This window comes from Thalia democratica, chromosome 2 (genome assembly GCF_965202585.1).
Source record: "Thalia democratica chromosome 2, ktThaDemo2.hap1.1, whole genome shotgun sequence".
Lineage (NCBI taxonomy): Eukaryota > Metazoa > Chordata > Thaliacea > Salpida > Salpidae > Thalia > Thalia democratica.
The window spans coordinates 5,285,680-5,340,585 of record NC_139166.1 but is presented as its reverse complement, the minus strand read 5'-3'; the positions used below and the strand labels follow the sequence as shown (position 1 = coordinate 5,340,585).

The following is a 54,906-nucleotide window of genomic DNA, read 5'->3' as shown; positions in this document are numbered from 1 at the left end:
AATTTTTTTTTTGCTCTATAACTAAGTAGGAATTTATTAATGATGTGAAATCCAGACGGTCAATCGACATAACAACTTTTGCGGGTTAGTTATATAACATAACTGTTTTAATAGCTAGTTTCTAATAAAAACCATGCTTTTCAACTTAATATAATTAAAGTTTTTAGCTTCTCCTAATGTTTGTTTTAACTCCATTATCTTAATAGGCCTATGCAAATTGCATAACAATTTGTATAAGTTATTAAGATGAAACTTAAAACTACCCTACTATAAAAGGTTAATACATTAGTAGCAATAACAAAACACTTACGTAAGACTTTTAATGCAGTTTTTAAACCGTAATATAAAAGTTTTTGTATCTGAATATTACAATTGTAAGAGTTGATTTTTAAAAATTTGCTTATCTTAAAACTATTTTAGTCACGTTAAATACAATAAGATCCAACTAAGATATAATTATCACTGCTTATTTTAAAATCCTACAAAGAAGTGTTCAAAATACTTTAAGGTAAACAACTTAGTAAATTGTATATGATTAACGAAAAACGTCTCTTAAAGTGTGTTGAAAAAACAAAAAAAAAATAATAGAAAAAGACTAAAAATATGTGTAGGATAATGAGGTAATAAAAATATATTAAGATTATGTTATGTTAATACTAAAATTAAAATTTATACTAAAAATATTTTTACGTAACACAATAAAATCATTATGTTTAAAGTAACTAAAAGTTTAATTTTTTTATTATCATTCTAATAATTTATTAAGACTAGTTTATTTTTGCATAAAATTTAGACTAAAAAATAAAAACGTAACATAAATAAAATGGGTTAGAAACGATCGGGTTAGAAATGATCGGGTTAGAAGTAATCGGGTTAGAAATGATCGGGTTTAATTGGGTTAGAAAAGATTGGGTTAGAAATGATCTTGTTAGAAATGATTGGGTTAGAAGTGATCGGGTTAGAAATGATCGGGTTAGAAATGATCGGGCTAGAAATGATCGGGTTAGAAATGATCGGGTTAGAAGTGATCGGGTAAGAAGTGATCGGGTTGGAAGTGATCGGGTTAGAAGTGATCGGGTTAGAAATGATCGGGTTAGAAGTGATCGGGTTAGAAATGATTGGGTTAGAAGTGATCGGGTTAGAAGTGATCGGGTTAGAAATGATCGGGTTAGAAGTGATTGGGTTAGAAGTGATCGGGTCAGAAGTGATCGGGTTAGAAGTGATCGGGTTAGAAGTGATCGGGTTAGAAATGATCGGGTTAGAAGTGATCGGGTTAGAAGTGATCGGATTAGAAATGATCGGGTTAGAAATGATAGCGGGTTAGAAATGATCGGCTCCCAATTAACTTAACATCAATTAGTTCCAAAGCTACAATGTTTTTAGTTTATTAACCATTTAAATAAGTGGAAGATACTTTTCTTTAATTTTTCTAACCAAACATTACCTACAACTATAAGGTTAAAAGGTAGTTATGATTAAATTAACAATAAAGTGACTAAAATTAACCTTATGAAAATAAAAAACATAAACTTACATTTAAGGCATTCATATTTATAAAAACAATATGGTTTTAAATATGTTGGTGTAACTGAATATATGAAACTTTTATGTTCTCAACTTGTAAAATACAGCTTTTTCTTTCATAAGAAATTTTAATTCTATTGCCGGGGATTTTATTTTTTTATTCTACTGCGGGGATTTTGTGCTCTGCGATTTAACATCTCTGCTCTGACAAGACATTAAAAGGTATCCGTGATGTGCGATTCGATAACCGAAATGTTTTTTATGCACCAAGTCGTAAGACTAGATACTTAGAGTTTTATTTCGTTCAAAAACTTACAAAAATAAATAAGTTTGCAAAATTTTTGACTTAAGTTTTTTTTTTTTTAGTAATTAAAACCAGGAAAAATTTATAAAGTAGATAGGTTATTTTATGAAATTAAGGTGTTGAGTTTTCTTTATACATTTATACATAATTTAATATGTGTCTATAATCATTCTGTCTGCATACTAAAAATTGTTGGTGCCTATACTATAAGTATATATAGTGTTATGTGTAATGTCTGACTCAATCAATTTTTTGTAAGTACAATCTTAAAATATAGTTATTAAAATAAATGATAATAAACACTTAATTAAGAAAAAAAAGTTGAGAATGCGTTTTATTAAACATTGTACACAATTTACAAAAATTATTTTACTTATAACAAAATAAAGTTTTACTTAATTACTCTTAAGGACTTTATTTAAAAACTAAGTTAGAAAATTTTAAGGCATACTGTTTTATTTACAGTTGTGTTAAATTATTTTTAAAAATTAACTCCTAAATATTATAAAATTCTACTAAATGTTAAATGCAGACTTAAATAAGTTGCGGGCTAAATTTCTTAATAAAAACCGAAGCTTTTTAAAATACTTAAGGTAATCAAAATAAAAATATTATTTTTAACCAAAATGTAATAAAATAGAGCACCAGTAAAAAGTAAATATTAATTTAAAAGTGCATTTGTAATCTTTCACCAGGTGTATTTTATTTTTATTTTATTTTTATGTAAGCTTTAAGCTGTAAATTACCTAACGGGACGCATTCTTTAGTTTAGGTGTTTCAGTTTGCTGACTCCTGCTTTAATCGCCATGTACAGTACTAACACAGAAAAAAAAATAAATAAAAACTTTAAATATAATATTATTTTGTAAACAGTAAATCTAATACAAAACAAATCATTAAAAAACAACCTAGCGGTCATATTGTGCTTGTGATTGTGATATTATAAGAATAACAATAAATAAAAAGAGCAAAAATAATTGTTTTGTTAAATATTGTTTATTGAGCGAAAAAAAAGCGCTCAAATAGTTGGTCCTTGGACCTGGTGTACGAAAAAACTTTTCGGTTATCGATTCATACACCAGGATAGAGTTTAAAGTCATGTCCAGGACAATTAAAATGGTTAAATTTTAGTACTTTGTATGTATAAAAAAGTTATTAATTAAAAAAATATATTTATAATCAGACATGTTATTTTCACATTCATACTGACCTAAAATAAAAAAAAAAATATTACAGTTCAATTATTACACTAAAAGATAATGTATAAAACGTTATTGAAGAAATAAAAATAAGGATGCAATTGAGTGTGAAATCTAAAAAATTTAAGTAAAAACTGTAAAATTTGTATTTTATACTCATATTATACTAAATTTATATTGTTTAAAAAATATTTTTAGAACTAGGTAGTGTTTTTAATATAATTATATTACTTGTAAACAGTATACTTTTTGTTCTCTTATATTTTAGCTGTTATGTTGATGAAAAAAAGCATCATTTCATATATCAAACTTGTTTTATAGTTTTTAGCGCCACTTATAAAAGTGTTTCAAAACAAATCATTTGCATTTGTTTTGTACTTAAAAGACTAAGTAGCTACAATTAAAAAAAAAATTCAATGATTAAAATTACTGAAAGTATAAAGGTCAATAAAAAACTGTGCATGGGCATAATGCAAAATAATTAGTTTAGTGTGAATTTTTAAACACTTTTTTTAGCTCAACACTTATTGAGATATACTATAATATACTGAAAACAGTAAATCGAAGATATCTCAATCAATATGTGACCTGAGGTTCTAAATATTGCATTTAAAACCCTGAAATGAACATTGCAAGATTGAAACTCAGAGGTTTACATCTTTACAAAATATAAAACATCATCTTTAGTGATTAGCAATTAACTATCCAGAATCAAAAAAAGCAATTTTTTAAATGTTACAAAATTGCTCTTTCGTCATTGAACAAAATCTATTAATTAAACCTTACATAAAATAATAAACAAAAATCCTGAAGCTCAAATTAAGAAGTAACTGTTCACTGCAACTAAAAATTACACCACTAATCCAACTGTGTGAACACTGCCGCTTAATTAGATCCATTGTAACAAGATATCAAGTTGCAATTCATTACTGTTTAGATTTGATTGGAAGTTTTGAGCTAAAATCATTGTTCATTCAAGCGGTTAAGAGAAAGCTTGCAGGCTCAAATTTTATACTGATGTAAGTTTGATACATTTAACAGAAGGAGAAAATAGAGTGCAGACTAGAAATTACTGATGTAATGTTGCAAAAAGTTACGAACGCTGCTGTATAAACCAGCCACAGAAAGCAGTGGGAGATGCTAGCCACAGCCTGCTGCAGTAAACATTTTATTCATATTGAATAGACACTTAAATTATTTTCTTGTGTCAATTAAAGTATTTAATTAATTATGTTAATTTTTATGCTAATTTTTATTTAAATCCAAAGTAGTTGAGATTATTTGGTTTTATATATTCTTAAAATATATTCCTGTTACATTGATTCGTTTGTAAAGTTTTGACCACATTTAAAGTTGTTTCTAGAATATGATATTATTTATATATTTTTAGTGTTTGTAGTTGTTGTTTAATACAACATGATCATTCATTGTCATGCCTTGTTTTATATACAGGGTTGCCACTTTACCTGGAAACCTTGAAAAACCTGGAATTCGACAATTTAGGCAAAAATAACAATTTGAGATATTTTGAAAAAAACCTGGAATTTTGATCCAAAAACCTGAAAAAAGATGGAATTTTTAATAATTTTAATATTTTCAGTACTAAAATTTAAATTTGACACAAAAAATCTATAATATAAATGAGATTTTTTGTCATCATCAGAAATTTTATTTATTAAAAACACATTTAAAGCAACTTTACAGCATCTTATAAATGTTTTGTACTATTTAACACAGTTTCTTTTATAGAAATTAACTTCAAACTAAAAATAGACCCAAAAATGTTCACTTTAAAAAACCTGGAAGAAATTTGGAAAACCTGGAAAAAAATTTGAAAAAACGAGTGGCAACCATGATATAGAGTAGCTCTAAGTATTATTGGTATCATTATTTAGTATAGGTCAACTTTATATTTAAGGTACCTACATCCATATGTTACACTATAATTTGTTATACAAATTAAATTGAGGTGTCATGCACTCTGTTTGCTAACTAAGGTAAACTTGAGCTAGTTTGGAGTTTTTGAAAAACCCAGTCCAATTCAATATAGTTTTAACCTTTTAAAGAAAAAGTTTAAGAAATGTTATAATAGGGTTTGTTAAAAATCCTGGAATCATTGAAAAGCCTGAAACTTGATAATCTGAAAAAGAAAACCTGAAAAAATCTTGAATTCTAAAAATAAAAATAAAATACTTGAAATTTTAAACGAAAATCATTAAAAACCTGGAAAAACCTGTAATTTTAAAGAATTTATACTAATAAAATAATAAAGTTTAGATTAGATATCAAATATATCATAGAGAAAACTGTTTATTATATTTTTTATCATTAAAAACACATCTAAAATAGCTTTACAGTATATTTTCGATGTTGTTTTACTATCTAAAACAGTTTCTACCTTTAATTTAATTTTATACCAAAAATGAACCAAATAACTTGTTTTTTAAAATACCTGGAAGAAATTTAGAAAACCTGGAAAACCTTTTCAAAAAAAATATTGGCAACCCTGTATAATTTGAATTTCGGAATTTTTGAATTATTGAAAAACAGAAGTTTATTGAATTAAAAACAAAAATGTTAAGTTTAACTATTTTTTTTAGTTTAATACAAAATAATGTGAAAATTACCTTATTCTATTTTTTTGTTAGGCTAATTATTATTTACAATACAAAAACATAGTAGTTGATTAGATAATAATAAGCCTATGAAAAAATTAATAGTAGAGTTTGGTTGTCACCATTCTAACAAAAACCATGTATATTTAAAGTATTTTAATAAAGCAATGAAAATTATTTTTTGTACAACAACTAATTACAATAAAAAAGCAGTTAGTTGATAGCAATACTGTTACAATGCACTTTCTATGATGTTAAAAAAAAGACTAGTTAAAAAAACAAGCAAGAAATAGACTTTAGATATTTTTTTTACTGTTTTGATTTTTTTTTCCATAAGAACAAATTGGACTCACCTAATTTGATTGCTCATATATCAAAGTTATATTAGAATTTATAAAGTATCAAAATTTATCCGAAGGCTAAGATAAAAATTTACAAAATGAGATTAATTTGTAAGGTATAAGGTTGACTGTGATTTGTTAAACAACCAGGAACATCAAATTGGAATCTTTAAATTAATCTGCATAAGTTATTTATTCAATTTTATAGTTTTTTTATTCTATATATTAAGTTTTAAAACTTATGTAAACTTATATTCTATAGAAGTTATGAAGCGTAACCTTTTATTAAAATAAATTAATTTTATTAAATATTTTGTAAACACAGGTTTACTTGTATGTAATAGCAAAATGGACTCAAGGCATTTAATTAATCTTATAATTAACCAGTCTCGCAAGAGCTTCAGCAAAACAAAACTAAATCTTGGTCCCAACAGCTTCAGTAGAAGCACCTTTTCACCAGTTGTTAGTGGCCAAGTTAATATAAATACTAATAAATTTGTTTGTTTACTACCTTTTTAAGTACCTAAACTGTTATTAAACAGTCTTTCATACTTTTTTATTTGATAAATGATTGCCAACTACTGCAGTTTTTTTGTGATCAACTTTACCTGCCTAATATTAAGAATTTTAGAAAAGAAAATTAGTATGAGTAGTTTGTACTCTGTTTTAGTTGTATTTGGTCTGTATAGGTTTAATTTAAATAATTCTATTTGGGGCAACTAAAGTTATTAAAAAAATGCTTAAGAGACCATATATCAAACACTAATTTTTAATTCGAAAAAATAGAAAATGCTGTTGTAACTTATTAATTACCTATAAAAAGACTTTTTTTCAAACATAAAATTGGCTAAAATTATAACTATATTATAATGTTTTTTAGTATTATTTAATATTTTTTTAATAAATTTTGCTTTCAAATATTTTCACTATCATAATTTTATGAATTAGACGTATGAGCAATTTTTATATTTTATTCAAATATGTATTACTTTTTGAGATATGGCTATTTAAACATTTTTTAACAATTCAAACTGTCCAAATTTGAGTTGTCATGTAACCGGTCTGTGTGGTAGTTTACACTTTACATGGGACTTTTACATTACCCATTTTTTTTAACTATTCTAAATAGCTTTGACATCACTTTATATTTTAGAAAGAGCTGAATGAATTAAAAATCCAATTCTGTTAATTTCTTTTTCAGAAGATATTTGGTAAGACAAAGCTTTAAAAGCTTTAGAGTTTCAGTTTATTGAAATACATTTCGTTTAAATTAACTTTAATTTTTATACTTCTTTTTTTTGTAATTTTCAAGTTAGGTTAGGTATTTATAACTTGAAACTTTTCTGCTTGGTTTGTAATTACTGTTACAAAATTAGTTTTATCATTTTTAAAGTTAAAAAATGACCATTTATTTTTATAATTTTGGTATGAATAACTTGTTTTTACTAATGTTAATTTTATGGGCTTTTATTTATGTAAATATGTATAGTACACATGTATCTAAGCATTTGAATTATATAATCATATTTTTATTTTGTGTGTATGAATTTTAAACAAATATTTTAAATATAAAATATCAGACTTCTGCAAGATTGTTCAATATGTCTTTATCTAGTTTTTTAGAAGTAGAAGTTATAAATTTTTGTGTTTATTTATATATTTATAAATATGTATCTATATGAAAGGAAAAATAATTTGTTTTATATTTTGATACAATATGTTTTTTATTTTTAGATTTCTGCAAGATAGTTCAAATCTGAATCTCCTAAAGTTCCTAAAGGTTTGTTTATTAAATATAAATATTACGAAAAAAAGTATATATATATTAAATACATAAATAAAAGATTTTAAAAGTATTAAATACTATAAAAACTATAAATAACAATTTGTGGCTAACTAAATAATTAAATTAGATTTATTATTATTAATAATATTTGTTTCTAAAAGCGGGTAAGTTTTTTTTGAATAAGCTATTTGCTAAAGGTATTTTAATTTTTAAATTAGTTAAACTATTTAACTGAGTTTTGATTTGATTTAATATTTGTTAGCTTAAGTTGGTAAGTAGTTCCAATTCAGCTTTTATGAGACATTTATACTTTATATACATTTATAAGTAAAATTATTTAAATTTCTCATGGAAAAAAAAAATTATTAGTACTGTTTTCATAAAATTTTGTTTGTTTTCTGAAGAAATATTTGTCAGATACCAAAAATGTTAAAAATTCCAAGTTAAACTTAGATGGACCTAAATAAAAAATACTGTTTTCGACTATTTATAGAAGAAACACTTTTTAAATAGCAACAATGACAACTTTTAATGAATGAAATGAGACTTTTAAATGTTTTGATAGTTCAGATAACTTGTAGTATTTTATTGCTTATTTTTATGGAAGGAACTTTTTTTAAGTATGTACTAACAAAAATAAAATTGCATATTTTATAAATTTAGCCAGTTCAAATTATTTGTACTGTTTTATTTTCTAGTTTAGTATAAGATTTCTTTGTAAAAAATATACTGTATAAATGAAATTACTTATAAAACTTTTACAGAAGGAACATACGTCAAATATTAACACAGACTTACCAAAACTTGAATTTTATAGAATTTCACATAAATTTTAAAGCTTGTAGTTAATCAAAGATATACTTTTTTTAAAGTACCAACAGTAAAGTTTTTTTTTGAACATACTTATAAAACTTTATAACTTCTACAGAAGGAGTATACGTGAAATACGAACATGGGTTTCCCAAAATTGACCTTAAACTCCCGTCCAGACAGGAGTACTGCACTTTCACACTGAAACCATTCACTTCAAATGTGTCGGATCTCATAAGCGATATTTAAAACGAGGATCCCGGTATTGACAGGGCTTGTGTATATTCAACTGGTAAAATATTAAACATTTTTTTTTAGTTTAACCTTACATTTAAATATGTTAGATGTTGATAGGGTTTTTGTATACTCAACTGGTAAAATATTAAATAATATTTTTTTAATTTAACCTTCGATTTAACAATGTTAGATTTTGATAGGGTTTGTGTACTCAACTTGTAAAATATTAAATATTTTTTTTTAGTTCAACTTTAAATTTAAATATGTTAGATATTGATAGGGTTTGTGTTTATACAACTGGTTTGTATTGTTCAATGGTATTACAGCTGTTCTATGTTTTTTTTAAGTTGGTCATATTTTAAAGATCTTTAGCTGTTAGTTGCTTTTTACCATATTTGAAACTAAATTAGTTTTTTACATATAAAATACCAAGCTGGATAATTCAATTAAGCTACCAATTTAAGTTTTTAGATGAATATGTATACAAAACAAAAATGTAAAACTTAATATTTTTACTTTTTAGATGGCAAAAAGATAGCTTCCAGCACCAACATTGAAAACTTGTTAGCTGAAGATTTTGTGCTGAGCATCAATGACAAGAAAATTAATGTTTCTGCTTTTGCATGTTAGTTATATAGTTTCTTTTATTGATAATTTATAAGTTATATTTCCACTCAGAGTTCAAATAAGGTCGATATGATTTATAAGTAACACGAAAATTAATGTTTCTTTTCCTACTGTTAATGCTGGTTTATTTAAAGTTTTATTTTATAAATAGCTTTAAAGGTGTATTAAATTAGGGGAAATTTTTGTTTTTTTTTAATTTCAGGGAAATTTTATGATTTTTTAAAAAATCTCAGGGAAATTTTTTTAAAGATCTAAAATGAGATTTAGTTAATCCCGTTTCAATATTTTGTTCAAAAAAATAAATTTGTTCATTTAAGTGCTTATTTAGAAATCTTTTATCCTTGCGGCAAGTTCTTCAATGTTCTTAGATTTAACATGGTAGTTCTTAAAAAAATAAACAATTGAAGAATTGAAAAAAACTCAGGGAAGTTTTTTGACTCAAAGAGTGGCAACCGTGTTTAAAGTTTAGCTTAACTTAAAAGGATTAATCAAGTTTAGTAAAAACTATTTATTTTATTTGGCCAAAGACCTTAGAATTTTATTATTCAAACAGCGATCGTGTCATTCTAAAATTTAATGTTAGCACGGTAATAAGTGTAAATTTGGCATTTAGTTTCAAAAAAACTTAAATAATATTTAATTTGATCAACTCTTCAGTGAAGTTAATGAAATTAAATACATTTATGAAATTTTCGTCACTTTGAAGTTTATTTGAAGCATGAAAACTTTTCTAGTCCTGAATCCTTATATAGTTTAGAAAAAGTAAGAATATATGATATACAGTTGTTAATACATAAACTTTTCCTTTTTAACACATTTTATGACGTAAATGATTTTGGTTATTTTTTTACTACAAAATTTGTGTTTACTTTATACAGTTACCGCATAAGTAATTAAGTTACATGCTGGTATATCTTATCCATATGTAAGTTAGAAAATCCTGGATTTTATGTAAATATTATTTAAAAATTACTTTTTGGGACAAACACAAAATACAGCAAATTTTGATAATATTTAAGCAAAAAACTTTTTCTTTAAGGTAACATATAAAAGAAGTAACAATTAAATTTGGTTTTTAACAAATTTTCGATAAACATAAATTAATACAGAATTTTCGAAAATTTTAAACTTAGATCGCTTTAACGTTTTGTACTAAATATTTTTTAAATATTTTGTTCAAAAAAGTTAATTTTACTCATTTTTAAGTGCTTATTTAGAAATTTTAAGCCTTGCGGCAAGTTCTTCAATAATTTATTAAATATTTAATCTACTTTTATTTTAATAGACAAAGATGAAACAAACTCAGATTATGCGGGAATGTCGACTGAATTGATTTTGCTTTGGTGTGCTTTTTTATTTAATTTATATTTAGCTATTAGTTGCCTTTTACCAGAAACAGACGAGGGTATAAAAAAATAAAAATAATGTAATGCATTTTTTTTTGGTTTTGTCATTTATTTCATTTGTTATAATATAGTAATAACAAATGAAATATTTAATTTAATTTGTATTCTACTCATGTTATATTAATAGTATACAAAAAAAAAATAATCAAATGAATACTAGTGAAAAAATACAACACTGTTAACTTAAAAAACAAAATATTATTAACCACATAAAAGTTATGGTTTCATTAACCTGATCAAAGCGTTTTAAGTGTTAATAATTTCAAGGTAACTTTAATAACAGTATGTTTTCCTGAAAAACTTACAAAAAAGTTTTTACTCACGTAGAAAAATTGAAAAATACCATTTTAAAAGTTTAACCAACTGTGTTTAGATTTAAATAATTAAAATTAAGGTCATAAGGGGCCAGAGATGTTAAAATGCTAAAAGTTACTATGGTAATTCAGCAATGAAGTGTTTTATTTTTGGTTTGTTTTAAGTTAGTAATTTCACGCTTGAGTAAACAAAGCAGAGCTTTTTAACATGTCTGTAAGGGGCTCAGATCAAAACTCTATAAAACAAGATAAAATTGTAAAATCAATTTAAACCCTCTATACCCTTAATTTTAGTTATAAAATTACCAAAATGTAAAAAAAAGGAGTTGTGTTGTATAAGGGCATTGAGGAGTAAATCTTAAACCCTACAAGTTAATCTTATTTTGTAAACTTCTATCTTAGCTTTCGGATAAATTTTAATGCTTTAAAAAATTCAATATCAAATTTTGGGATATGAGCAATTAAATTAGGTGAGTCCAATTTGTTCTTATTGAAAAAGAAAGACAAAACAGTAAAAAAATATATTTCACTAAAGTCTATCTCTTTCTTCATTTTAACCTCAGTAAATATGTGTTGTTGATTTTAAAAATTAAGGTATTAGCCATATAACCTTGTATCCTAGAAAGGTTTGGAATTTGAAGAAGTCTATAAAACAACAACCTGTAAAATGATATTTTTTAAGATGATAGAAACCAAAAAAAATATGATTTAGAATTGTTACACAAAAAATATATCAAGCATATATTATAAAGTTTATTTATAACAATAAATAAAAAAGTATAGGTTAAAAACATTAAAAGTACCACTTCAAAACAATTACATTAATTTTAAAATGTTAGAACAAAAATTTAACAAAACTAATCATAACCGTAAAAGATTTACTCTAAATCATGAAAAACTTTGTTAAAACAATAACCTATAAAGCAGCAAATTAACAAAGAAAAGAAAATAGTTTTTTTTAATTACCTTTAAACATGATAAATCTGCGTTTAAAACCTTGCGCTGTTTGAAAAAGTATTCGTTTATAAACTTAACACTATTCCTACCATGGTCACAATTTTATTCGAAATTTTTTCAAACTTTGTATAACATTTATAAGTCAAGTAACAATACCACTCAAGCAAAGTGTTTATATGTTTTGTACTAAAAAGATATTAATTCAGGAAGATGATATATTTAATGTGTGCAAAAAGTGCAGATGACTTTTTTTTTTAATTGATTTTTTTCTGAAGCAATTTTTTGTTTTGTATTAAAATACATAAAAATAATTTAAACACAATTAAAACGAAGTAATCTTAAAATATACATAATTTTTTTTTTTGATAAGTTTGAAAATCGAATAAAACACGAAAAGGGGCAAATGAATCTTTTAAGATTCAATTTTCACACTATATGAATATCTCTCGTAGGGGAATACCTTTATTTTTTTAGTAAATGAATAAAATTTGCTTATACAAAATCAAACAATCAATAAAATAGAAAGGAGATAATGAATCAAAACAACCATGTAAGTTTTTCATTTAAAATGTTTTTGAAGACAAATAAATAAAGTTATCTTTACTAAAGAATTGAACAAAACATGTAAACTTCAGAAAACCTTCTAAAAAAATGTTGTTGTGTAGTTTAGGTCTAATGTACTTCAACATAATTAAAAAAAAATATATTTAATTTGTAGAATGTAAAAAACAAAGTTAAAATCTCCTGATACTACATTTGAAATTATGCGTACAAACGTTTCTTATATTAATTCAACTTATATTAAAAAATATTCAATTAAATTACGTAGATATACTATGTATTAGTACTTAATATACCTTTTTTAGGTTTATAATTCAATCTTTTAACACTAACCCTTGGTCGGTAAGAGATTTTCGGATTACCAGGGATGGAAAATGATCGCGGTTTAGAACTAAACCGTTCCCTTAAAAACTGTGTTACTAATTTGAAATACTTTTATTCTGAATTAAAAATTAAAAAAAATAATTTTCATGTTGTATTGAATTTATAAAGTTTTGTACAGGAAGGCAAAATTTAATAATGGTCTAAGTTTTATTTGGTACTGTTCTGAAAGAAACTTTTATGACCAAAAACTTTTACTTCTTTAAAACTAATTCTTACAATCAACTATAATACATTCCTTGTAAAATGGTGTACTGGCGCCGATATGAAACTAAAGTGTGCTGTAAAACACTGAGAACGTAATAAAGTATAAGGTAAAATTTGTTTCTAATCTTGAATTTTAATCTATTGATTTTTATTCATTCAACTTGTTATACAATGAGGTTGAAATACATACGGCTTGTTGCAAGTAGACAAGGCCGGGGTTTCCTTACATACGTAATTTTGCGCGCCAACTTCAAAATATTTAAGTTTTTTGTACTTAATGTAGATAATATATAACTAATAGTTCAGCTACGTATAATATTTTGTTTTTTTGCAGTCAATTAATACAAATTTATATTGAAAATAGTGTATTGTCGAAACAAAATGAATTATAAAAATATTTTTTGTTTATTAACAATTTTACAATTAAATATTTAATAGAAAAAAAATGACTTAAAGTTTTTTATGAAAAAATTTTATGCTTCCAAAAATATTTTATACAATAACTGCAAACAAAAGTATAATTTTTAGTTAAAAAAACTAAAGTTTAAGAATATCAATACAAAAAGAAGCATACCAACTTTTAAATAGCTAAAAAACATTTACAAACAGTAAAACAAGGCTTCATATTCGTAAAAATTCTTTATTTCAGTAAAACAAGTTACAAAGCAAATTGCAAATTAAAAACTTTAAATATTTATATACTGCCACCTGTTTGCAATTTTCTGCTCTTTAACGTAACAAACCAGTTGCTTCGAATGATTCTCGCAAAACTTAATCGTAGCGTTCAACTCCTCCCAAAATTTATAATCGTTTAGCGTGTGGACCTCCAATTCAAAAACTGCGCTCAGCCTTCCAACTTTAGCCTCCAAATATCCCTGAATGAGCTCGAAGATCATTTTGTTAGTTGTGCTGTCCTTAAGGTAGTAGGCGAACACGTAAGAGTACATGAGAGTGTTACGGCATTCACTCAACACTTCAGACGCTTTCTTTATGATAATCTTTTGGAATAAGTGTGCAAGTTTATCATTGGCTCTGGGAACTTCTTTTTCATCATCTTCTTCAGTATTCTTTTTTAATATTTTAATTTTGTTTATAATACCGTTTTTAACTGTTGCAGAGTTTTGTATCTGTCATATAACCTCTCTAGGCTAGTTTTGCTCTCAATTTCAAGGCTTTTTTTGTTTCTGCGGTAGAACTTGTGGTATTCCGTGTAGCGTTTGTTTTCTTTCCCATTTTCCTGAACGTTGTTATATTCTGCCTTTTGCTCGCAATCGTAGTGCGGTCCTGCCCATCCCTTCATGCACTTCAGCACATCTCGTACTTGCTCTTGGAACAAATCATGTGGTTGCATCCGCCGTTCTTTTCAATATTAGTTAAAATGTTAACTTCAACAAGTATTTGAGTATTACTATACTTAAGTAAAAAAAGCGTTTTAAAAGTACTTTATACAAACAATAACTCTTTTTTTTTTATGCAAAAAATTACTTAATCGTACTATTGACAAAGATGTATAAAAAAACTAAAATCCAATTAATATCAAGCTTAAATAGTTCATCTTAAAAGCTAATTCTGACTTCTTAAAAAAATTGTTTTAAAATAAAAAATAATGATAAACTATTACCCTGTTTATATTAAAACTTTAAGTAGTTCCTTTTACATGTATTTTTAGTTTTTTGTTGTTTTATTTCAAATTATTCAGATGAGATAGAATTAATACAGTTATTTCTAACGTTTTTGCCATTATATTATTTAGTTTAAGCATAAAAAGATTTTTGAATATACATTTTTCTTGTAATTAAAAACACAACTTTAAAGTGATTATCATTTATTAGCTAAAAAGTAATACTATTTTTAATACACTTTTAAGAAATTTTTGCTTGTGTCATAAGAAAAAAATCGTTGTAAAATAATCTACCTAATTTAGTTACGAATTTCAATACATCAAGTAATTTGAACATGTTTTCGAATGTTGTTTAAATTATTAGACTTACTAATTCTTATATCACTATAATCTAACAGAGTATTTTTATGTCTTGTCAGTTAACGGGAGCAAGTTAAATCAATTTTAATTACTTGTGTTACTTTATAAATAATTAAAAAACACTAAGTTTAAGTTAGTTTGTGTACTCTAAATATTTATTTTTTCAGTTAAAAATGTTTTAATTAAAAACACCCTCTAAATTTTGTTATTATTATCAAATTTGTGTAACTGTAGGATGACAGAAACATTGACAAATTATTCATTTTGTTTTAATTTATTGTTACGTATTTTACTTTAAATTTATTAGTTCAAATTAAAAACATATTGGTTTTAATTTCAAAGGTAACCAATGATAAAATATTCAAAACAAAAACTACGAACAGTCTTTTATGTTTTAACAAGCTTCTAAGATTATTATATGTTTTGGTTTTAAGAAAGCAAATAAAGATATCTCAACTACTGGGGAAGAAACAATGAATATATTCTTTCAAGAATTTATTTTCAAACTAGTTTGAAAAATAAATTCTTGAAAGAATAAATTCAAGCTTCTAAGATTGTGAATCAAGTTATTTCTGATGATTTTTGTTAACACAATTTCCACCCGACTGGCCAATTAAACACTTAATTTCAAAACTTTATAATATCCGGATTATTTATAATACCAATCTTTATAATAAATTTTATGTCCATAAAACTTTTGCCCAAAGTAAAATTTAAAAATTGTTACTAAGGCATTTTTTTTAGTTTCGTTTTACACATTACTATGTTAAAAACTGTTTAAGTTGTTGTGATATTTTTTATAGCAAACATGTTTTGATAGACTCTTAATTTAAATCTTGAAAGTTAAACAGAATATAGATAATTTTTTTTATACAAAAATACAAAAAAGACCGAACACAAAAAATGCATTATTTACAGTTTACGCTTATAATAAGAATTTAAGATTTTTTTTGTGTCAATATTGGTGTAGTAGAGACTAGAGACACTTAACTAATTAAAACTATACTGATTACTGAACAATACTTATCGAGTTCGCAACAAATTTTACTACCACGAATGAAACTTATTTAAGAAATTTCCTTAATGTTCTTTTGTATAATTTTTTTTAAATCTTTTTGTATACCAAACAGTTTCAATAGTATTTAATCAACTCTAGATAGATTTTAAGAAGTATCAGACTAAGGAAGTTGGAGTATAAATTTCGGCTATGAAGATTTCTGTGTGACTTAAACGGTAAGTTTAAAAAAATATTTAGTATAACTCTAAGCTGTTGACTTTTTAAAATATTAACTATTGAAAAAATAGCTAGCTAAGATTTTTTTGGAATACTACAAATTTTAATTTTTAATTAAGGTCTATAATTCAGTTTACTAAAAGTACACTAATAAAGTATACGGCTCTGAATAAGCTTGAAATTTAAAAAGATCATATGTAAAATATTGAAGAAAACATCAATAAAAAATAAAAAAAAATGAAAATAAAAACAATAAGTTTTTATATCTCTACTTTTTTTGCAAAAAGAAAGATAGTATTGACAGCTTAATTTACTGTACTATGATCCACTATAACCTTTCTTTTTTTACTTTAATTACCATATCTGCACTTTTTGGATTTCGATTCTTTACATTCTACGATTTAACAAAAGTTTTTTTTGATTTGCTTAATTTTAGATTAGAAAATTAACTTTTTTTTTTTTCAAGAAGTACATACAGTTTTATTATTTGTAGTTTGTTTTATTTTTAGGTTTGCACTTTTAAGTTTACAAAACATAAACTAAGTCTTCAAAAAAATAAATGCAAACAATAAAGATTGTAAAAACACTAATTAAAACTAAGAAAATAAAAAAAAAATAATTTATTAACTTTTATGTTTTATTTTTAATGCAATTATTCTTAAAAAATCACTTTAATTCAGCCAAATAGCTTTCACTATATTAAAATAGTGTACCAAAAATGTTTTTGAGACACTGATATAAAAAAATTACTAAAAAAGACAATTTAGTCAAACTCAAAAAAAGTTGAAAACAACAAACCATATTTTTCAGGAAATTGAAATACAAGATGCTATCAATAAATAACTAAATGAAATATACTTGAAACAAATACATAAAGATCTATTGTTCTGTTTAGAAAAAAAGTGTTTACATGTATTAAAAAAAAACATTAATACTTAATCTTCATAAGTTTTTAAATTATATGTAAAAAATAAAGGTTTAACAACTAAATAACTTTTTTTTTTTTTAAGGTAGAAAAACATCAGAACTCATTCTCCCCTCTGCAAAAGTTAACGTTTTTTGAAGGTCAAGCAAGTGAGCTCATCATGTGTTATTCCACCTGCCCTATCTTTAAATATATTAAGAAAAAATACCATTTAATTAAAAAATCAAACTAAGTCTATCTATTAAAAAATGCAGAACTTATATTTTGTAAAACTAAAATAAATATTAAAACTAATCCTAACCCTTTATTGAAAAAATTCCTGATGAAACATTGTTTGAAAAACACTCACAAGGTTAAAATCTCAGCATTCAAAACCAGATTGGGTTTAAAAATCCTAAAAATCACATTTCTAAGCAAGTGCTGCTGACATTCTGAACAAAACAACAATAACAGCTATCCAATTTTGTATCCAATCTTTTACCAAAGTGATTCCACAATTAGTTGTTTAAAATTTAAGTAGCAAATACCATTAGGCACTATAAATTAAAAAAAATCAACTACAAAACAACAAACTTCTAAAATAAGAAAGAAAACTTATGTAATTTATTGCAAGCAATAAAGTAACACAAATTTTGATCAATATATAAAAACTTGACAAATAATTTCTCTTGTAACAAAGTTTTATTAAAAAAATATCTCCACTGTAATGTTTCTTTATATAATATAGATAAGATAAATGGTGTAAAATATTCAAACTAAAATTTAAAATAAAAATCCAGACTCAAAACAAAATATACAATTAATCTAGTTAATACACAAATGCACAAAAGTATAAGACAATAAAATAATATTCTCAGACATATGATGAAAAGAACTCCAGTTTTACTTTTTGTAGAAAGTTAATAGAAAATTTTTATAACCTTTTTAATCTAATTTTTTTAGTTATTTTTATTTTTCTCAGACGCTAGACCAAAACCTTGGACCCAAATACCTAAAGTAGTTAAGTTTGTGTCTTGCTCTAGGTCATACGGTTATGAAATTTATTTAAAAAAAAACCTTGCATGTGAGTGAAGAGTAAAACTTTTATGCTCCAGTCATACTATTCTGCATCAATTTACAAACTTGCAGTTTAAACATATCATTTGATTTCAGCAGACCAGTTTTCACAAGCAGTGGGTTTGTTGTGGTCAAATCAGGCCTACGGCAATCATACCTCACTATCTTTTTTTTTGCGAATTCTTTCCATTTAAAGTGCTTACTTATGAATTTTTACAATGCATAGTTTCCTTGAAAATTTTAGGTGTTTTTTAGTAATTTTTTTGAAACTCTTAGAGAATTTGAAATAAATAATTCTTTCTTCAGAACCTTTTTACTAAACTGACTATATCTCAAAAGTTAATTAAAATCTCACTATTTTAAAAAGTGTTTTAACAACTTTTGCTTTCAAACAAGGGTTAATAACATCTGAATAAAAATAATCCCTAATGGCTTGGCATAAGTATTTAAAGCTACTAATACTTATTGTACTGATTTGATTTGTATTACATTTTAGTTTTCCTAGGTTTACTTATGATAATGCCTGTTTAATCTAAATAGATTATTTATTTTTGGGACCACACATTTAGGACTTTAAAGCTAGTTTGAAAAGTTTTAATTCATGCTAACATAACCACTTCTGTGTTGTTTAAAGAATGTTAGCTTCTAAGAAGTTTTTTTTCTATAATCCTGCTTGTTTGTTTTTCTGATTTCAGGCTATTTTTGACTAGTTTTTATGACTTAATAATTTTTGGTCATAATGAAAGAGCTTAACATTAAAAAAATATTGATCATTATTTTAAAGATCATTCAGTAAATACCTAGGATAATGTCCTACCAATATCAAGCTGACATTATATGGTATTGGATGTCTTTTCAACTATAATTTTTGGCAAAAATTTATATTTTATAACTGCATAAATTAAACTTAGTTATCATAAACTAATAAAATTTAAATAATTAATCACTTTTATTTTACAATATATAACGATTATACCAATACAACAAATTATATTGAGTACAATATTGTAAAATAGAATGGATCAAACTAATTTAAGTTTGAAATAAATCAATTTAATTCTTACTCTGTATTTGTATAGCCTTTTAAAAACAATCTTTTTAGAATAAACATATTAGGATTAAAACATTGTTTTTTAGCCTACAGTTATAGTTTTAAAAACATCAAATATAATATAATTTCAGCATGATATTGGTGCAACATCATCCTAGGTAATTACTGATTATTTTAGTTCTGTGAGGTACTCTTTGTAGAACATAAAGTATAAAATAGTTTTTGAGATGTAGTCAGTTTGGTATAAAGTTTCTGATAATTGTATCAAGGTTGCCAAAAAACCTGGAATTAAAGAATATTAAAAAAAAAACTGGAATAACAAACAAAAATCACTAAAAAACCTGGAACTTCAAACATCCTTTACATGTTATATAGTAAAATTTCAATTTGCTACAAAAATGTATTGTATAGATATATCTTTTTGTTGTCATCAAAAAAAAAATTTATTAAAAAACAGTTAAAAAAGCTTTAACATATATTTTCAATTTTATTATACTATCTAACACAATTTTTTACCTTCAACTTAATTTTGAACTAAAAATAGACCCCAAAACTTTTAGTTTTAAAAACTTGGAATAAGTTTTTAAAACCTGGAGAAAATTTGCCAAAAACATTTGGCAACCCTTTTATATTGAATTTCTTTAACTATTTGTTCTCCCATAGTTTTGAATATTGACTAATAATTGTCTTGATATGGCATATGGGTGGGTTGATTTTTTTCTGTAAAATTAAACATTAGCTCTAACATAAAACATACAGGGTTGCCACAGACTCAGGATATTTTGAAGTTTTTGAAAATCTTAGTATGAATCATCACAGCTAAGAATATTTTGAATTTTATTTTTAGACCCAGGATAGTTTTGTTATTTTATTAAAAACTCAAAATAGTTTTAGGTTTTTTTTTATAATCCCATGACAATTTGTTTCTATTACTATTTTGAACAAGATTTATTTTTGATTACTTGTTGTTTTATAATTAATTTTGTTGAAAAAGTTAATTTTTATTAATTTTGAAAACTTTTTTTTTATATTTGAAAAAACTTGGATGACTCACAATAGTTTAAGATCCCTTAGCAGATAAAGAGGCAACCCAGATAAAAGCTTAAAATTCAAGGTTGCCACCTTCTAAAAATTTGAAATTTTTGACAAAAAACATGGAAAACCTAGAATTTGCTACTTGAAAAGAAAACCTCAATATTTTAACAACTTTTAAACGTAAAACATTTAAATTAAACTATATAAGAATTATACATAAGACGTATAATGTAAATGCAGTTTTGATTGATAAAACTACATTCATTTAAGGATGCAAAGATTCAGCTAACTATAAAAAAATATTTTTATCATCAAGGTATCTTTTTAGACAACTTTTTTTAAATTAGAATTAAATATTTAAAAGAAAAGTACATTTTGAAAAACCTTAAAGGAATAGCTGGTCATCCTTAGTATTAGTGGTTACTGGTCATCCTTAGTATTAAAATTATAAGCCAGTTTCTAACAGACAAAAAACTTGAATAGATTTTGACATATGTTAATTTTGTAAATAGTTAGTTTAAAATAAATAAGCTCACAATTTTTTTTTTCAGATTTTTTTGTTTTGATTTGAAAATTTGTCTACTTGGTATTGCTTTAACTTTTAAGTATAAAATTACTCAAAAGTGAAATGTATTGTTTGAAATTGTATGATAATTATTATTGTTTACACTATTGTTTGCAGACAAGTTAAGCTTTTGTTGTCAAAACTTAATTTCTTTTTGTTCATTTTATTTGCATACTTTGTGAGAAAAGTAAGTTGTTGTTTGTTTGCGGTCTTACAGTAAGTATTGACAATATTGAAAAAAAAAAAATTATATAGGTTAAAAATAACCAAGTCAGAAATTAATGTATTTTATTTTTTATGTGATTAATAAATTTAAATAATATTTTTTTTATCTTTAAAAAATTGTTTATGGTTTGAAAAAATATTATAAACACAAGCAAGTTGTTGTTTAAATTTTCAATTATTTATTTTTTTAATGTATAGTGTTTTTGGGCAGTTTTGGTTGTTAAATATTTTGTCTAATGTAGATTGAAACTTGAATTAATAAATATCTGTTTAGTGCAATTATAATGTTTATTACTTTATTATTTTTAAACAAAATTTTGATTAAGATTTTTCTGACAACAATTGTTTTTAGCAGCTTTTGTAATAAAAACAATCAAGTTTTGTCTTTGTTTGCAGAATATTCACTTGTGAAATTAAATACAAAGAGCTTTTGTTATCAGTTTGATTTAAAAATTTTGTTTAACATAACAAAGTATAGTGAACTCTTGCATATTTCTTCAAAAACGTTCTACTTTAAAAACAATTGTTCAAGCTAGATTACAAAAATCACAAATTTAGGAATCAAAATACGTAATATTGTTGGCAATTTTCAGTTGAAAAAGAAACACAATGTTTTTACATACACAAAAAGTATTTGTTTCATAAGTATTCTTCACAACAAACGGCACAATGCCTAATTGATTCTCACTTAAAATTTTGCACCATTCATTAAACAAGACAATAGTGTTGTCCGGTTTTTAATTTTCTATAACATGATTTTGTTCAATGATCAATTGTTCTCTGTAAAGCAGGTCTCATGCACGACCACACTGGTTGAATGGTTTTATTAGTTTTTAATTGTTAGTAATTGCAGTAAATAACAATTAATTTTGTTTAACTTTTTTTTATTTTTTCAATCTTGAGTTGTTGAATATTAATTTTTATTTTTCTTATTGTGTGGTGCATTGTCTAAATGATTACCACACTTTTAATTTAGCACCACTTTTATTGTTTAATTTGAAGCAACTAAAATTTTGCACCACTCACACAACAAATCAATTTGCATTACTGTTCTTTTAATTTTCTTTGCACATGATTTTGTACAATGTTCAATTGTTCTCCATAACACTTGAATTTGAAATTAGAATAATTTCTAATTGTCTCACGCACTAACAACACTGGTTGAATTGCATTGAAGCATTGTGTGGTTTAATTATTTTTTAATTGTGAATAATTCCAAAAAAAAAGTGTAAATTAAAAAGATTTTATTCATTTATTGTTTTCTCCATAGCCAAAATTTTTCGGATTTTATATTATTATTTTACTGAATACTGTTTAATTTTTACACCTTTAGTTAACTGTATATTCATGAGTTTCGTTTATTTAAAAAAAAAAATCTTATGTTAGTCAAGAAATAATTGTTTTAAATATTGTCATAAAACTTGTAATTTGTTTCACTTGTTGTTGGGTTTTGTTTCCTTTACTAATAACTATTTGGTTTAGCCTTATAAAGGATAAAAAACATATTTTATATTGGAAGTACCAAGTATAATAGATATTTTTTTGTTTTTAAGCCCTATTCTAAATAAAATGCAATATGTTTATTTAGAAAAGCCTTAGTAAAAGTAAATATAATACCAATTTAGTTTTTAGCATTTATTTTAGAGCTTGAACAGCTTATAAATGCATTGTTGCCAATTTAGAATGCTTTAAACGCTTATAATTTTATTATCCTTACTTTTTAGATTTACTATAGCTCACATGATACTTACAGCTCAGAGAATGACATTACAGTTTTTTTTTCAGTCTAAGATTAAAATTAAATTGTGGTCTAGTAAAAGTAAATCTATGCGCCTGTGTATGAATTTTGGTGAAATAATTTAATTTTGTGGTTACCAAATCTGCTGTTGGATGGCTAAAAATATTTAAAGTAATTGTTAATGATTACAAAAAAAAAGCTTAAAATTCAGTTTAGTAATTCAAGAGGTAATATGCGCATAAATGTAGCTTATAAAATAAAATGTAATGTTCTATTTATTAATGGCACAACATGATTATATTTAAAAATAATCAAATTAATTTATATTTATCCTACAATGTCACAATTACATATTTTGAAAAAACAGATCAAATCTAAAGACAAATCAAAACACAAAAAAGTCTTAACAAACTGTTCTTCAATCTACTTTGCTTGATTATAGTTAAAATCATGGTTTCTCTAACATTTTTAAAACGCCCCCTTTATAAAAATTCAAAAAGCTATGGTTCCCTCTAACACGATTTATCAAAAATCTACCATTAAAACCGCTTAAGACCTTATTTTTGTGCTCTTCATCATCAACTCTAGAATATCTAGTTGTAACCTATGGGTATAGGTACCTGTAATAAGTAAGTAAGGTATATTTAACAGATGAGTGAAATCTAAACAGTAATCAAGTATCTTGTTACATAGTGTAAGTTTCAAATTACAAACTTGTGGCTCCTACTTTTACGACTTGTAGCCTCCTAAACTTGTTTTCATAATATCTTATAATAAGTTTTAAAACTAAATGAAAATAGTAAAAAATTAAGACTTTTTTTTTGCTAATTGTGACCTCATGGCCTCCCTGTGGCCCCTTTACTGTTCATCCCCCTTTTTGCTTAGTTTGGGAAACCCTGGTTTAAATGATTACTAAGTTAAGTATCACAAAAAGTTTTAAAACTGTTTAAATACCAGTGAATTTTATTATATTTTTATAAACATTAAGTAAAAAAGATAACTGATCAAGTTTAATGTATACTAAAACTTGTTTAATGATAATTTGTAGGCTTATAAATAATAAAAATTTATAATATTACAACTAATAAGTTCTGTAAACACGTTTGAAAGTAAATAAACTGTTAAATTTTTTTCATACTTAGTAAACATAATAGAAATTGTAGAGATTTTACAAAAGTTTATCAATTGGAATTCAAAAATATACTTAAGTCCTAATAAAATTTTAATTAAAAGTTATAACTGATAAAATTCTACAATATTTTAATAAATATCAACTTGTTTTAAATTAAAAGTTATTATAATATTGTTTATTGTGCAATGTTGTACTCAGGCATCAAAATCTGAACCACTTAAGCAGGACACACAATGAGAAAAATAGAAATAAATAAAATACATTTATGTTCAACAAGAAATAAACATTTAACAAAGTTAAAATTATAAAAAACTCATTAAGAAGTTTAAACTTATTTGCTTAATATAAAAGGCGATAACTTAGTAAATACAAACATATTTCTACAAAAATAATAAAAGTTAATTAATAATCTCTTAGGGGGAGGCGTAAGTATATAACCATAAAAAGTGATTACTGGTGAAATTTCTCAAGAGGCTTAGAAGTGTTTTAGTTTTAATAAAATGATAAAACAAGTTTTACTAGATTTAGTTACTAAATATAAAAATTAAAAACTAAAAAATTAAAAAAATAATATATGTTGTAGATTTAATAACAACAAGAAATGATAACTGATGAAATTTCACCAGAGGTAATTACCCCTCAACAGCAAACAAGTTTCCCGCCAAATTTTCGCCACCATGAGTTGAACAAGACAGATTGGGACGTTCCGATGAAATATGTGGATTTGATACCAATTGGTTGTGGAGCTTATGGGTTTGTTATAATAATTTTTTTGCATTTAATTCTAATGAATTTTTCAAATTACTTTGTTTTAGTTAAATGTTTTTTCAAAACTCACAGCTTATGTTTTATTATTTTGTTCTCGATAAACATAGATAGTGGTGTTTATGGGTTTGTTAGACATGTAATATTGTCATTAAGAAAATTATATAAATGTAAAAGTAACAATAGGTTTGCTTATGGGTTTGTTATAATTTATATTGTATGGTATTGTAGCATTTTGTTGCTTTTAGTTTTTATGTGTTTTTCAAGTTACTCTGTTTTAGTTGAATATATCTTATATATTTAAAAGTCTTACAGGTTATGTTTTATTATTTTGTTTTATAGTTTTTTTTAATTTGCTTCCCATCAGTAGTGGTGCTTACGGGTTTGTTTAAACATATAATATTCTCATTAGTAACAATATGTATAAATGTTAAAAATACTATGTGTTTGTTGTTCTTAAATATTTAGTATTAATTTTTTTTGGTGTTTGATGATTCCAATAAAATGTGTGAATTTGATCCCTATTGGCTTTGGGTTGATATTACATATAGTATTTATATTATTTATGTATTGACTATGTTGTTCTAGTAAATAGTTGATATATCAACTACAACAAGACTTTGTTTAGTTTTTTGATGGTTATAATGAAGTATCTTACCTTTATGTGTGTTGGTATAACAAAATATATGTTGTTAAATAATTGTTACGTATTAGTATGTTGACATTTAATTGTGTTAATTAAGTCTGTCTACAAAAGTTTATGTCATACTTGGATAAGTCATTAACATATTTTTATGGTTTGTTTAAAAACATCTGAAAATATTTTTTTCATGAAAAGTCTGATTACAGGGCTTTCCTTTTTATTTTGAAAATTAATTAGTAATTGTAAATGTTTGTAGAGGACAGTATATTATAGTACTGTATTTTTTAGTTTTTTAAAGAATTTTTTTTTGGCAAACTAAGTTTTGTTAAAAGGCTCATCAGAGAAATCTTTTGTTCAAAAAGAATAATTTAGAAATAGATAAAGCTCTACTTTTGTATATTACTTACCTATATTTTTTTTAAAATGTAGTATATTTTTTAAAATACCAACTACAAGTAAAAATATTTACTTTAGAATTTATTACATACAGATCATTTTGTTCTGCTTACAACCTAGAGCTAATGTTCAAAAACTTTGAGTTTTTTTACAAATTAATTAAAAACTGTTAATATTTTTATGAAATTAAATGTTATACTAACTACAAGTAATAAAGAAATAATAACATTTTTTTTTATATACAGATCAGTCTGTTCCGCTCACAACCAAGAACTCAATCTGAGGATGGCAGTTAAAAAATTGGCCAGACCTTTCCAGTCTGCAACACACGCTAAAAGAACATATAGGGAGCTGAGGTAAGTGTGAAAATATATATTAAAAATTTGAGTTACAACTACACTTTAGTAACTACACAATTAGAGCTACACTGTATAAAGGAATCTAAATAAATAAAGCTACAAGTCAAAAAAATTGTTAGTATACCATATGTTCTTTGTTGGAGTTTTTATTTTTGTTTGCCACACATACCAAAAAAATTTCAGAAAACAAAAGTTTTGTGAACAAAAATATACATTTTTTATTGCAATAAACTTATAGGTTTTATAGATATACAAATTAAGAAATTTTAACAACCTATGGCTCTTTTGAAAGGCTATGTCTCTAAAAGTAAGTAAAAAAAGCCTGAAAAAGTCTAATTAACAAACATTAAAAGCTTTAAAGTAAATAAAAATTATCTCACAACTGCTAAATAGTATGAAAATTTAACATAATATAAGATTAGCATTGAACCCAATCTTATATAAATATTAAAACTAGGTCGTTGTTATTATATATGTTAGAATGAAGTGGAAGAAAAAAAGTAGTACCTTGATGTTTGGCCGATTTAAAAAAAGAGTAATTCTAGCACATAAAAAAAAAAAAAGAGTCTGATATTCTCAGAATTTGCTTCAAAGACTTGTGGTAATTTAGTGTTGATTTTTTTTTACTGAAAACTGTAATAAGAGTATATTTCAACTGGTAAAATGTAAAGCAGTCATATAAACTCATGTTGTGTCCTAGTTTTTTCATATAACGCATACACTATTAGGTTTAGATAAGGCAGTTTTAATACCTATTTCTATAAAACTATATATAAATTTGTTCATTTATACAATTCAGGTCTTTTAATGCATGGATTTCTTTGTGTTACTTAAAAGTCATATGAAAAGTTTGGTTAATTTTGTGCTTGTATGTGTATGTCCACAACTTTAAGCAAATCACAAGTGAACACAATACTCATAGTTTTTTACTGTTAAAGCTTTTGACGAGTGACATATTGTTATAAGACTTGTAGTTATACTACTATGTATATTTAATAAAGTTGTATCCTCTGTATGGAGGAGATACAATCACTTATGCAAATGTAAAACCAATTGAATATTAACTTTTAGGCTCAAAGACAAAGAATTGTGTGTACTTAATTTTACATACATTTTACTTAGTGTGCTGATAAACTTTTTATTACTGATAATTAACTTGCTTTTGTAAGTAGACTTTTTTAACTACTCTACTTAAATTTCCAATTGAAGTATAAAAAGCTAAAATATGTTTATTTTGTAGGTCAAAAGTTTTAGTTAATATTTTATTTTTTTATTGAAAGAATAGTAGCAGATCAATTTGTATTGAAAAAAACGAAAAACTTAAATTACATCTGTTAGAAACTGTTTGTACAAAATATTATCTGCTTAAATAATGTACTTTATCACCCAATAAATTTCTATACATTTTATCTCTTAACCTTTTTTTTTAATCACTTTCCAGAGTTTTTGAGAAAGTTATTTCAGTAAAAAATGTTTTTAATTATAAATCTTAAAGTTGTAAGTGGCCACTAAGCCACAGAAATTTGAAATTTGATAATTTTAAAAATAAGTAATGTTTAAAGTGTGATTTATATGTGTTAAATTCTTATTCATAAATTTCGAAGCTTGTGCAAATAGTAGTCACTTGATATAATATTCAGACAGATTAAGCTCATAATAATTTCTCAAAATCATTTTTAAGCTTAAAAACATAAGTTTATAATATCCTCATCTACTTATATAAATATTTCTTATAAAACAAAACTAAGATTATGATTTTGTTAGAATATTAGTTAGATTTCTATACTATATGGGTCTAAAAAATTATCTTTTCTGAGTTATATGGTTATTATTAGTAATATGAAGAAGACTTATGTGATAAACAAAAAGTTATTAACAAAAACTTGGAAATAGTTCTTAAAGTTGTAAATAACCACATAAATTTAAAGCACAATATTGTCAAAATAAGTAATCTTTAAAGCGTGCCTTAACGGTGTAAATTCTTATTCATAAGTTTCTCAGTTTCTACTTAAGTAGTATATTGGTATTCAGACAGAATTAGCTCATGATAATTTCCCAAAATGTTTCTTAAATTAAAAAAACTCTAACTGTGATGTCATCATCCATTTATATACATATGTCTTAAAAACAAAGTTAATTTTATTATTTTATCAAAATATTTAAATTAATTTCAATACTATACTGAAAAGTTATATTTTTTATGTTAGATGGTTATTAGTATTAAAAAAAAGACATAATTACTTATGTGATAAACAAACACTTACAAAAAAATAACTTGGAAATAAATCTCAAAGTTGTGAATAACCACAAAAATTTAAAGCGTAACAGTGTCTCAAAAATAAGTAATTTTAATCCTAAAAGTGTGTCTTATATGTGTTAAATCCCTTATTCATAAGTTTTTCAGCTCTTGCCTAAGTAGTAAATTGATATATTATTCTGAATATAATATTTGAAAAAAAAGTTATTAAATTATTTTTGATTATATAATCATTTTTTTCAAGGTTATTTGAAAACCCATAAAAACTGTTAAATCATGAACTACTTTTAGTAAAAGTCTTTTATATCATAAAACAAGGTTTTTAAGTGTTTTAATTTGTTGGTTTTGATACATATACTGTTATTATCAATAAAATGGATAAACACCTGTAAAATATTACAAAATAGTAAAGTTGCTAAAAAAATAGTCCAAGAAAGTTAAGATAAAAACTGAATTTATTATTTAAATTTATTTGTATTATTGTGATTAAATTAAATTTTGCAAATTATGTATTTAAAAAATTTAACTAAGTTGTACTGGACTAAAGTAAAAATTAAAGCTTAAAATAAAAGTCACACTAAGTAGTATTCATTCAAATAAGTCATAAGTACTTGTTTTAATGTTTTAAATGAATAGGTAAACAAATATTTATGATCATGCCATAATAAAAATAAATTATAACGTTTAAATTCTTATTCAACTTGAGATAGAGTTAGCTAATATGTTATTCTAAATTTAAAGCTTGATACTTTTCAAACTATTTAAAAATAAGTATATACTTAGAAAACTTAAAAAGAAATAAGTTACACCAGTAAACATTTAGTAGAGTTTTAGTTTTGATTTTAAAAATTTAACTAAGTATCATAGTTAACATGTTTAAAAAAAGTTTACCTGTGTCATTTAAAAATTACATTAAGTTTATATAAAATGCAAATAAGCTTAAAATCTAATTTTAAGAGCTAAATATGAGCTTACTCTTTAAAACATTACGTTGTTATAATTTCAAAAAGCCGTCTTATTTAGTTGTTTAGATTTAAAAATTATTAATATATAAATTAAGTTGAAGCATAACTCAAAAAAAAAAAAAAGAATTAAGTTTAATCAACAAAATAAAAATTAAAAAATAAAATCAAGTAAAAAATATGTAATTTTGCAATATCTTTTTGCTATAACTTTGTAATTTCACTAAAAGATTACGCTGACATAATTTCAAAAATTCATCTAATTTAGCTTTATAAATTTAAAAACAAAACAAATAAAAATAATTTAAGTTTAAGGACTAATAAAAAGCACTAATAAACAAGATTTAAAAACAAACCTAAAATTAAATAAAAATTATGTACTTTTGCAATATCTTATTGCTATAGTTCTATAATACCACTAAAAGATTATGCTGACATAATTTCGAAAATCCGTCTAATTTAGTTATTTAAATTAAAAAATAAATAATAAATGAATTAAGTTTAATCAACAAAGTTTAAAATAAAACTTAAAATCAAGTGAAAGTTATGTACTAATGCAATCTCTTATTGCTATAATTCTACAATTTCAGTAAAAGATTACGCTGACATAATTTCAAAAATTCGTCTAATTTAGTTATTTAAATTTCTGCTCGGTAATTCAATACACGCGCACGTCATAATTAAATTTTGCATTCGATTTTGCCATAAGTACTTTCATATTCTGAATTGCAGAATTATAGCAATAAAGTATTGCAAATATACATATTTTTATTTAATATTAAGTTTTTTTATTTAAAAGTAATTAAACTTAGTTTTTTTAATTAGATTTGTTTTTAAACATGGTTTAAATTAACTGAATGTTTAAAAATTCACGTTTTAGACTCGTTATATATACATAATAACTTTAAACTTACTTTTTAAACATATATAAATGGAAAGCATATAAAAGCTAATTTTTTTATTGATTCTATTAAAATCTACAAATAAAAGGCCAAACTTTATAAGGTTAAGTTTTATAATGTTTTATCTTTAATTTTATTTGAGTAAGAACATAAATACTTTATAAAATTTACTAGCTATTTAAGTATTATCCTGTTTCTGCCAAAAAATTATAAACACTTTTTTTATTATTTGTTTTAATTTTCTTAATACGTTTTTATGTATTTTAGTGACGGAATTGAAAATTATCTTAAAATTAAGTATATCCAACCATGGTTACTTATAAATATTTGTTAAAAAAACAAGACACAGTTTGCAATTACATTATGTTTATCTATTTTTACGGGTAGACTAACTGTAAAAAAGTTAGTGATAAATTTTTAGGTTAGTTGTTATTAAAGATATTATTGTACTTTTGAGGGTTATCTAAAAACCTGAAATTTGACAGTTTAAGTAAAAAAAAAATTATAAAAACTTTGGCAACCCTACTATAAACAAACAGTGTTACCACAACCTGTGATTTAATATTTCTGTTTATTTCATCAATTCAACGTTAAATTTATATAAGAAAATCACAACAGACTTAATCATATGTTAAACAGATCATCCCCAATCACCGTGAAAGCTTAATAGACGTGCACTGTAAATAATTTATATTAAACCCAAAACAGCTAGTCTATTTTCGTTTAAATTGCATATTGTACAAGACTGATAAATAAAACAATCACTATATCTTATAATAAATGTATGTTGTTTCATTACAAAAAATTATTATAACAAACCCAAAAAAAGTTGTTTAATCTTAAATTATAATTCTATACAGATTACTAAATCCATATAAAATGGTTTCAGTCCACAGAAACTAGAACATAAAATTGTAGTATCTATAATGTATAAGACTAATCAAACATAACAATAAGTTATTTGAAAGATTACTGATAGTAATGTTATTGTAATACAAGACGTACAAACCATGTAATATTTTTGTTTATTAAATAATTGTTATTTTAATAATTAATAAATTTTATATATTTTTCAGGTTATTAAACCACATGCATCACGAGAATGTTATTGGTCTTTTAGACGTTTTCACACCAGCAACCAGCATTGAAGATTTTCACGACATGTACCTCGTAACTCATTTGATGGGAGCAGATCTGAATCAGATCATAAAATCACAGAAACTAACTGATGATCATGTACAGTTTCTTATTTATCAGGTGATTAACTAAAATAGTACTAATATCTATGATAGCTCATTGATAAAACAGTTTTCGAAAAATTCCAAGATATGCACTATTTGATTTATTACCTATTAAAAGCTGACAGCTTATATAGTTATCACCAAAAAGTAGTTATAAAATTCGTAAAGTTTTTATGAAAAAAATTATCTATGAAAATATAAAAGTTACTGTTTTTTTATACTTGACAAGATCCTAATTTTTTCACACTGAAATCGGTTTGTAAATAAAATAGTTAATTTGCTCATTTATTTTGATGAAAACATTTAAAAACATTTTCAATAAGTATGTATTATCAATTAATAATAACAATATGAAAAATGAGAATTCATGTAAGTGAAAATTTAAATAATAAAATTTCGTTTAATTGGTGATTAAAAGATATTTTGAAAAAAATTATATAAAACAATACTCCTTGGTATCCATATACACTCATTTGAAATATTAATGATTGTATTTGGATATAAATGAAAATAAAACTGTAAAGCAAGTTGTTATTAAAGTTGACTTCAAGAAATAGTCTTGTATATTATTTATTTAAAAAACATATAAAGCCTAGTTCACTAGTTCATAACTAGTCAAATTTTAAAAAAGCGGTTAAAATTGCGCAAAAATGCTGTACTTTTAACAGGGTTGCCACTTTACCTTGAAAAACCTGGAATTTTAAACAATCTTTACGTGTTAAGTAGAAAAATTTTGATTTGACACAAAAAATCTATCCTAGAAAAATTTTTTTGTCGTTATCAATTTTTTTTTGTTAACAAACACGTTTGAAGTAGTAGCTTTACAGTATCTTTTCAATGTTTTTATACTATTTAACTCAGTTTTTTACCTTAAATTTAACTTTAAATTAAAAATAGACCCAAAAATGTGTACCTTTAAAAACCTAAAGGAAATTTAAAAAACCTGGAAAAAAGTTTGATAAAACGAGTGGTAACCCTGTTTAAAATGATAAAATATGATTTATGTAAGTCTTAACTTGAAAACGAATTTTAATAAAACGTCAGTATTATTTTGTAATGATAGTTTCTGTTAAAATGCTCAAAAACATTAAGAAAATGTAAGATTCCAATCAAACTCTTTTTCTTTTATAACGTTCTTAAATTTCGTTATTTACATTCCATGTCAGTTATTGTAAATAAATCGCTCGTCGCTTAATAAACAGTACTGCATTTTCATTCTGATTTGGTAAACACTTCATATAAACTGTATTTTTCAAATTTAATTGTATGGTGTAGTTTTAAAATAACAGAGATCTTTGAACTATGTTACTAATCTAACTTCAAAGCATGATTAAAACAACAAATTGTATTACTTGTAAACATTTGCAACAACTTTTAATTCAACTGAGTTCAAGTTTATATAACAGCTAAACACTATTGCAGTTGTATGCTTGATATATATTGTTAAGTTTTTGTATTAACTATGTGACAAGTGTACTATAAATTTAACTTTTTTAATAAAATTCTTTTAAATCCAAACTGTGTTGTTGTGACTACATAACGTACAAATTCCATAACTTAATTTAGGAAATAACATTAACATCAGAGTTTAAATGCTAGTTAATTTTTTTTAACTAGTCGTGTTATATAATGAGTTGTAAAGTAAGTCTGTCAAATAAATCATCAGTGAATAATATTTATTTTATTAAGAGTTGTAATTAGAATTATATATTTACTTGAACTTCTAATACTACTAAATAAATTAATTGAAAGACGAGCGTTTCATAAAGTCATAATTCAATTTAATTATTGTTATCATAAACTTTCTGTAACAAGTACAAAAAAAATGAAACAACAATTTTTGTTTTGTTAGGCTTTTTCTTATGTATGTGACAAGTGTAAGTGTATTTAATATTTTGTAACAACTTTAAAATCAAACTGTGTTGTTATGATTACATAACGTACAAATTTCATAACTTATTTAGAAAATGTAGTTTTACACCACAGTTTAAATACAGATTTCAAAGTTATGCGGAGATTACTATTAGTTGTTAAGTGAGTTTGTCGATCATCAGTATATGTTTTTTATTTTTTTTACAAATATAATAAAAATACTCAAATAATTTTTTTGATTGAACTTCTGCTACTAAATGAATTATTTGTAGTGTTTCATGAAGCTATAATTCACTTTAGTAATTTTTTAATAATTTTTGGTATCAAGTATAAAATAGTTGAAACATCATTTTTTTTATAAAACATTTTTGTAAAAAACACAAATCAAAATGTAAACCTTTTGATAAACAGCTCAAATATAATCAATCAAAAAGTTACATGTTTTTGCGAAATTATAAAATATTTATGACCACTTGAAAGTCAAAACTCAAATCTCTATCAATTAATTATTTACGTTAAAACTTTCTATTTAAGATTTATTTAGTAGCCTAAGGTTATCTGACAAGTTTAAACTTTGAAAAGATATAATAACGTTTTTATAGGTGATTTTTTATTTTATTAAAGTTTTATGACATTTCTATTTATATTTACAAAAACAAGATGTTTGATTAAATTAATTAAGATAAACTTCACAGCTAAATAAATTTCAACGATTCCGGATAATATGAAGTAGGTTTACTTTGCAGAGACTATTTACATTTAATAAAAACATACATAGTATGTTTTAAGTAAAAATATAAGTTTGGTAGAATATACATTATACACTCTATATTTTCAAGATCTTTCGTGGTTTAAATTTGACTCAATAGAGACTAGTTCCCATTAAATAAATACATTTTCTATGGCGTATAACATAATGTAAACAAGTAAATGCACATTTTTACCTGCCCGGTTTGAAACAAATTCATTTAGCTGGGTTTATCCACATAAATGAAAATGTGCATTGTTTGTCGTATGTACTTCTTATAATATAATGTAATGTAATAAAGTAAAAAAAATCCAAATCCTTTGTAGTTCAAATACACAAATAAATATACTAGGCACCTTGATTAAAGACATAACCTTGATCTTATTATAACAGATCCTTCGTGGTTTAAAGTACCTTTTGCCGGTATTATTCATTACATAAAATGAAAACATTAACTATGACTTACGATATAAAATATATAATTTAAGCTATCTTTTTTCTAGATCCTTCGTGGTTTGAAGTACATACATTCAGCCGGAATAATTCACAGAGATCTGAAGCCGTCCAACATAGCGGTTAACGAGGATTGTGAATTGAAAATATTGGATTTCGGATTAGCGAGGCTGACGGATGATCAGATGACTGGATATGTTGCTACTAGGTAAAAAATAATTAAATAACATATAAATATGAATAATTTGTTTTAAACTTATCAAGTAAATATAACATTTTTTACAACAACTAAGTTTTAAACAAATATGCATAATTATATCTTTTATGTAAAATAATTAAATTTGTTATAATAAATAAGTATGTAGTATAAGTTTAATTTAACTTAAACAATAAAACTTAGTCAATTAATTTTTTTTGTGCATAAAAAATTAAAATATTTTTAACACTTTGTACATAGTAGAATTTGCACATAGAATAGATTTTATACGTAAAACTAATTTTATTAGATAAGAAAACAACAAAAACATTATTATTCTACAAGTTTGAGTAATAAAGTATTTACTTAAAACATTACTATATTTACCATTCATTTAATTTTAGACTTTTGTCTAATCTTGATCAGCTTATAGTATTTGAATATAATCCAAATGCTGGAAAACAGCTTCCTTTTGATGTTTGAACAAATAAATTTGTACAAAGTTTTTTGGTATCGTGCCAATAATAATTAGTGTTGTAAATTTTAAATATATCAATTGATTATTGTTTCAAATTTTTAAAAAATGACAAATCAAAGTAATTTGATCATACAAAAGTTAAAGAAAGAATATGACAAAAATACTATACATGAGTATTAAAGTTTTATTTTCAGTTAAAAAAAATAATTTTGTGCAGAATTTTCTGACAATTTGTCAATAGCATTTAGTTTTGGTAGATTTTATTAACATTTTTTGATCGATTGGCTAATTACTATTTGGTTATGGAAAATGTTTGAAAAATATTTAATCATTCAAAACATAAGAACATCAAAAAATCCAACAAAAACTATTTATTTTTTGACGAAACTATCTATATTGTACACTCTCTTGGGTACCCGCCAATAATGATTAGTAATGATGAAGTTTAAATCTCCTAGTACTTATAATCAGTTGCTGTTTCTAAATGATATAATGCAATAATACATAAAGCATACATAGATTTTAGTATATTGCGAAATGTTTAAACTTTACTCTACTTGAAAGTAAGACACCACATAAAAATGTTTGATCAAGTCTTTAGTATTTCATTTAGATAAATTTTGTAATCATAATTAAAAATTTAGTGCAATATTAAACATACTTACTTGTATATAAACTGGGTTTTATTATCCATATTGCTTTTTATTAATCTAAAAAGAATAATGTTTCTACTTTTTTTTTGGTATGCTAGACGATGTTTTTAATAGTATATAAGTAGTATAACACCTAAGAAGTAAACAAGTACCGTTGATTAGTGCTGATTTAAACAATAGCAAATATTATAAAAATGGATGGTAAGAATTAAAATAATCAAGAACGTAACACCTTGGTTGAATGATGTTTAATACTATAAGCTTTTGTTTTTGAGGAAAACAAAATGATATCTTATGTTGATAGTAATAATATACAAAAGTTTTTTTATCAATATTTTAATAAAAGTTTTACCTAGAAAACCAGTGAAACAAAACTTTATTTTAATTTCATTCACAGATGGTATAGAGCTCCGGAAATAATGTTGAATTGGATGCATTACAATCAGACTGTCGATATTTGGTCTGTTGGCTGTATTATGGCTGAGCTATTAACTGGTAAGATATTATTTATTATTCCTAAAAATGTATTTCATTTTATTTACTACTGTCAGGTCAAATAACAAACATAGGGTTTGTATAATTAATTACGTAACATTAAAACAAAGCTATTTTTCTTACTCAAGCAGGTCAAACTAAACTATGCTGCACTTCTCACAAGCCTAAATTACAACAGATAAACTTGACAACATCTGTTATGTAATTTGATTTTGTAAAACTTATTTAACTATTTTATACTAGTTAAATAAATTCTAATAAACTTTTTGTATTTTCTCAACACGTCAAATCCATAACTTGCAACAAACAATCTTTAAATTGTTAGTAATATTATTTATATATTTTTCCAGGTCAAACATTTTGCTAATTTTACTTTTTAAATTAGATTTAATATTAATGCAAATGTATACTTTTTTCAGGCCAAACCTTGTTCCCGGGTAGCGACCACATCGACCAACTTAAGTCGATTATGAATTTGTGCGGAACTCCTAGGGACGACTTGCTTGAAAAAATTATTAGTCAGAGTGCTAGGAATTTCATTAAAACTTTGCCTATCATTCCCAAGAAGGACTTTATTGGTTGGTTGTGTTTAATTAGTTGTTTTGAAAATATTTAGTCAAACAAAAAATTATAAATATATGGTAAATCATTATATTTTTTGTTTATAAGTTTTATTTTATTTTAAGTCCCACAATAGCTATTACTTCAATACATTAAACTCAAGTTAATTAATTAGAATAAATGTTAAACGTATACTATTATTTTTTTGTAAATATTTATCATTTACTGATGTATTTGTCAGAGCAAATCCAAAATTGGTTGTAAAAGTTTGAACAATTCAACAAAACTATAACTTAAATCAATTAAGCTCAAGATAAATTTAAACTGATTTTTGAAATTAGTTATTATCTTCATTTTTAGTTAGATTAATAAGTTTATACAATATGTTATCATTAATAAAATGTATATCTATAAGTTTTAACATTTTATATTTTCAAACAGACGTATTTGTCGGAGCAAACCCGAAAGCTGTAGATTTACTGGAAAAAGTTCTGGTGTTGGACACAGATGTCAGATTGACTGCAGACATGGCTCTGAAGCATCCTTATTTAGGTTAATATATATAAAAAACTTTATTCTTTGTGTTTTTTATAAGTTTTCAATATGATTTAGTTTGTGTTGCATGCTATACTGTCCTTATCTAAATAAATTTATTTTGTTGGTATTTTGGAACGTAGTTGTTTTACGTATAATGAATAATTACCTTCGGAAAATTTTCACGACCCAAAACCTCTGGTACGATTATACCATAAAAAATAAATGTTAATAATTATAAATAATACCAACTTAAAGTACTGGTTGTATTAAACAGGGTTGCCACTTTACCTGGAAAAACCTGGAATTTTTTATAATTTTAACATTTTCAGTTGTTAAATTTTGATTTGACACAAAATATCTATCATATAATTAAGGTTTTTTTGTCATGATCAAAAAAAAATTTATTAAAAAACACATTTAAAGTAACTATACAATATCTTTTCAACATTTTTATACTATTTAACACAGTTTCTTAAAAAGAAATTAACTTATAACTAAAAATAGACCCAAAAATGTGTACTTTTAAAAACCTGTAAGAATTTCGGAAAACCTGGAAAAAAATTCGAAAAAACGAGTGGCAATCCTGATTAAAATAAAAATGTTAACTTAAAATACCTATATAAAAGTTTAATATTATACAGAGAAGTTCCATGACCCAGAGGATGAACCTAGTGCACCGTTGTACGATAAAAGCTACGAGGACAGCGAACTAACCATTGAACAGTGGAAAAAACTGGCGTTTGACGAAATTTGCAACTTCAAGTTCAGTCCTGATTTGATTGTTGATTATTAGGTGTGCTGGCAAAGACTTTTTTTTCCTTGGTGTAGTTCAGCAAAAAAAAACTACTTCTGGACATAGTTTGAAAAACTGAACTATTTTTTTGAGCTTTGAAAAGTATAAACGAAAGTAGAACAACGAATTTACTATTGTTGGTCATTTATGATTTTTTGATTTTCGCTATGTTTACTCGGGATCAATTCATACCGAAATTTGACATTTGAACATTTAAAACTTTTTTTTGGAGCTTCCAGAAGTTCATACATTACAACAGCTAATTGTGGGTTACCCATCACTTTTATATTTCAGTAAATATTCGCAGAAAAAAAAAAAGAGTCTTCCTTGAGTTAATTAACATTTTATCTGTTTGTTGGAGCTTCCATTAGATTTCGAACAACGCAAGTATCATCAGTTTAATCACAGAAACATTTTTTTTTTCAATTTATCAAAAAAAAAGTGTTATAGGGATGTAATTGATCTTTAGCATTCTGCCCCTGAAGACTGCGTCAGAACTATCAAGTTTTTTATGTGAATATTTTTGAAAATTAAGAATAAAAATCAACGAGTTGTATTATGGAACATGTTGTGCTGATAGCATTTGAGTGACATCAAAAATTTCGATTCAAATCAACTTTAAAATAAATCAGTTTGTTTCAAAATTACATTGTGGACATTTTTATTGGATCTTTTTTTATTTCATCATGTTGAACTAAATTTAATTTTTGAACTGTTTGTATTTATAATATGTCTATTTGAACTATATTTTACGTTGCAAAAATTTATAAGTGTTTTATACAAGTTTAACATGTGAAGTTAATTTGCAAATCAAGCTGTTTTAACTTGAAGTTTTGTTTAGCCATTAAGTTTTGAGTATTTCATACTGTATAACTTTTTTTTTTGATCACATTTTAGCTCTAGAAATCTATATAGCTCTTTGTTTTAATTCTACAATAAAATATATTTCCCAATCAAAAACTAAGAATTTATATTATTTAGCTGCAAAAGTATAGAAAACAAACTAAAATAAGTGTATAGTATTTGCTGCTAGCTTATAACTTTTACTTTTTTCTAAAACCTTTAAAGTTAAGATTATTTCTATATTGTGCTTTTTTAAACATTTTCATTTATACTTTCATACGTTTTAAGGCCTAATTATTTTTTGTTATAACTTGTACTAGTTTTTATTGTCATGAAAAAAATAGGGTATATGAAAAAATTAAAGCACTTTATACGCTCTAGGGTTTTACAAATTAAAGTTAAGTTTTAGACTTCTTTGCCTTTTATTTTTGGCCTTTGTTTTTTTGAAAGTGCACCACTTTAACAGACGTCTATTATTTTTACGTTTATACTTTTTATTTTAACCTCAAACTATGTGTGAAAAGCGTTTAAATTTTTTCAAAAGTTAAAGTATTGAAAAATTATAGTTCAAAGTAAAAGCAATTTAAATTTTATCAAAAAATAGTAATATTCATTTATTGGTTTTCAAACGTATAATTCAAATTGCTAAACTTTTAAACAACTTTTTTAATCACGTTTATTTAATTGTTTGATATATTTTTATATTAGTATAAAAAACAATTTCATTAATTGTTTGTAATTTTAGCAATAAACACTTTTGAGCAAAATTAAAACACAAACCACTTTGAATTTTTCACACTTTTTACTGCAAATACTAACAAACAAGCTTCTAAACATTTTTTCAAACAGATATATTTTATATATATATAATTATCATGACTCGCCTGTCCATTCAAGAAAGAATGTTGAACGTCGCAGACGGAATTGCACCTCCCTCTAGTAAGGTTTGTAAATAATATTAATTAGTAATTATTATTTTTTTAGTTAAAATGTTAATTACTGGTTACATGACTTACATTGCACTTATTAGTTGCTGGGTGTCAGTAATATTTGAATACGTAGATAACCCTTGTAAGACCTGACTAAATAACCAGGACGGAGTTGCTCCCCCTTCGAGTTGGTGAAAAATAGTAATTATTATTTATCTAATTTATTGATTTTATATATAATATATATACTTTATATACTAGTTAGTAAAGTTGTGGCTCCTCCTAATAGTAAATAATTAAGTGGTTTGTAATAATTATTAATTAAACTAGTTTGATAAAGATAAATAATTTTGTAATAATATAATAAAAAGCTTATTAATGAAAAATATTAGTTATTCTGGGAGCAATGTTTTTAGTTAAAAATAATATTTTATTAATTCAATCATAAATAACTTAACATTTACTGGTTGGTAAATGTTTTATTAATTAATTAGTACAGTAGTAAATCTTTCCTCTAACAGAGTTTATGAAAAAAGCAGTTGAATTTTATGTGCCAATTATTAAAAAATGTTTTTTTAATGTTTATAATGACACGAAAAGTAAGATTTGTAATTTAGCTGATTTTGTGTTGGTGTAAAAATTTGTTTTTGATTTTTGAAAAATCTTGCTGGTTTTTAATAAACAGCTTAAAGTTTTATTTTCTAACATTTAGGTAACTGGGTTAATTAAAAAAAATTTTAATTAACTATTAATAATAGATATATATATATATATATTGTAGTATCAATTTTTACTATTTAGTTTATGAAACAGTTTAAATTTATTTACAACATTTAGTCAACGAATTCGTAAATATTAAATAATTAACTTTTAGTTATTTATTAATAGCATCAACTTTTAGTCTTTAGTTTATGAAAAAGTTTTTTGTTTTTAATTTAATTTTTCTTAAAACACTTAGGTAACGAATTCGTAAATAGTAAATTATTTAAGTTGGCGTGACTACTTTAAATATTTTACAACTTTAAAAAACCACAAATTTTAGTAAAATATTTAAGTAATACTACTTAGTTATTACATAAGCTGTGAAGTTTGTAATTCATAATACTTTTTGCATAAGCTTTGACAATGTCTCTAGAAGTTCAAAATTCAAAATTACTTTTGTAATAATTATAAATTTTAAAATTACTGATATTAATTTTTTAAGCTTACAACTTAATTTATTATTCTAAAAATAAAGTTAAATTGTAGTAAAATATCTCAGTACTCTTTATCACATAAGCCTGTAATAAAACTTGGAGCTTTAAGAAGTCTCGTTTAAACGTAGTTCAAACAAAATTTCAACTAAGTTTAACTAAACGTTTAAGCTATGCTGTATAAGCAATTAAAAAGTTTACAACTTATTTTTTCCCAAACTAAAGTAAAAAATTATGCAACTTGTGTAGAGTAAAAAATTAACCTCAACATTAATAAAATATATATTATTTGTTTTTCTTCGTTGTCACATTATAGTAGTTTTTATATTTTATATATAGAGTTATATCAAAACTGTGTAAATTAAAAAAATCTATGAAGTTTATACTGTTTTTATGAAAAAGTTTGTAGAAGTATTTTTTTAGTTTAGCAAATAAATATAAAAGTTTAAATTTCTCCCAGTTTAAATAAACCAAAATTTTTGATTAAATTATCTCTCAATTGCATCATCTAAAAATTTTATTTATTTCTTTATAAAATTTAAAATCAGTTTTGAATTCTTTTAATATAGTTAAATTTATAAAAGAGCGTAAATGTACCATATCATTTTTTAAGACTTTGAAATGTGACTTACCACATAGAGTACAAAGTTTAAAACTAAATTAAAACCACACAGTTTAATTTAAACCACAAGTATAACATTTTATACGAATTACATACTTTAATAGCAGTATTGCATAATTTAGCCTTGCTAAAGTTTTTATAAGTAAATGAAAGCTTATTTAATTTTGCATATACTTTGAAAAAATCTGTACTTTGAATTAATATAATTTGAAAACTTTTATTTAACACACTAGGGTGGCTTAATTTTTATTAGTCATGTTCGTTTTTGTCTAAAACTTAATTAAAATGCAATTAGTTAGAAGTTTCTTTAGAGTTCCCCAACAATTTTAGTACATCAGTTATATAGTTATTTGCCTTAACTAAAAAAGAATGCTCAATTTACTGGGATGTAAGGACTTATTTAAATAGATTTATGCAAATTGTATATTTTGTTCGCGACCGGTTTCGGTGGCAAGAGATTGCGACCCTTTCAAACAAAAATAAAATATTAAACTGCATATAACAATGTTAGTTATTTATACAATTATTTATTACATCAGTTATAAAAGCTCACTATAAGTTCTGTAAACTACATGTTTTCTTGATTATATCACCAACATTACATTTTACATGAGTTACAACAATTATTAAATAAGTTTATCATGTTGATAAATAAAAAAAAAAGTACATCATTCAAAGTATTTTGAGCTATTGGAAATATTAAGTATATATTTAAATATATATTTACAAGTGATTTTAATTTAGTTTAAGAATGAAACCGGGTGTATTACTAATTTTTAATACGATAGGTTTTATAGCACATCGTAGCTTAAAACTTTAATAACCATAAGCTGGTTCTGCAAAAGTTCATATACAATACATAAATAACATAAGCCTGAGTATTATTTTAATATAACAATAAATACAACATTTAGACAATACTGTCAATTCTTAGCGATTAACGTTATTTCAGTTGTTATTTGAAAGAAATATATATATACATACTTTTTAAGTTTTTATAATTCTCTTAAAATTGACTATTAATGTTTAAACTAACTTTAAATGTCTAGCATCCAAATTCAATTTTGAAAAGTATCAAGCAATTGTTGTTAATGAACTGAACTTTTTTTTTTGAGATCATACAAACGCATTCAAAACCGCTCTACGTACTTACTGCGGTCTGCAAAAAAAAAAAACAATTTATGTGATTACGTTGGTTAAGTGGTTGTTTAGACATAAAGCATGAAATGGTATTTATATTTTTTCAACAGCTAATAAGACTTATATCAACTGTTGTTGTTAAATTTTTGAACATTTTAAACTAGTTTAAAATCTGTTCATAATTTATTTCCTAATTATCTTTGGTATTCGATACAGGTAGATCAATAAGAAATATCATAAGAAAGCAAAAAATAACAGTTTAATGTGTTACTATAAATATGCATTTAATTTTATTTAATAAAACACTATTATGTTTTAATTTTTTTTTGTTTAATCAAATTAATTATCAACTTATGCATTCATGAAGAAAAAAATGCAATTAAAGACTACAATGAAAAACATTAATGAAAATATAATAGTTATCTATAAGTTAATTAATAATTTAAATTTTTGTTTTTTAGTTTTTTATATATCACAGATCGAGCAACAAGCGATTGATCGTGAAAAAACCTGTCCATTACTACTGAGGGTTTTTGTGAGCGATAATGGAAGGCACCACAGACCTGAAGAATTTAGCAGGGGTAATTTGCCCGGAAACGAACTGCAAATATACACTTGGTTTGTATTTGTTATTGTTCATTTATATTTATCATGTTTAGTACTGGGACTGAATTGCAAACATATACTTGGTTTGTGAAAAATTCATATAGTCATGATTTATTAATAATTTAAATTTTAGTAAACAAAAATTCTTATTCTTTTATAGCTAATTTTTTGGTTGTGTGTTTATTTTGGGAAATTTGCCTGATTATAAAATGCAGATTTATACTTGATTGGTATCTGTTGTTATACATTCATAGGTAATATTTTTTTTAATTGTTAATATTCTGCTTGTTTGGTTGTATACTGCGTAATCTCCAAGCTTAAAGTTTGTTGAATAACTGCATTTAAACTCCGTTTTATAAAACAGAGAAAGTAAGATAACATAAATATAATCAAGGTTGATAAAATCCTGAATCCTGGAAAACCTGGAATTTTAAATTATTTTTACTTGTAAAGTAATGAAATTTAAATGATACGAAAAATTATCATATAGAAATAAAAAATTTTTGTATCTTTAATTTTTTTGACATTATCAAATTAGTTTTACACTATTTATTTATTGTTTTTTATACGATCAAGTCATTTTTTTACCTTAAATTTAATTTTATATCAAAAATGGACAAAAATAAAACCTCAAAAAAACCTAGAAGAAATTCAGGAAACCTGAAAAAAAGTTTTCACTAAACCTTCAGCAACCCTTATGTTATACAAACATACATATGGTTCCACATAAATGTATTTTGTAGTACAATCAATTAAAACACGTTTAAAATGATTAGTTTGCTTTTAAAGAATTCATATCAGGGTTCGTGCGCATCAGGCTAAGTCAGGCTAAATCAGTTTTTTTAAAAAAAGTTGAAAAACGTCAGGCTAAATCAATTTTTTATTTAAAAGTTTGAGAATCTCAGTTCAAATGCTTGAAAATTATTTATTAAAAAAATTAAGAAACCTTTTTAAGATCAAATTGAAATGTGAATTTAGTTCTAAATAAAGATTTAGTTATTAAAGACAAATCAGTCAGTATTTTTCAATATAAATGATAAAGACCTTTTGTTGAATCTCTAAAAGATTTTTAAGAATCTTCATTATTTTGTTTTGAGTAGTTTATATGCGTCCTAATTATTAAACTTCATAATAAAATACAGTTTAAACATTACAGTTTAGTTCAACAACTTAGCTGTTTGTTTAAATTTGTTTAAGTCAGCTATGTTTTTCAGAGCTTAGTTAGTTGAACTGTTTTAATTTCTAATTTAAAGGCTTTATACCAAATACTTTTTAGATTAAAACTCTTAGCAGTTTGTTCATATATTTTACTGCTTGTTTTAAGTTATTAGAGATATTCACAACACTAAAACTTAGCTTTAAGACATAAGTACTAAGTTTTGTGGGAGTACAAATTTTAGGACGGTACAATTCATTTTTCTTTACAAGAACAAAATATTAAACTTTTTTTTATTTAAGTGTAAGCTTTTTAAATCTGATACGACATCAACAATTGCTGTATTTATTTAGAGTTTAGGATTTATAATTATGTATCAATTTTAAGTATTAGTCAAAATACTATAATAAACATTTTTGCTTATTTTAATGCTTAATACTCGTGTAAGCGTTTCATTTTAAATTTTAATAAAACACGACAATGCGCGTCAGTTTATTATAAATCTTCTGGTTATAATGTTTTTACTTAGCGCTTAATTAAATTGAACAATTGTGTTTAGTAATGTATATTATATTTGTTCACTAGTAATAGATTAGATATAACACTTATTTTAAAACTTATCACTGAATTTGTTATGTTAAGGGCATAGGGGGGTCAATCACCTTTTTCACAGTTTAGTCGTATTTTATTGAGTTGTAACTAAGCTATGATTTGGTTTTTGCATATTTTTAAAGCTCAAAATATTTTTAAGATAAAGCTGGTTGAAGTCAGAGACTACAATAGTACTAATCAAGACCCCCCAATACCTAAACTGACTTCTAAAGGAGATTTTCCTTACTTTGAAAAAATGTCAGGCTAAATTGTTCTCAGTCAGGCTAAATGAAAAAAAAATTGCGCACGAACCCTGTCATATGCTTAGTTGATTTTGGATCATTTTGTTTGAATCAAAATCAAATGAAAAAACATTGTGGGTTGCTATTGTAATATAAACATTTATGATAACTTTGTCTTAGAATATGCACCTATTATAAAAAAAATTTAAATAAATTGTAGTTTGTTTCAATGTAAGTTTAAATAATTACTGTGTTTCTAACACTCTTTTTTTATTTAATTTTCTAGATCTACTTTGGTTTGAGATATTTTTGGGCTAAGTTGTAAATTTTAGTTGTTCATTTTCTAAAACAAGTTAGATTTCTTTCTTTTAACTATCAATAATAACTTTATGGCAAAACTTTTGATGTTTTGGAGGATTGTTTAGTCTGTGTAAATTTCAATGCAGTAAAATAAAAGTTAAAGATTGCTTTCTAGTTGAACTTAAGTTTAGTGATTAGTATTTTAAACTATTATATAAACTAAACTGCTTTTTAAGCAAAACTTAAAGTGGAATAAAAGAAAGAGCAAAACAACTGTTTAAATTTTAACATATTAATGCTGACAAAAGGGTTAAGTCGTATTCAATTAAAAGCATTGTACTAAGTTAATATAATCTCTAATGCTAAGGGCAAAACTACTATTACTTTCTGAGACGTTTTAATTTGATCAGGCCTTATCAAACTTATGTGAAATAAGTATAAAGTTATTAATAAATCTTTTAGATACTGATGTAATATTGATAAGTAAAATAAAAACATCCACCGAAATTTAATTACTTTCAACAAAAGAACAATGCTAGCTTTAAGTTAGGAAGCCTAATTATTTTAATCTGGTTATTTTTGGCAAAAGTAAAACCTCCTATATAAGTTTATGTTAGATTATTATTTTAATTTTATTACAATTTGTTACCAATGGCTACTTTCATTAAAAATATGTGTAGTTTTCTTTTTACTATAGTTAAATTAAACGTAACATTAGAACAAGTTTGTGTTTTTAAGTTTTGTTTTTTTTGTTTAGTTCACGTTTTTACAAGTCGAAAATTTATATTAATGTTATATAAATATATATTATAAGTTATAGTAAGGTATGTACTGATGATAATTTTAACAAATATGAAGTTAATATAATAACTTTCGCTTAAAGCAGGGTTGCCAAAAAACCTGGAAAAGTCTGGAGTTTGACAATTTAGGCTGAAAAACTTAGTAAAACCTGAACTTTTAAATTATTTTTACGTGTTAAATAGTGAAATTTTGATTTGACACAAAAAATCTACCACTATTTTTAACAAGTATGAAATATATATACAACAACTTTCGCTTGAAGTCAAGCCGAAATTAACAAAATGTATATTAATGATGTAATTCTTCAACGGATGATTTAATCTATATTGAAATATGTAATTTAATTTTAAATGTGTGAAGTTTATTGGAACGCTTCATTGGTACAATGAGCAAATTTAAATGAAGTGTGTAAATTGAATTTTAACAGAGGACCTATTGTTTTAAACAATACTGTATTTTATTGTTTTAAGCAATATTGTTTTTTTTATTGTGTTACAATATCGCCCCAAAATCCAAGTTTTGAAATAAGTTTTCAGTTCTCATTAGAAAAAAGTTGCGTTACTATTGTTGTATCAAAATCAAAATTTTATATTTTCTATTAACAAAAAACGCTTCACAGTTACTTTGTTATTTTATTAAGTTAAATTTTTTGTCAGTCACTTTATGATGTATTGTTTATTTGTTTTAAAATTTATAAGGATATAAACAACTAGAGTAATTTTTCTGTTTTTAATATGCACACCTTAACACATATGCTTTCGGAAATTTTTGTGTGTTTAAATTAAGTGTTATACAAAAAAACTCAACGATAATTTTTTTTACGTAATGAAACTTTAACACCTACATTTTAGATCAAAGACAAAATTATACTTTTTGTAAGAATTTTTAAACTTCTTTATATAAAGATGAAACATAAAAAACCACTAAGTATTAATTGATTTGTTAAATTAAAAAAAAATTAACTTAAAACTATCTAAAATATTTTTAGTTATAATTTTTTTGCGTAATCTGAGTATTTAATATTTTAATATAATATAAATAGTTTAGCAACAATTATACATTTTTCAAAATTAAATAGTTTCAAGTCTGAGGATATTTCTAAACAAGTTTTCTAATTTAATATAAGTAGTTTTATTTAGTTTTTGTTTAATAATTATTTGGAATGCTTTGTTGTGAAAAAGTTTACTAACAGAATTTTAGTTAAAACCAAGATTTTTTTTCATATATTTAATTTTGTAAACTTGATATCGGTATATTTTGAAGGCAAAATTTTAAGTTTCGTGCATATAACTCCGGTATTATTTTATTTTTTAATCAAGTTGTTTTGTTTTTCTTAAAAATTGAAAACTTGAATTTAGGTTCATAGCAATATATTTTAGCAGACAAATTTTTAAAACTTTGGTTTAACTTAGGAAACAAAAAAAAGTTCAAATCTAATTTCATTCTTATAATTTTAATTAGTTTGCTTTTAAGTTCTAATCAAGTTATTTTTGGCAACGTCTTGAGCCAAACCTCAAAATTATTTTGAATAATATCTTTTAACAAATGAGTATATTGTAAAACTTTTGAGCTAATTATAAAAAGTTTGTTAATCCGTTGATGTAATATATCACCTATCAATATTAGATAATTTTTCATAAATTTAATGATAAACTTTATTTTTTTTTTATATAAAAAATCGATGTTTAGTATTTAAAATAAACACAATAATTTTTTTCTCTAGCTTTATAGTATTATAATTTTTTTTTGGTTTTATAAAAAAAATTAAGATTTAATTGTTAGGAAAAGTTTTACCTTGTTTGTAATTACATTTAAAAAAAAATATAAACTAAATTAATCACATTTTTATTTCTAGATAGTTCTAGATGACCTCTTCAGATTACAAAATTAAATAATTCAACTTCACTTATTTATGTTATATGTGCTATTTTAATTGTTATCAAAACTTAATCAAATTATTTAAATAGTATATCAGTATTTATATTAATATCTCGTAATAAATTTTTTTGAGTGTAATATTGGTAAATGAGTTGATTAGTTTCAATGTTATGTTAAAAAAATACAGTTTTATTTTAATTGTTATCAAAACTTAACAAAATAATTTAAGAAAATAATAAAAATTAATTAAATAGTATATCGGTAATTATATGTTGTAATAATTTTTTGAGTGTATTATAGAAAAAGTTATAAATGAGTTTTTAAATTAGGTAAAAAAATACTATTTTAATTTGACAACTTAATTTATACGAAATATGAAAGCTTCGTGAAAATTTTTGATTTCTTTGTAATTTATACGCGGTTGCCTTGAAAATGGATTAAAAATTATAAATTTTTCAGCGGAAATAACAAAACCTTTGCGGTTATACAACTAATTATATATATATTTGTATATAAATATTATTAAAAACAAAGTAAATTATGTCATTGTTTAGTTTTAATATTATAAACCAATTAACTTTGGCAAGCTTTAAACTTTGATTAGCATTGTTTGTTAATACACAATAACCTAAAGTTAATAGCGGGCTTTATTAATGAAAACTCATTGAAAATTAGTATAGTTTTCATTTGTTTCAGTAAGTAATGTGTTTTACTATTTCTATACTGAAGTTTTTAATTGGCTAACTAGTTAATTAAAGCTAATGATTTATTTTGATAAGTGTTACTAAGCTTATAGGTTATTAAATTATTATTTGATTAATTAAGTATAAATTAAAGCTAAAACTTTTTAAATAATTTTTTTATAAGCTTTTTTATAAACTATTCAACATAAGATATTTTTAATATGTGTTTAAAATTGTTATTTACCATTTTTATTTGGTAATAAAAACAAACTAATAAGTATAGTTAATGTTTAAGATATAGTTTAATTTTATTTTGATTTCAAATAAATAGTGATAGACAATACTTAATGTGAGTGAAAAATAAATAAAATCGTTGATTTTAATATATCATTCTGTCTTGTTGTGTATACAGGCAAAACAAAATAGATGAAAATTTTGTGCTGATTTTTATTTAGTTTTTTTTTATTATGTAAGTTTTTATACATACATTTTTTACAATGGCATAGTGTTTTTCTTTTTTTTTTAATAAAGTTTTGAATTTAATTAAGAAAATTAATTTGTGCTTTTGCACAAACAAGATACAAATAATATTCTAATTTAAATTTAATGTTTGTTGCAAATTAAAAGAATCGAAATGATACCGTAATTTATTGGAAAAAAATTTTTTTAATTGTGTGACAGCCATTTGTTGCAGTAAATTTTGTGTTTATATAAAATTGAATTAAAATTTTATGACATTAAAGTATGTAGTTTTGAAGCAGTATTTCAAGCATTTTATAAAACATAGTATGAAAGTTATAACTATCTCGTAGTCTATAAATTTTGAAATAATTTTTATACAAAATTAATACTATCTATAAGTTGCTAAGATTACATTGTAGTTTTTTGTTTACAAAAATGAATTTACAACAAAAATTTACAAAATTATTATTTAGTTATTCAACATTTTATTAGAAGTCGCATTTCAAGCTTGAACCAATATCAAATGCCTTATACGACTTAATTAAAAAAACACAATACAATTTTATTATTTATTCTAATTTAAAGGATAGATTGCAGTTTAAAAGAATAATTTTTTTTAGTAATGTTGTTGTAGTTTTTATACAAAAAAAAACATTCTAAACTATTTTATCTAGTTAGGATGGATGCTAGCTTAAAAGGATTAACATTTTTTTCATAATTAATTTACTTCCGTAAAACTTAAACATTTCATAATTTTATAAAGACATAACAAAATTTGATTCACAATTATTCATTTAATACGTGTAATAAGTGTACAGTTTATTCTAAACAAAATACAATAGAACAACTTAATTAATCTTACTAAAAAGGATGGATGCAACATTGAAAGAATTGCCAATTTTTTCACAAATACAACTTACTTCAATAAAGTTTAAACACTTTATAATGTAGAACTATATTATTAAAAAAATATATAATTTATAGGATGGATGCTAGTTTGAAAGAATTGTCAAATTTGGTCAAGGAGGTTCGGCCAGATGCAAGAAAGAAGGGAACTGTATTCAAATTTCAAACTGTCTTCTTTCATAACATGGCTCAAAGATTCAAGTAATTATTTTATATATTTTGTATTTAATATTTTAATATAATTAATTTTCAAATTTTAAACTGTTTTTCTTCATAATACGGCTCAACGTTTTAAGTAAGATATTTTTTATTTGAATATTTATATTATTCAATTTTCCAATTTCAAACTCTTTTCTTCCATTACATGGCCGAAAGGCACAAGTAATATTTTTATATACTTAATATTTAATTAAAGACATATTAAATTTTCAAATTTATAACTGTTCTTTCATAATATGGCTCAGAAGTTCAAGTATTTCTTCTAACTCAATGTATTTTGTATTGGAATTTTAAACTATGTCTTTTAATAGTACACCTCAGATATTCACTTTTTTTATCGTTAAATACGACTTGCATAACATTTGTAATATAAGTATACATATATACTATTGTGTATTAAAATTTATACTACAATATTAATAAATACACCACTAAGTTAAATCACAGGTTTTTTAATTTGGTGCAAAAATCAAGTTTTAGTAATAAGCTGTCATTTAATTTACACAGCTATAGGCGTTTACTAACTTTATCATGGTTTTGTATTCTACTGCAATTTTAAATTTTTTAATCAATTTAGAACTTATTGCAAAAACCTAAGTTATGCTAGTTTACTTTTTATGTTTTTTTTCGGAATTCATAAATTTTGGTATTAGAAACCTATGTTAACAAAAAGATAAACATGGATATTGTTATTTACAAGTTGTGAGATCGATATTTTGTTTGATTATTAATACATGAAAAAGTATACAGTTCAAATAATTTAAACTTACTATTTTAGCTATTTTCATAATGATTTTGTATTTTTTATGTAAAGTATAAAAAAAGAAGAAACTTGTAAATTTCAAGTTTTTGTATATTTGAAAAAAAGCATACACTTTATAACTTGGGTAAAGTATTATATATTTTTCTACTAGTTAATTACTTTTACAAATCAAAATACTTTGGGCAAACTATATGTTTATATATCTTACAGTTTGATTTTTCATAATATTTATTTATTTTATGATATTTCAGATTCAAGGATATTGGTCAATTTATTTGTTTATATTTGTATTAATTTATATTATTAATAATTCTTTAGATCTAAGGATATTGGTCAGACTATGAGTGGATCTAAAGGAGAAGATGATCATATTACTTTGGAAAGCTGCAAGTTTCAAATTGGTTAGTTTTTTTTTATTATTGTTTATAAAAATTGGTAACAATTATTTAATGTTACTATGACCATATTACTTTGGAAAGCTGCAAGTTTCAAATCGGTTAAATTTTATTGTTATTAAAATTAAATGCAAGTATTTATTTATTGTATTCAGTTAAAAGTATTTATTTTTTATGACCATATTACTTAAACTGCAAATTTCAAATCGGTTAATTATTTTATTATTTATTACCATTAATTACAAGTATTTATTTGTGTATTCAATTAAAAGTATTTATTTATTATTACCTTATTACTTTGTACATTTTGCAAATTTCAAGTTGATAGTTATTATTTTTCGGATACTTAGTCAAATGTATTTTCTTATAATAGTATTTTCTAAATTTTCAAGTTTCAAATCGATTTTTTACAAATAAAAGTATTTGCTTATTATGATCTTACCACCCTTGAAAGTTAATATTATTATGATACAATCAACTATAGATAAAATTTTATTTTTTATTTAATTTTTTTTACAGGTGATTACATGGATGTATGCATTATTCACCCGAGAGAAAATAGAAGATATTAAACAAATGTAAAAATTGAAGATTTTTGAAAATAAGAAAGTGAATATTTTTTATGTCAAGTTGCTTACATGTTAACTAATTAGGCTGCAACTTATAACACGATAAAATTTGAGCTCACATCTAGATTTTGCTTTGAATTATAAATAAAGCTCAACCCATCTAAATTAACTTTTGGTTTCTAATTATTTAAACATAGCATCCATGGTTTTTGTAAGCTTTAAAACGCTAAATTTTTCTCAGTATTAGCAAATTTATGCACTTGAAGCTTTTAAATGTTTTATTTTAAGACGTTTCCAGAATAATTATTTTCTGCATAAATTTATATTTGGTTGAGCGAAAGAAATGTTTTGCGGTAATTTTAAGTTTTAATACTTTTTACGTGAGTTCTGCATTAAAACGTGCTTTAATTTTATTTTGGCTTAATTAAAATTTCACTCAGATGCTAGGTTAATTTTGAATTAAAAGCAGTATTTAAATATTTTGCATTCTTCACTTTTAATTATGTACATTTTAATGTAAAATATTTGTAAATAAAAAGTTAAATCATTCCTACTATGATTAATACTTTAAAATTTGTTTAAATTTAGTTGGATACACTTTCTCTTTAAATTGTAGACTATTCTTTTGGTTTTTTTCGTGTGAATAGTGAATAATAAAAGTTATTGTTTCAAATTGATTTTATCTCAATTTTTTTTATACTTTAATCTCTCGTAATAACATAATGGATTTTTTGTTCAGGTTAAAGCAAGTTTAAGTGAAGAAATGTTATTTGTAATTTTTAAATAGAACAATGGATTTTATATAACAGACTTTTAGTCTTTTAATGTACAAACTTTGCATTTTAGTCAAATTAAATTAGCTAAAAAGTATAAATAGATTTTGAAAATTAATTTTTTTTCAGATATTATATATCGCTTAATTATATAATAGTTATATTAGAGGTATGTATCAAAAAGTATAAACTTTATTTATTTGAATATATATTCAGTTAATGTTCATAACTAAAAAAGAAAAATTAAATAGACTGGTAGCTAAAGAATGATAAACAATTTTGTGTTGTAACTAGTCTAAAAGTAACTTTACATTAAAAAGTACAAATCTAAGTTTATGTTTTAGTAATAACTTGCTTTTTTTAAGTTAAATTCTTAGTATATTATGCAATCAAAATACACTAAATGACACTTTATTCAAACATTTTTTTTTTCATTTCCAAAACAAATTAAACTTGTGTTTTAATAGTTAAATGAGATTCAATACTGTATACAAGTTGGATATTATTCAAAAAGGTTATTTAATGAAAGTTTACCTTTCCATAAAGTTAATTAGATCAATGTAATATTACATTTCATTACCGACATATTTGCTAAAGTAGGAAACTTTAGTTTGCATTCAATTCAGTTTTGTAACAAATTGAGTACTGACTTTAAAATAACTGTTTTTAGTTGTAAAATTGTCTTTAATTACTTTTTTTATAACTTTAATGGTTGGATTGTATATTTTTGGAAACAATTATTTTAAACAGCCTAGAATTTATATTTTATATAAATTTATATTTATTTTTATCTTCAGTTTTTAAACTAAAAAAAAAATCAACTTCAAAGAATTAAGTGTAAACAAAAACATAAGAAATGTAAATATCCACGATTCGAATTTACAAATATTTATCTTATCAGTTTACGTTTAAAAAATTCGTCGTTTCAATCAAACTTTTTCGATACAAGCTTAAAAATATTTTGATCAATCTTTTATGACAATTATTTTATAAGTTTGCAAAAAAAAAATTCAATTCAATTTTGAACACATAGTTGAAAATTAAGTTATTCTTTAAACTTATAACTTAAAAACTATCTAAACAATCTTATTTTAAGCATTAATTTCCAAAATTGTAAGTTTTATTTTCACAAAGAGCCTTTATTTCAATTACTTAAAAAAAAACCTCAATATCTTATTTCATCAGTACTTGAAAATAATGTTTTGGTATTTTCTTATATATTTTTTTTATATTGCTTTTTCATTATATAATTCGCACGTAATACGTCTTAACAAATCAATTACGTTGTAGATTTCAATATAACATTTTCACGC

At 23.8% G+C, this 54,906-nt stretch overlaps 2 protein-coding genes across 2 annotated transcripts; both read left to right on the top strand.

The window, feature by feature from the left end:
- Positions 1 to 24,798: 24,798 nt before the first annotated feature.
- On the top strand, positions 24,799 to 40,031 carry LOC145830004 (mitogen-activated protein kinase 14B-like). Its single transcript, XM_082937895.1, has 8 exons — positions 24,799 to 24,964; positions 26,261 to 26,371; positions 31,572 to 31,752; positions 34,860 to 35,017; positions 36,534 to 36,631; positions 37,051 to 37,209; positions 37,634 to 37,744; positions 38,371 to 40,031. Exons 1-8 carry the CDS (start codon positions 24,813 to 24,815, stop codon positions 38,520 to 38,522), a joined length of 1,122 nt encoding a protein of 373 aa, XP_082794021.1. The 5' UTR covers positions 24,799 to 24,812; the 3' UTR covers positions 38,523 to 40,031.
- Positions 40,032 to 40,218: 187 nt separating this feature from the next.
- On the top strand, positions 40,219 to 53,335 carry LOC145849699 (histone deacetylase complex subunit SAP18-like). The gene is made up of 5 exons (XM_082954723.1): positions 40,219 to 40,309; positions 43,728 to 43,867; positions 50,953 to 51,075; positions 52,175 to 52,257; positions 52,771 to 53,335. The coding sequence occupies exons 1-5, from the start codon at positions 40,241 to 40,243 to the stop codon at positions 52,821 to 52,823; spliced, it is 468 nt and encodes a 155-aa protein (XP_082810849.1). The 5' UTR covers positions 40,219 to 40,240; the 3' UTR covers positions 52,824 to 53,335.
- The last annotated feature ends 1,571 nt before the right edge of the window (positions 53,336 to 54,906 follow it).

Bases quoted from the DNA above. Each gene is read 5' to 3' on its own strand.
- LOC145830004 (XM_082937895.1), top strand. From the start codon at position 24,813: ATGATAACTGATGAAATTTCACCAGAGGTAATTACCCCTCAACAGCAA. The intron at 35,018-36,533 runs GTAAAAAATAAT...TTTCATTCACAG, and splicing joins ACTGGATATGTTGCTACTAG to ATGGTATAGAGCTCCGGAAA. The intron at 36,632-37,050 runs GTAAGATATTAT...TACTTTTTTCAG, and splicing joins TATGGCTGAGCTATTAACTG to GCCAAACCTTGTTCCCGGGT.
- LOC145849699 (XM_082954723.1), top strand. From the start codon at position 40,241: ATGACTCGCCTGTCCATTCAAGAAAGAATGTTGAACGTCGCAGACGGA. The intron at 43,868-50,952 runs GTTTGTATTTGT...TATAATTTATAG, and splicing joins GAACTGCAAATATACACTTG to GATGGATGCTAGTTTGAAAG. The intron at 51,076-52,174 runs GTAATTATTTTA...ATAATTCTTTAG, and splicing joins AACATGGCTCAAAGATTCAA to ATCTAAGGATATTGGTCAGA.